Source organism: Amblyomma americanum, chromosome 4, assembly GCF_052857255.1.
Source record: "Amblyomma americanum isolate KBUSLIRL-KWMA chromosome 4, ASM5285725v1, whole genome shotgun sequence".
NCBI classification, from domain to species: domain Eukaryota; kingdom Metazoa; phylum Arthropoda; class Arachnida; order Ixodida; family Ixodidae; genus Amblyomma; species Amblyomma americanum.
Genome location: NC_135500.1, coordinates 64658954 through 64730853, shown reverse-complemented (window position 1 = coordinate 64730853; position 71900 = coordinate 64658954). Strand labels below are relative to the sequence as shown.

The window sequence follows — 71900 nt, the reverse complement described above, 5'->3', positions numbered from 1 at the left end:
TTGAGTACAGCAGTATGTACAGTATGTATTTAACAATTTTTCCGAGTTTCATTGTTGCTGCTTTGTTTTTTATCTTGATGAGTGATGTCCTTTTTTTTTTGCTGTGAGAGGTCGCCATGATCCGAAAAAATGCAATATGCCTCCTCTAGAAAGTAGTTTGGCAACTCTGTTCTAGTGGCAGCTTAAGCCGTTTTGGTTAAACAACTTACTATGTGACTCGCCGTAAGCCAAACTTATATATAGCAGATGTTGTGCAATCTATGCAACTATCCGTCTCGTTCCCTATAACGTCTTCCCTGCTAAGAGGGTAGAAATTTGAAAACAAAAACAAAGCGTTCTTCCTAACCGAAATCGAACGAATGTTGTTGGGAGTTATATAAAATAGCGGCCACTGTCTCTTTCCGTGCTCTTTAATCGTTATTTTCATTGAATAATTAACTTCTTAAATATAGCTTTCAACGCTCAGGTGTGAATAGGAAAGTTTCAAGCGCTACGAAAATGGTCCGGCCCAGGTGCTTTCGACAAGCTAGCCTTAGCGCAGCTCTTTTTTTTCCGCAGAAATGAGGCTGCGAAATCTGAAAATACTACGTGACAGCTCTCATCATCCACGATTTGGTAAAGCGCTGCCAACTTCTCGTCTTGTGCACTGCTCACGACAGAGCTTCGCGATGCTGCTGGTTCGTAGGTTTCGCCAGCAGCTGATAACGCGCGCCTTCAGCAGCGGCAGCTGCTTATTTCGGAATCAGCCCAACGCTATAAGCTCTGTCGTGCACGGGCAATGCAGAAAGGCAGCGTTGGCAGCGCTTTACCAAGTCGCTGATGAGAACGCTGAAATAGCGGTGAATTTCGTGGGCTTTCATTTTGACGAATAGAATGGGCTATACGCTATGGCTACTCCGTCGGGAACACCTGTATCGGACCACTTTCATGGCGCTTAACAACCTCCCAATTCACAGCTCAGCGTTTAAAGCCATAATTATAATGTTAGTCGTTTAATTTCAGTTACCTACTAAAGTAGGAGGAAGGAGGGAAATAGCAGCCGATACTTTACATAACTCCTAAGAAAATTCACTTGATTTCAGAGCAGAAGAACGCGGATTTAACAAAAAATCTTGCCCCGTTTCGGTTGGGACATTCTGTTAATTCAGTGCTTTCACTTTTGGCACATTGGGTTAAGCATGACTTCTGCCCAAGCGAGCAGCCAATAACGAGCACAACAGTTATGAATATCTAGACTTTCTAGAATTTTATGCTCTCATAGGTGAAATGAAGGAACATCTTTTTTTTTTTTCAGGATTCTACGACGACTTTCCTCATGCCTGATCCACCACCCGTACGGGGCGGAATACAGCGGATTTTGGTCCCGCCGAATTTCATTCCTTAGATGCGTATTCCGCATTCTAAATAATATGTTGTGTCAGACGGTAGTAAATTCTCGAGTGAGTTCTGCCACGGTGAAATGATTGATCTCCTGATGACGTGAACCTTTCAGATTAAGACCCATGGAGTGCACATTCCCATGCTAAGTTGAAGCTATTGCAAACCTTTGTTTACCGCCACTTATTTGTAATTTAGCTTGACAGAAAAACCTGCAATATTCTAATCTACGCTTTTACCTTGTATGCTTTTCACTACCTTTTAAGCAACTGTAGCAATAAAGACCCAGTCCAACTTGCGTTTAGCATTTCAGTATATTTGCTGCTTCTGATTTAAAGTTTTTTGGACTGCTTGTATCTTTAGAGCCATGGTTAATCAAGCTGTGTTCTTGACGAACTATGTTTTATTTGTCTGTGTTTTGCTTTGCTTTGCTTTCATTTTTACCCAATAACTGTCCGTCAGTGTATCTCCTTCTTGTTACCTGTGTTGGTATGCTGTGTATTTCGGTTTGCCTACTTTTAGTGTTATGGTATACTGTGTATTTCGGTTTGCCTACTTTTAGTGTTATGGTATACTGTGTATTTCGGTTTGCCTACTTTTAGTGTCATGGTACGAAGTATGACTTTCGTCTCACTTTGTACTAATTTGGGGCATTATTGTAGCTATCTTCGGAGCAGTTGTGTGTTGTGCCCTGAACAAATACAATTGCATAGGTTATAACGACGGTTATTGTGTAGCGATCGATTTACTTCAATTCTGAGTTTGAAGGTTTCTTCCAAAACGCGAAATGTGCTTCAACAATGAGAACTGAGTGCTGGGAACGTATGGGCAGTTCCCTCTTACAACACGGAGTCCCTGAAAACTGTCTTCCGAAAGCGGTTTTTGTGACAGCAGCCTTCAGGCGTATGACGTAATGACCGAAGTATAGGGGACTTCGGAATTCTTCGTTGTCTGTAGTATGTATATTTGATTCCTGCACACTGTCACGATCAACCGAGGTGATGTCCGCCTTTCAGTGCCTCTTCTATTACAGACAAACGGATAGATTTCCGGAAAAACAAAGGTTGATGTAACCGCACACCATGAAGAATAACTTTCCACTAAATACGCGGCTTGATATATTGCGCAGTTACTAGACGTGTGCTCTAGCGCTAGCCTTTTCCTAGTGTTTAAAATCAACGCCAATCTAGATCTGGGCTCTAGATAAATGCTCCCAAACTGAATCTGGGAATCTTCAACAACTGCATTGAAATTATGCCAGAGGAGAAGCTCTGTTAAGTCTCAAAGAAAGAGCCGGTGATTTGTTTAACGTTCCCACTCTTGACTGCAATCGCAGGAGGAGCAGTGTACAATCCTGATGTCAGCTTCATGAGTTCGGCTTCCGGCTCCGAGTTGGACGATGACGAGGCTGGAAGAGGAGCGAGTGCCGTCAGAGAAGTCCTCTGTTCCTCTTCTCAAGACAAACAGGGCGGACGTCAAGAGCAAGGACCGCTCTACAGCTGCCCCTACTGCTCGTACACTTCGAACACGTGCTCTAAAGTTACGAGGCATGTCCGATCTCACACGGGAGAGAGGCCTTTCCCATGCGCCTACTGCCCAGCGGCGTTTAAGACCAAATCTCACCTTATGAGGCATACGCGCTGCCACACCGGAGAGCGACCGTATAAGTGCGACTTGTGCTCTTTTGCGTCATCTCGGCCCGGCCCTCTAAATGAACACAAGTTTAAGCACACCGGCGAGAGACCGTTCAAGTGCGACTTTTGCTTTTATGCTGCTACCAACCGATTTAAAGTACGGCGTCACAGGCAGAGACATATTAGGGAAGGGGGCTATCGTTGTTTTGAGTGTCCATTCGTGGCCTCAAGCTGGGACGACCTCAGAGCGCATATGTCCTTCCACGGGATGTAAAACCGTGACATTTGGAAACGCACGTGTATTGATGCTGACAAATCCCATGTGCATATCTTGCGCGGCAGTACACGCTTATCTATTTTGACTACTGGCTCAAACGTGAGTACTATTATGCTTCCCATCTGGCCGACAGTTACTATTTTCCCGCCCATATCTCAACCAGAGACCAATGGAAGGACGCTGGAGTAGAGTAAGGTCTGTCGCGTACTGTCGCATGCTCCTCTTGAGCCACGCTATTTCAGTATTGCACTCAGAATCGGTACTCCTATTTCTGCCGGAACAGCACGGGGTTGTGTGCTGGAGGACGCCAGTACGAATAAAGTGAAGGCTACGACCACTTATCCTCTATCACCTCAGCCTCCCCCCCCTTTTTTTTTCTTTTCTGCCACAAACAGTATCGCTCCGCTGCAAAAGACTCATCATGACCACAGCCGAGAGTGTTTCTTGGGAGGCCAAGCGCTGGTCACTTTTATTCCCTACTTCTGAAGTGAACGACGGTGAATTCTGTTACCGCTTTTGAGCTCTCGAAAGCAGATTACCGCAGGAATTTAATTAATCCCTGTAATCACGGTAGTTACTGTCCGAATTAAAAACAGATAACGTGTTTGTTGCAACACCTAGTCCTAAGATTAAAGAAGTTACACGTGCGTAACCATAAATTCAGTTTAAGTGCGGAGAAAATTGAATGACCCAGCTCGGCCATCGAAGTAGGGCGGTTTCAAGCTGGCATTTGGCCCGGTGAATGGTTTGTGTAGGTATAGTTCTATGGCGGATATCCTCTGTATGTTCACTAAAAAAAAAAGGGGGGGGGGGGGGTTGGCCTTGTTGAATATATAATGGTGTGTGTAGGCATAGCTAGATCGAGGATATCCCTCTGTGTATTTTCAATGAGGGGGTGGGGGTCAGTATTGTTCTCGTTGTTGAACAGTGGGCAGTGGCATTCTAGGTAGTTCTGATAACGGTCGGCGAAGGAGAAGTAAGTTTGAGCATGTAGGGCACTTTTAAGTACGTCCTGGCCTGAAGGGACAGTGTTTATCGGTTGTGTATGCGCTCTTTGAAGATTGCCTTCGAATGGTCCTGAAGGAGCGTTCGACGTGCTTGAGGTCCATGACCATCGCTTCACAGGAATGTATGTATAGATATGCTTTGGTGTCGCAGGTCAAGCCATGTGCTGTGCATTCCTTACAACCTTGGAGCGTCCCGTTTGTAGCGAGGGATCAGTGTATACTGAAACATGCCGGTAAGAGAAAGGAGGAAAAAGTTAGGGGGCAGCAGAAAAATATAAAACGATGTAAAGAAAAAAATACAACTAATAGACCATGCTGAACCAAAGAAAGCTGCGGTTATGCCAGGAAAGGGCCCTTGCACATGGAGAGAGATTGATGCGTTAACTGCGTCATTAATGGATCATTTCTGCTACCCTGCCCCTAAAGGATTTAGTACGATAGTGCGGGTATCTCAATGTGAATATGACGCCGCGTGTTGACTCAAGCAAGCAACCAGAAACACATCACGCCAGCCGTTACGAGGGAGAGCTGGCTGAGCTGTCTAAGAGCGCGGCTTCAGTGTCATCATCATCAGCACCATCAGGACAAAAGTAATTCGCCCGTATATCTCCAACGGTGTCTGTTTCTTTCTGGTCAGTGTCCTATGGGGTTATAGAAGTGTTCTTGCCCCCCTCCTCAGCCCAAACTACATATCTAAGTTCATAAATGAGGGCATCAGTCCCTTCTGCCGCTATTGTGATCAAAAAGATAACTGCGACCATATGATCTTGGCACGCGAAGTCCATGAGCCTCCTCCATAACTTTTGCCTGATCCCTCTAAAGAAGTTTGGGGTAAGCTAAGGTTCAGCGATGACCCGAACGTTTAGTCGAAGGCCATCGAATGTGCCGCCGTCGCCAAAGGCCTCCATGGCCTGCGGCGCGCTAACTTGCTTCAATTTCCTATCCCTGTGGTCAATAAAGTTTCGTCACCCTCAGCCAACAGTGCCTCCTCCCTCCCTCCAACCAGCCCTGCCCTGTCCAGCTGCGGCTACCTTATATCCCCTCGGTTTCCTAATCTGATTCGCACAGCTGACATCCTGCTGGACCCTGATACCCTCCCTTGGAATCCACTCCATTACCATTACGGAACATCCGAGGTCTGTTCTCCGCACCACCTTTTTTATTCCCTCAACCACTCTGCTCGCTTGTTTCTTAACATAGCTGTCATTTATTTATTTAAGAAATACTACAGGCTTACCATGCCTGCAGATCTTGAACGCATGCATGGAGATCTTTAAACGTGCTCTGACATCGTTCAGCACCCGCGCGTCTTTACGCGATAGCGCAAGGAGCTCGTTGTGCCGAAAAACCCGGCGTCTCCGTCGTCCGGAGTGAGCTGGAAAAAATCATAGAACCCCTGAAATCAGAAAATAGCCAGCATTGGAGTTCGAACCCAGACTCTCTGCATGCCAGGCGGGCAAGCAACGCATAGGCCATGATTGGTCGTTGGTTCTGCCGTGTTAGAAGGGAACCTATAGTGAACGCGCGGTGGTGGGTATGACCTAGTAACGTGTAGTACCTTGTAGTAATTAAAGAAGTTAAACTAAATAAACTATGCTAATTAGGCGCCAGAAGTTGGAAAGGCGGAATGGAAAAACGGTGTTATGGTGCTTCAATGTACCGAAACAAATGCATGGCGTGTTGAGTATGTAGTGGCACAGAGTATATTGTGCAGTCTAACCTAAGTAGTGACTAGTGATTGGTAATCGATAACTGTGGTTAGTAGCTGGTAATGTGGCCGGTAATTGTGGTCGTTATCGATGGCCGTGATCCATAATGTGATTGTAGATTTGTATACGGTGAGAAATGCGAAAGAAAGGCGATGCTTAAGCGTCCTCCTAATTTTTGCGTTCCGCCTTCATCGAAACGCGGCCACCGCGGACGCGTTCGAACCCGGGTATACCGGCTCAGTAGCCAAGCCCCGTAACCACTGAGCTACATTGGCGGGTGAGCGCATCGTAGGTGTTTAAAAGGTGAATATCAACGGTAAAGATTGCTTCTACAGAAGTCCTCTGCCCCTTGGAAAAATGTTGCGACATCCCCATGTGGTATGGTAGGCATTGATGTCTCCACAAATTAGGAGGTTTTTTCCCAATAGTGCTGACCAGTTTGGCTAGAATATCGGGCTGTCAAGAGGCGATGGGCCGAATGTAAATAAAAGACGCACAGGTGTGTACTGCACACATGCGGACTTTCACAACGACGCCCTCGTTGTTTCCGTGGGGAATGTGGTCTGTATCTATGAGGCAGTGCTGTAGGTCTCTTCGTATGAAAAGTGCAGCACGAGAGGGGCCTTGAGGATGAGAGTCGGCGAGACATGCGGCTGAGGAATTCTAGGTGGCTCTGGACGAGGAGCAGTCGATGCGAATGCGCTCTATGCGACTGCTATAAGCAATATAGCCAGACAGAGATGCATCGACGGATTGGATTGTAAAACATTTATTGCGTCGAGAGCAGGTTGCAGGAGACACATACTGGATGGCCGCTAGCCTATGGCTGGCGGTGACCTCATTGGGCAGCTTGATTTCCCCATACTTGAATCTTAAGGTCCGAGCTGACCAGCACGGCCTCCCACCGCTCGGGAGAAGGGAGCTGTATCAACTACGCCGGAGGCGGATCATTTGCGCAGTTCCACAGAGTGTAATCGTATGTGGCCTTTTCACCACATTTACGGCAGTTTGGGTCACATTCAGGGTCACATGGGTCACATCACATGAGGGTAAGCGCTGCCGGATTCAGAAGGGAGCGTGTTTTCAGTCGGCGCCAGGTAACTTCCTGCGCTTTTGTTAACGATTTGTGGGAGGGGGATGTGCGCGCCTCTCCAGCCTAAAGTAATGGGTGATGTCATAAAATGAGATCAACCTGTCCCTCATGAAATTCAGGTCGGAGGGCGCGCTCACTGCCCGGTCGACGAAACCCCGGGCTTGCGCGTGAGCCGACTCGTTCCCTGGAGGAGGGGTGTCTTGAAGGATGCGAAGTGAGGTAGATGTGATACGACCCCTAGCGAAATTGCGAATGGCTGTTTTGGAGTCGCTGAATATAATATCAGCAAGCGTGTTTGCTGTAACTAAGGCTATTGCCGCTTCCTCCGCCGTCCCTATGTAGGTGGTTTCTAACGACGCGGCTGCCAACGGGTCGCCGTTCCCGTTCACCGCGGCCAGTGCAAACGCTTTTCGCGAGGTTTGTCGGTATTCCGCTGCGTCTACGTACGCCACATTGTCGTTTCGGCCGTATTTAGTGTGTAGGGCGCGAGCCCTCGCTGTGCGTCGGCTTGCGTGGTGCGCGGGGTGCATGTTCTTTGGAGGGGGGGGGGGGGGGTAATCAAAAGAGCTTTCCTGATGTGCGTGGGTAACTGCGTTTTAGCGTCCCTCTCTGGGAGCTGTTCGCACATCTTCAGTCTGTATAGGATGGCCCTTCCCGCGCTCGTGCGAGTGAGACGTATGCGCTGGGAAATGGTGTGCGCCTCGCACAGCTCCGAGAGTGTGTTGTGAACCCTAAGGGCCAGCAACATTTCCGTGGACGTACTGTGCTGGAGCCCAAGGGCCGCCTTGTAGGCCTGCCGGATTCTAGCTTCGGCCTTGCTACTTTCAGCGAGCTGCAGTTGCAGGTAATTAGGGAGGGAGTAGACAATCCTGCGCAGCACGAAAGTCTGAACAATTCGACATAGATCTTTCTCTTTCATGCCTCGTCTTTTGCCGAAGATCCGTCTGATTAGCCGCACAGTCTGCTTGACCGTGGCCGTGAGTATGTTGATTGTTTCGGTGTTTTTGCGATTTTTTCGTATGTACATGCCCAGTATGCGTATGGTTTGGACCCCCTTAACCGGAAGTCCTTGCACACATACATTCAGAGGGGTCGGCGGGGTCAAGTATGAATTTCTACCGCGTTGCTTGGCCCTAAGAACCAGGAGTTCCGATTTCCAGTGGAGCATTCAAGGCCCGCTCCGGACGCGAAAGTTGCAATTACGTCAACCGCCTGCAGCAGGGTATCCTCTATTTGGCCGTCATTCCCAGTGGTTACCCACTGGGTGATGTCCGCGTATAAGTTGTGCTGCAGCACCGACAAGGCAGCGAGTTTGGGTTTATACTGTAATGAGTGCAAGGCTAAAGAGGAAAGGCGAGGGCACCGAGCCTTATGGCGTGCCTCGACTTTCGAGAGGAATGGGCCTCCATTTGAGGCCACCTGGTGCCCGCTCTGCGTTCCGCTCGGATAGGAATGATCGGGCGTAATTGAATGTCCGTTCTCCCGCGTCTATTTTAGGGAGGTTCGTGAGGATGACCTCATGCGAGACGTTGTCGAGGGCCTTGTTCAGGTCTAGCCCGAAGCGAGGTAGAATTCTTGGAGGGAGAGAAGCTCCAACAACTGGCAGACCTCCCTGTCTCTCCTCCCATTTTCTCTCTTTATAATCAAATATATTGTAACGGCGGCTTATGTCAGCGCTGAGGCGGCGGCGAAAACACGGCGGCGACAGAGCCTCTGGTCTGTCCAGGTCAGCAGGCTCTTGCACTGAGCAATGGAAGTGCGGCTAGGATAATGCCCCTCTTCTTCATGTGGCTCCCGGGTTGTAGTACGGCTTGAGTCGTTGGACATGACCAGTCTCGCGACTACGTCGGCGGAGATCGGAAGATGGTGTGAGGGGCTCAATAGTGTAGTTCACTGAGGATGTGAGCTCCAGGACACGGTAGGGGCCATATAGTATTTCGAAAGAAGTTTCTTTGAGAGGCCGGGAGCAGAGGAAGGGATCCACAGCCAGACGAGTGAACCGGGTGGGAAATCCGGATCAAGAAGACCATCGCCGCGGCGATGTTTTGGCGCCCCTGGGTGTTCTCCATGAGCGACCGTGCAATCTGGCAGCAGTCTTCTGCATGCTGGGCAGCTTCAGAAACAGTTGTACGCTCAGATGAAGCAGGGCGGCATGGGAGAACTCTGTCGATGGGAGCGGATGGATGCCGGCCGTAGAGGAGGAAAATGGGGAGAAACCGGATGTGGACTGAGCAGCAGAGTTGTAGGCGTACGTAATATAGGGTACAACGAGGTCCCAGTGCATGGGGTCGGCTGCAACGTACAGAGCCAGCATGTCGCCCAGAGTGCGATTAAATAGTTCAGTTAGACGATGTGTTTGCGGGTGGTAGGCTGTACAAGCCCGATAAAATTCTATTGCACTCGGTGAGTAGAGCTTTAACGACGTCAGACGAGACGTCACTATATATATAAAGTACGGCGCGCGGTAGCCCAGATTGCGCGAAGAGGAAAGCGGAGGAGAAGGATACGGTGGCAGCCTTTATGCAAGCCTTCGTTTGTTAGTGGCGAGCGGGTCCTTCGAGATGGCGCCAGAATGTCGCGCGCTGTAGAACTACTACATAAGTACCTAGAGTTGCACATAGGTCTGGCAAGTTACTCTAGAAAGAATCCAAGATATGCGGCAAAGCCGCAGAGCGAGACAAGCTTTCCGAGCCTTGTACTCGGTATAACTATATAAATCAGCAGCGTCCACGGAAAGATTTGGGGAATATTGCCGAAGGTAATCGCTCGATGATTTCCCCGTCCGCGTTGCGCCGTATAGCGTCTCCTGCAGACTCACAGTGTGGCTTTGCCACATAACTTGAATGATTTCAGCGGCAACTTTGCAGATTTACGCGTAACTTTCGCCGTTAGCGGGCCGCCGTCCGGCCACAAATATCTCAACACCTACACTCAAATTTTGCATTATCGAGCGTCGTAATCGTCGGCCAACTTTTTTATATACTCACAGATCTTTCTTTTGGCAGTATGAGCGATACACCGATGTGGTCTGGGTAGGTACGTGTATGTACGACAAAGTGGGAATTATCGCGATGTTAGAAATTAAAGTTCTCAAGGGCGGAAATGCAAAGGGGTATAGGCACCTAATTTTGGAACGCGGAAGAGATTAGGAAGTTTGCAGGTATGCGGTGGTCTCAGCTGCCAAATGACAGGGTTAATCGGAGAGACATGAGGGAGAGCTTTTCCCGGTAGTTGGTGTAGTTAGGCTGATGATGATGGTGATGATGACGAATAAATTTTTAAAAAGCATGGCTTCAGTGCGCAACAGTACATAGCTTCAAAACTTTAATTTGCATCGTGATTTGAAACGTCGAACGTTAAAGAAGTCTGGAAGTCAAACTTTTGGGTGCGTTAGGGCTTTCCAAGGCGCTGGACATGAATTCTTGAAATGCTGTCTGTCACCGGCTTGATTAACATAAGCAAACTGGCGTCACAGATGGGGATGTCGACGGTGTAAATTACGCCGGCCGTGGTGCCGCTGCCTTGGAGGATAGGTGGGCGCACGCTGATATTGTCAAGTTTGGGATGGTGGTCAGACTTCTAGTGCGCTCCGCTTCTAGATATGAATGGCAATCCCTTTTTTATAGGTGTTTAATCTCACGTCTTTAATCCGTCCCGGTACGATGCTTTCCAGATATATAGAGGTGGCTTACGTGTTCTGACGGTTTAAGTTGTCGGATGGTTCTGGTGGCGCAAACAAGACTGTTTGCGCCGGGGCACTTCGATCTCTGATGACTGTTGACGGGCTGGACGAGGATGACTCAGCTTGTCTGCCCAGTCTGCGCTTGGCCTTCTTACTAATGATGGGTACGAACCCGTCGTCCGGCGAGGAGTCATCACTTGGCGCCGAGTACACCACAATATTCTGGCTGCTTGAGTTACTCGGGTGGTAGAGGTTTTCGCTGAGTGGCCGCTGGCGACACGCCGGGTTCTAAAGGGGTCCCAGAGGCCTCCACGTCCATAGCCGCGACAAGAAGGGAGCGGAGGAGGGGGAAGAACTTCGTTACTGCCAAAAAAGAAATAAAAAAATTGAAGGGGACACTTAAGCTCCGCCTTAAGGGTACGAAGCGATAGTTAATAGGTTAATGCCCTTGTATGCTGAATTGGTCATTCTGTACCTAGCATTCATAGATCCCTGGGATCCCTATTACTACTTCCGGGGCAGTGTTGCAGCGGTTAAGCGATGCGCCACTGACCTGCGATGGCAGGTGCTACCACCGGTGAGGCTTGTGAGATGCCGGTTGCTCTTCCAGCAACCTGTCGCGACCAATCATTAGTCTAACTGCGACCTGCTACGATGGGCAGTTTGCTCACAACCCGGTGGGTAGGTTGTAAAGATGCCGGGAGGCCACGTCGCCTTGCTGGCGAACCTGCCTCCTAGGCTGCTTGGGAATTTTCGGGATTTTTCACTCACGGTCAACGACGATGCCGGATTTTCTGCGACGTGAGCACTTCAACGCTGTCGCGTTAAAATGGAACATGAGATCGACGCTGGTCATCAGACGACGTTGCTTCGTGATTACCTCGGTGGCTCACTCGAGGGCCCGGCGTTGGACAACCAGGTCCGAACTGAGCAGCGCGGCCTTCCACTGCTCAAAAGTACTGAGGTGTAGCTCTGGTTTATGGAGATCAGCGGGCAAAGCCCATAGGGTGTGGGCTCTACAGGCGCGTTGACCGCACAAGGCGAAGTCGGTGGCATAGCTATCGGGAAATATGGCGGCATACTTGGCCGGCGTGACAAAAAATGTAGCACTGTCCATCTGCAGCGGCTGCTGCGCAAAGCGCTGCCCGAGGAGAGAGAGAGAGGGTCAGCGGCGGCGGCTGCCCCGCGCGCCGATATCGGCGCACTGGGTACGAGCGCTAGCCGAAAAACGAGCGTTGAGAACTAAAAAAAGAGTGCGCTGTAACTACACAGATATGAAGTGGCTGACATGAAATATGCATACGCGAACAGCTCCCGCTGAATCTAGCTTTACACTGTAGTGACCATTCTGAGTTTTAATGTGAAAGCATTAGAGTTGTGACTTCAAAACTCCGCCGGCATCCGGTGTCACAAAATTCGCTGATAGGTCGAGGTGAAAGACCTTTTCATGTCATTAGAGCCTTCCCTGATGAGTCAGCCTGAATGATTTACAGAGGTCACGTGACCATGTTGTGTCGTCACAGCCTGGCCACCGTGAAAGGTGGCAATTAAGTTATTTATTCGTAGAGACAAGTCACCTGACCTTGTAACGTCAATGCAACCCGCCTATCGAGCTGGCTGTGAGCAACCTAGTTCCTAGCCAGCAACCTAGGTAGAAAATTGAAATGAAAAATCAAGAAAAAGTGCTAGGGTTTTAACGTAGTTAAACCGAGTAGATTGCGAAAGCGTCTATTCAGCCTGATTGGCTCATGGTTTTGCTTTTCTTGGTCGGCGGCACTTCTGGCGACGATACTTGACTCAGGTTAAGCTCTGATCGTCAAAAACTAACGTTGGCTGCTTCCTTGAAGCGGTTGGGCAGCAGGCCACTCTCAGATATCTTATTGCTAGGCAGCCGCAGAGTTGGCAAGCAGCCCAGGCAATGGAGGCGTTTTCACGTTTTTTGAATGACACGGGCCTCGACTCGCGGTTGTGATGCTATCAAATGTGTGGGCACAGACTACCATCTCTCTTCTGACCACATCGTCACTCATCATGACCCTCTTCCTTTTCCTCCACAGTAGCAGGCGAGATATTAATCTTTCTGGCCGACCTCTTTGCCCTAATGGCAGTTGTAAGTTGGTGAAGACGACGACATGCAATCCACAGCACGAGAGTGTGTTGCAGTTTAAAACGAGGCGTGATCAGCTGTGGCGATAGCATAGTGCTATTGCCGCCGCCGCGGGTTCGAATCTCGGTCGCAGCAGCATTTATTATTTATGCTATTCCCTTGGAACAAACCCACAAACATGGCAAGATCTTGCTCGGGATTTACGCATCGAAATATTGCTGTCGGACTAAATTTGTGTCATATACAAATTTCGGCACCGTCAGAACATAGCGAACACTTGCTTTATATTGGCGCTAACAGTACGAATATGGCACTTGGTGGGCCGAAAATTTAAAAAAAAACGGGCGCAAGCACACACCGAACGGAATAAAAGACTAACAGAAGCTGCAAGAAATGTGAAGTTTTATGTTGCCGCATTCCGCTCTTAAGGTGACTTAAGCGTTCCCGTAGTTCTCTCCTCTTGAACATATGCAGTTTGTCAGTGTTCCTTCGGCGTCGGCGGCAAGCTAGAATTGCATACGCTTTCACCCTCTAATTCTTCAGATTGTTTCTGAAATAGAAAAGGCGCTTACTCCCAACAATCACCGACGCGCTCTCTTTCCTTTTCTATTGCTGATTTTTTTCCTTTCCACTCATGCGTAGTTTTTAGGGTCAGACGTTAACTGTAGAGCCCGACGCCGGATGCCGCCGAAACGTCGCCTCGGCGGACGCGGTTTTCTTCGGGCTTTGCCGTTCGGAAGCCCTCGATACTACTGCAATACCCCTGTCCAGCGCGCAAGTGAAGTGCACTTACAGGGAGTGCGCTTCGGAATCCCGAGTGACACTTCAGGCTACGCGGTGGTCAACGAGAAAGCAACATCAATTAAAACGAAAAAAATCACTCTTAAGAATTGATCGTTTGATGTGATAGTGCAAATAAAAGGAGATTAAACAGTCTTTAACAATGGAACAAAAATAGAAATAGAATAGCAGCCAAGACCAGTCAAGACTATCCAGAGTTTTGACAACAAACGAGATGGCGGCGTGCAGCGAAGTTGCATTAGATCGCGTTCCTGCTTCTAGGTCTGTGTTTTCGCTTTTCGCTGTCTTCTCGTGTGTGGCGTGGGTCGGACAGTGCCCTCCGTGAGACCGAATGCTGACGACGCCCCTGCGGAGAAATTCCCGGCACGGCGGGCGCATTCTCAAGTGAGAAAACCCAATCGGAACCCTCAGGGGCAAGCTAGGCTTAGCTCGGCGCTGCCGAGCGAGGCCGTGCTACGCGTCTGCATGGATTCTGCGTTGTCGACGACGGCTACGCGGATGCCCGCTGTGTTGCCACCTGACGCAGCCTCCACGGCCACGCAATCGTCAGCGCCTCTGGGTCTCCAGCCTGCGCCGTCTTCCGATGCTACGACTTTGGCCTGTGACACGGACTGCTCTACCGCCTCCGTGCCCATGGCACTCCCTCAAGAAACTGTGCCCGTCGCGCCAGTTCAGTATTCCCACAAAGGGCCGTCACCAGCGTCTGAGCCTCCTCCACAGATGCCTCCCGTGAGTCAAGGCTCTCTTCCGCCTGCTGCGAACTCGTTCCGCGTTACCATCAAGCCTACATTGCGCTTTGATATGACTGCCATCCCTGCCCGGAATGTTCAAGCCACAATTGACCATGCCCTTGGCTCTTCGAACTACTGCGGGTTTGTCGTTCATCGCCCATCGAACACCATCACGGTAAACTTGTCATCCTTGATGGACGCCCAGAAACTTTGCGCAGTTACGCGGATCTCCCTGGATGACAGCAAGCATGTCCCGGTGCAAATATATTTTGCATCTGGTCCTGACACACTCCCCTGCATGGTTTATCATGTCGACAGCACGAGCCCTCCCGAGGAGGTGCGCGCAAATATTCGCTGCTCAACTGATGTTGTACTGCAAGCACGGCCTATGGGTCGCCGGGGCTCATACCTGCTCATCCTGCAAGGCCCATTGACTCTCCCGAAGTACCTACGGTGCGATCGTCAAACCACAGCCCTTCCGACCTCGTCGTATTTTTTGCTATCACTGCCACAAAGAAGGACATATGCAAAATACCTGCCCTAATCCAGCAGCTGTGGCCGACATGAATGAACCAACAGCTCATTGTGCCCTGTGCAAATCGCCGGACCATGACATTCGCTCCCCCGCTTGTCCAAAGAAGAAGCAAGCGAAGAAGTTTCACAAGTCGCCTGCAAAAATGGATGTTCCTACAAGTAATCGCTTTGCAGCTCTCGCATGTGACGACAACGACTTCCCTGAACTTCCTTTATCTGAGCCTGCTGCTCACCATATGTCTCCTCGCCAGCGTACATATGCACAAGCGGCTCACCTTCCCGGATCAAATGGTACGCCCAAACGTCCAGTGCATCCATCACATGTGGATACTACAGATGAAGACACAGCTTTAGACAATGCAATCGCGGAGGCTCGCCGCCGACTAGACGAACTCACCCAGCGCCGGGAACAGCGTCGTTCTCAATCCTCTCGAAGAATTCTCATAACTCGGGAGCAATCATCAGAGGAATCACCTAGGGTAAGCACTGGCCCACAATCAGGTGCCGACCACCTGTTAGCCGTGACTACCCCGACAGTGGACAAGATATTAGCGCTGATGAAGCAGGTGACATCCCTCATCGTGGAAGCTCTTCGGCCTCGTCATGGAAAGCGCATCATCATCGGTGGTGGTGCAGTGGAACTGTCGAGGTTTCGCTAATAAGGCCTCTGAAGTGAACATCCGCCTTCGCGACGGAAAGCTGAGGGCATGGGCGTTCCTACTGCAAGAGCATAATGCACTCCCACGCCTTTCAGGTTTCTGCGCATACCATTCACCATCTATCCCTGATCGCCGTTGCACCGCCTCCTCCCTCAGCCCAGGTAAATCTGCAATTTATATTCACAGTTCAGTTCCGCACACACCGCTCGACCTTTCACGGTGGTGCAAAACACGTCAAGAGGTTGTCGCCCTTCTCGTAAAACCTGCACGCACACCCCTTATTCTAGTTTCTTTTTATAGTCGTCCTGGCTCCGCATCTCCCAATCTGGGATGGGTTCGTTTTCTACGTTCTACCAACTCGGGTATCCCTATTCTAGTTGGTGGTGACTTCAACGGCGCACACACTGCGTGGGGTTACCCATCGGATTTCTCAAGGGGTTCACACATCCAAGGGAGCTTTTCAGATCATTCCTTTCAACTTTTAAACCACCCGAATACTTCTACCCGCCCACGAGGTGGCCCGTATTCACCTGATTTGACTTGGTGGTTAGGCCCCGGTAACCCTCGTTGGGCTGTTGTTTCTGATACTTGGGGTAGCGATCACAGCCCTATTTTTATCTCCCTCACGCCTACGCGTCTACGGAAAATACGCCGCACTGTACGAATAACATCATGGGATTTTGTACGCGCAGACAATCATTTATCTACATTCAACCCCTTTTCAGCATTGTCTACTCTGTCTGCTGTTCTCGCTACTCACACTATTACCATTACTGTAAATGAAGACGACCCAAACCCGGACATACATCTCTTGAATCTGTGGGCTCTTCGTCGCCAGGCGGATCTTTACGCTACTCGTCACCCCGATGAACCTTCGGCTCTTCCTACTCTTCACCGCGCTACCGCACGGGCGCGGCGCTATGCAAAGCGGCTAGGCAGGCAACACTGGGCTGCATGGTGTGCCCGCCTGTCCTCTACGCAGGGCAATCGACATCTTTGGAGAGTGTTTCACGCCATGGAGCGCCCTTCTCAGGTTGCAGATTACACAGAGAGCATTCGCCTCGCGCTAAATGTGGATGAGGACACATTTGCACAACAAGCGGCCCGTCAATTTTTTCCAAACCATGACTGCACCGCTACGTCTCCACCTGACTTATCGGTAACAGAGCCCCCCGATGGGATTACTTCTGACCTCACCATGGCAGAGCTGCTGGCCTCCATTGACCGTTTAAAAACTACTACTACTCCCGGGCACGACGGCATACCTAAATCCTTATTCCGTAACTTGGAAGGGAGGGCTTTGGAAACCCTACTTGATACTTTTAACGAAGTGTGGCTTTCTGGCGTCATGCCGGGAGACTGGAAGCATTCTATTGTGATTCCAATCCCCAAGTCAGGTCAGCCTCCAGTATCTCTCTCGGCCCTTCGTCCAATTTCCCTTTCCCCTACCATCTGCAAGCTTTATAAAAACATTCTAGCCGCACGCTTATCATGGTGGCTGGAATCCCATGATTGTTACCCAGATTCCCAAATTGGTTTCCGCCCACAAATTGGAACGGAGGACGGCCTTGCTACTTTGGCTGCTGACGTGCTTGACCACTCTCCACAGAGTCACCTTGTACGAACCGTAATCACTACAGACATAACAAAGGCATATGATAACATCCTTCACTCTACCATTCTTGCCTCCCTTCAAACTCTTGGTCTCCCTCACCGGTTCCTCCTCTCCATTCACGCCTTTTTAGCAAATCGAACCTTCAGCGTGCGTGTCCACGGAAAGCCCTTTGGTAATTTCACTTCCAATAGAGGAGTGCCGCAGGGCTCCGTTCTCGCCCCCACGTTATTTAATGTGGCTTTAATTCCTCTTGTTCGAGCCCTAGAGACCATCCCTTCTATCCGCGTGCTTGCATATGCCGATGATATCACCTTGTGGTGCTGTCATCCAGATGCGTCTATTCATCAGTCGGTCCTTCAACACGTGCTGGATGTATTGGCATCTCGCCTCCCACCTTTGGGTCTAACACTCTCTCCTACTAAATCATGTTTCATTCGAATTGGAAATAAAGCCGCCTTACGGAAAGCTCCCCCTTTAAATTTTACGGTACATAATTCTCTGATTCCTCAGGTAGAAACTGTTCGTATTCTTGGTCTTCTCCTCCATACATCTGGGACTGGCACCCCGTGGCTGACAGCCACCCGTAAATCGGCTCACGCTACTCTAGGTCTGATTCGTCGCATAGCTATGCGCTCTGGTGGCGCACGTGCTCAAACGGCCCGCCAGCTTGTGCGCTCTATCCTTCAGCCACGGATAGTATATCAGGCTCAATTTCAACGTCTCACCCGCAGACAGTGGGACTCCCTTGAAGCTATCAATCGTGAGGCTATGTGCGTCATAACATATCTGCCTCGTTTAACACCCATACCTGTGCTACAGGAGTTCGCCCAACTTAATACATTCAGTGAAATCATCGACCAACGGGTGGCAAATAGAGCTCGAAAACAGTCTCTCAAACTTCATCGTTTAAAGACACTTCCACCGTGGTCCTATTGGCAGCTCACTGACAATCGCCCCACTGTTTCCCCGTCGGTATCAGCAGCGTATCTGCCTGAAGGGTGCATATTATACACGGATGCATCTCATTCTGCAGAGAGGGGAGTTACTGCTGTGTATAGTCCATCTCATCCGCATCTCAACTCTCGCGCAACGTATACTGCGGATACGTGCACTCCCCTGGCATTGGAACTTAGAGCCATTTACAATGCCATTGCTTCCCTTCCGCTCGTTCCAACATTCAATACAGTTCACATTTACACCGACTCCCGCGCCGCCCTTAAACAGCTGAAGGCTGTTCGACGAACGTTCCAGATTTCACAATCTATTCATGTGCTCTGCGCAAAGTATCCATGTCCTGTGCGCATACACTGGATTCGCGGCCATGCCCAGGATCCACATAACATTCAAGCGGATGCTATGACTCATCTTCATACATTAGACGATCCGCCACCTTCCCCTCTTCCCCCAGATCCGTTCCTGTCCCACGTTTCCGATTCCGAAGTTCTGCGCCAGCGAACACGCGCTCCAATTCCTCCGGGTTCGCACCCTCTCCCCCGTAGTCTTACTCGGCAGGAGGAGGTATCCGTGCGCCGGATTCGGGCAGGGGCGGCTCTGACACCATCTGTCCGTCATCGGTGGCGTGCCAAAGATCTGCCACTACCTGACAGGTGCCCTCACTGTGGCGCTGCACCGGACATATGTGATGTGCGGCACTTGTTGTGGACGTGCCCAGCGACGGCTGCTATCAGAAAACGGCTCCTCAGGGAGGTGGGCCTGCGGTGGAACCGCGAAAGTGACTTCGTGAAGTGGACAATGGACAACCGTTTCATTAACAACCTCTGCGACTACCTCAGCGCAACGGTTCTTCACTCCTTCTTTTAACTTTCAATCCCGTGCATTCCTTCCCCCCTTTCCTTTTTCAACTTATGCCTCATGGCACACTTCTCGAATAAAAAAAAAAGTTATAGCTATAGCGAAGCAACCTTTCTTTAAAAAAATACAGTTATATGTGAAATAAACTGGTGAGTGCTTTTTTATGCAGTCACCACGTACATATTGCGTCCTCGAAGTCGGTGTTGGCGAGAATAGGCACACGGCCCTGAAAGTGTGTTCTGTGAACGCACTGCGGCGTCTGTGCGCACTTCGGCGAGTACATTTATGTCACGCTGTTTCTCCCTACTGCAGTGCACTTTATTTTGTACGCTTGACAGGGCTATAAAATTATCAACTACCTAGTGCATTGGTGCCGGAGTTGGCCTGCGTTTGTACCCCACACCATTGTCATCATCAGCCTGACTTCGCCCACTGCAGGGCAAAGGCCTCTCCCATGTCCCTCCAATTAACCCTGCCCATTGCCGGCTGCGGCCACCCTATGCCTGCAAACTTCTTAATCTCATCCGCCCACCTAACTTTCTGCCACCCCCTGCTACGCTTCCCTTCCCTTGGAATCCAATCCGTTACCCTTAAGGACAAGCGTTTATCGTGCCTTCTCATTGCATGCCTTGCTCCAGCCCATTTCTGCCTCTTGATTTCGAGTGGAATGTCATTAACCCGCGTCTTTGCCTCACCCACTCAGCCCGCTTCCGGTCTCTTACCGTTACATCTATTACTTTTCTTTCTATAGCTCGCTGCGTTGTCCTTAACTGAACGCTTTTCTTTAGCCTCCACGTTTCTGCCCCATAGGTGAGTACAGGCAGGACACAGCTGTTGAACACTTTTCACTCGAGGGATACTGGTAATTAAACTGTCATTCATGATCTGAGAGCCCCTGCCAAATGCGCTTCACCCCATTCTTATTCTTCTAGTTATTTTCTTCTCATGATTCGAATGAGCTGTAACTACCTGCCCAAAGTAGGCGTATTCCTTTACCACTTCCAGCACCTCGCTGCCAATTGCGAACTGCAGTTCCCTTGCTAGGCTGTTTAACATTACTTTGATTTTCTGAGTGTTACTATTTAGACCCACCGTTGTGCTCTGCTTGCCTAACTCGTTTATCATGGTTTGCACTTCATCTCCTGAGTTACTCAGCAAGGCAGTGTCGTCAGCGAAGCGCGCTTTATTTAGGTATTCTTCATTACCTCCTACCCCCAACTGTTCCCAATTCAGGCTTAGCAACACCTCCTGTAACCAGGCGGTGAATAGCATTGGCGAGATCGTGTCTCCTTGCCTGACGCGCTTCCTTATTGGAATTTTATTTACTTTGAAATTTTAGTTTCAAAGAAAGAATTCGGCAACATAAAAACGACGTCCGCGAATTCGCAAGACACCGCAATCCAGTAGCCGAACATTCCGAGAACTCCGACCATAGAATCAACTTCGAAGAAACCCTCATCCTCGGAACCGAAACAAATTACCCCAAAAGGCTCCTTCTGGAATCCTGGCACATCCAAACCACCCCGAACAACATCAACCGCACAAAAAGAAACCTGCCCTCAGTATATGCCCAGGGACATCGCTCTTCAAATCAATGAAAAAAAGTCGCCATTGACCGCCTCCCGGCAGTGCGACAACGCGACTAACAGCCTTAACCCCCTCCCCCTCCCCCACATCTTTCCCATCACAGCTGTCGTTCCTCTGACCCCCTCCTACCCTCCATACTTAACAGACGCTATCTACTGCCCTCAGTCACCCCTGATGAAGGAACCGAGTCGGCTTCGAAACGTTGGGTTAAAATTAAAATGTTTGGTTGAAGATGTGCAGTTTATTGTCTTCCAACCCAACCAGACAGGCAAATCTGTCAAAATGTTTAGTTTTTAAAATTTATGGACTTTTGACATTTGTCTTTACGTAAAATCCACTACATTGCGAAGTTAATTCGTTGGATACATGCACCGACTTTTATTTCAGATTGAAAATCCTCCTTTCAATTAATTTCATTCATGACATTTACCCGTGACTGTATTGAAGAAGCGTAGCTTGTTGGGCCAGTTGGTGCATGGTATGAGGAAAACCAGCGAAAAGGACGCATTCACAAGGAGGAGAAGTACACAGGACAACGCTGGAAACGCAACTTCTCCTACTTCTCCTTCCTGTACTTCTCCTCCTTGTGAATGCGTCCTTTTCGCTGGTTTTCCTCTTACCCGTGACTTCACGCGTGACGTGGGTTTCTTGACCCAACAATGCCGCCGTGACAACGCCTGGTTTTCCGCCGCACGGAAGTCTTCACGCTGTCGCGTTAATACATCGCATAGCTGATGTCCTGCCCTGAAAAGCAATAACCACCCCATCACGGAACGCCGCTCATATTTGTCCTTGGCCTCTGGCTTCAACAAGATGGGTGCCCTACTCATACCGTTACTGCCCTTCGAACCACCCTCTACATAGCCCGCATGATAAGACAGATTGCAGGTCATCGAAAAGATATGCGCAAAGAGGACACCCTTCGCCTCGACACAACCCTCGCTAAAAGCAGCATCCAATACAGCCTGCCTTACCACCTCCTCACTCATGCAGACCTAAGAAAATGAACGTTCTCTTAAGCACCTTCTTCGAGAATTCCCTGGGCCTGCCTCACTGCACCTTTACAGCACGTCTTCTCACCCTTGGCATACGCCACTCTTTAGAAAAAATTCAGGAGGCTGTCCTCACCTATCAACGTACTCGTCTCCTTACTATAGTCGCAAGCAGCGCCATTTCCTACCATATTGGTTTTTCACAAGCTCCACGCACCCAGGATCACACAAGCATCCTCCCTGTGCATGTATGCTGCCACCTCCACCTTAACCCTCTTCCCACGTCACATGCACATCGAACTTCAGACTATGCGACGTCTTGCCAACGTCCGCTACCTCCGCAGACAATGCTCCAAAAATACGATGGTGGTATATGTGGCGGCGCCTCCTACCCTCTCCTCTCCACATATGTTTTGGCGGCGGTCGCTCTCTCGCTCTCCCCCTACCTTGCTGCATCCTTTCAGGGCCCCGGCGTTGCTGCGGCGGAGGCTGTTACCAGCGCACTCACCGTTGAAGCACAGGACAAACAATAGCGCAGATCCCAGATTATCACCAACTCGCCGACTGCGTGTCGGGCGTTCAAACTTCCCCAAGCATTTTGGTCACCACCCTCCACCAGGATCATGTCATATGCTGGGCCCCCGGTCACGAATACCTAGAAGGCAGAGTCAAGGCTGACGACACCTTACCGAGCGGGGACTCACAGCCCAGACATGCCGTACACTCTTTCGACCGACTAGTCTACGCACCTTAAAACCTTACGACTGAATCAACGCACCTACCCGCCTCCTCACAAACAGCTTTTTTCGCCGGATGCCTACACGCTGCGCCGAGTGCAGACTCACTTTCCCCAACCTTCACCACATATGCCGCCGATACGCAACCCTACATGTAAATGCATGGCCATGGTGCGGCACCACTCCTACCTTTCCCCACATCATATGGGAATGCGCCCACAAACCACACCACTTAAAGCTGCCCAATGCCGCCTTAGAGCAGTGCGGGGCGTGGCTGACCAGCGCCACCCTGGAAGACCTAAAGGCGCTCATCGCCATCTCCGCGATGTTGGCCCCACTGACGAATAAATTCCGCTGAATAAATGTTTATTCCTTCCTTTTTTTTCTAATGTAGTAGCTGCATTTGATGTGACACTGCTTGCCATCGCGTTAGCCGCCGCAGACCAGGAGTCGCGAGTGATCGTCACCGACTCGAGAGGGCCTGCAGAAATATTAAACAGGGGTACATTCCTCTCTTTGCGCATCGCATCCTTCAAAACTGTAACTACCTCGGGGCCCCCGCGTCTCGAACGATTGTGTGGGCTCCAGCTCATATGGGCCTCGAAGGCAATGAAACGGCAGACGCCGCCGCCCGCGCGCTCACTCTCCGGGCAACGCCTTCAGACCCTTTGGATACGGATCCCGAACCCAATCCGGCCCTCACTTTTCGAGAAATTACTGAATTTTTCCAATTCGGCCATGCAATTTATCACAAGCCTTGTAAGGGCCTCACAAAGGTGGAGGAACGCACACTCCTCCGCCTTTACACCAAAACGCTGCTGTGCCCGGCAGTTTTAAAACACTTTGATCCTGCCTGTACAGGAGAATGCCCGCACTGTGCGGAGAAGTCTTCGGACATCTTTCACATGGTGTGGGCATGCCAGTCAACCCCGAACCTCGCCCCCAAACCCAACCCCACCAGGGAGGACTGGGAGGCAGCCCTGCTCGGCTGCTCGGACCTAGCAAGCCAGAAGGCCCTGGTCCACCGAGCCCGAGTCGCGGCGGTCGCCAATGGGCTCCTGTAATGAAGAGCCCACCTAGAGATTGCGAGAGGTTGCTCCGGCTACCTCAAGCTTCCTCCCTGAAATAAAGTTTTTCACTCACTCACTCACTCACACTCTGTGTACGGTACTTCGTGAAAAGTCTTCCAGTTTCTGCTTGGAGAATGATTGTGGAATCCTTCCTGGACAAATGCGCAGACTTCAATTAGCCCACCTGATTATACACCTTGCTGACAATGTGTCCCAACCTGTGGACCATGAGCGCAATACCTGTTATCTGTGCTTTTTCTAAGCGTTCGTGTTCATGCCTGTGTTTCTGCGGCCAGCGGTTGTATCGTATCAGTTGCGCATGCGCTCTTTGCACGGGCCCTCTGCCTCGCATGACCATGTTATCGCTCGGCTGTCGCCTACGCTATACAATCGGCAAGCGATCACAAATAAACGTTCTTCTTCTTGTTGCTTCCACGCTGCATTTTCATTGCTGGACGCCGGAAGATGGTGTGAGAAGCGGTGGCGCCTGTTCGAGATAGTTCACCAAACGGCACAGTCAGTCAGGCAGAAACATGACGTTTATTTTATGCATCTGATATATAGAGAAAACGGTGAGGAAAAAAAAAACAATCGACTGATGCCTGCGCCATTGACAGTATGTCTGTTATAGGTGAGCTAGCAACATCACTAAGGTTCTATGTCATCGATAGAAACGCAAGAGCACTGCTTTGATTTCAGGGTTTCACGAGGACGATGTCGACAAGTGTGAAAAAAGCTATCTACGAAGAGATAGTAAATCTCCCCAGCAGCCGCTTCCGTTCACCTCCTCCGGGGCCGTGGCAGGGGGCGCCCCAGCCGTAGCTCGGCCAGCAGTGCCAGCAGGGGCAGCGTGGAGCCCATGAGCGCCGCGACCACCAGAGTGGCGCGCAAGTCCTTGAGCGACAGCGACTGGAAACCCCGCTGGCGCTGCGCGCAGCGGCCCCAGTCTGGCAGCATGCGCTCCGTCCACAGGTCCATCAGGCCAGACTCCCGCAGCCAGCCCAGCCTGCGGCGTGGTTGAGCGGAATTGAGCGTGACGTTGTCTATGTGTGCATTGAAGGAAAAGGTCGCCATGCCTGGATGACTGACCCAAAGAGTGAGGCGCGTTGTCGGAGAAACGCAAAGGACCGTGGGGAAATTGTCTGCTAGGTACTTCCGGTTGCAAGTTTCTTCTACTGCTTGCCTGTTTCTTAGAAGTTACCGTAAATGCTGGCATCATTTACTGACTTATTTATTTGTGCTCATACACCACTGATAGCGCTGTATTATCGCAAGACCAGCGCGTGCAGCGTATGTGCATGACACGAGAGCAGAAACAGACAATCCCGAAGGTGTGCGTATGCTGTCACGGTTAGTCCGTCTGCCTTGGTTATTATGCGGGCGTTGGCTCGCTGTTGTATGCATGTGGTGCAGCCTGTTTCACTTGTTTCAGGACGAGTTTAACGCATCCGATTTTAAATATTCTTTTTTTTTTGCCGCACCGCGAAGTGGTGAAACCTGTAGGACTGAGTAGAATATAGTTTTATTTTCCTCAAAGCATGTGAAGCCTGTCAGTGGGCTTGCTAACGAGCTGTAAAAGTCGCCACGCGTACCGCGCGCCTAATCACATCGCATGACCTGCTCATAAAAACCTCGCCCTATTATATTTCGGTTGCTCTGCAGGTCGCGTCGCATCGATCTCGCGATGGTACAGTGGAGACAGCGATATTGCAGCATAAATATCTTGGTAAAATAAGCGATATCAACAGATTCATGACAAAAGAAGCGCCCACCCTTGACATCCACAGTTTAATGAATTTATTTAGCCCCTTCACTTAAAAGAAATACCAGAAATACGCTCGTCGATGTACTACCACAGTCGGCGAGAGTCTCAGTCTATGCAGACGATATTTGTATCTTGGCATCAGGAGTTACGCGACCACAAGTTCGATCAGGCTTCAAAAGGCATCAAGCTATCTTGCGGCCTACCTCCGCCTGCAAGGCCTGGAGATTTCTTCTGAAAAATGTTTCGTTGTTGCCTTTCCACGAAAGAGCATGTCCAATTACCCCGTACGCATAAATGGGTGAACAATACCCTACGAAAGAAGCCATCGCTTCCTCGGAGTAATCATCGATCGTAATCTAACATGGAGCTTACATGTCTCGTACATGTTCTCTCGTTCTCTCTTTTCTCGGAGGGAAGTCGTGGGGAGCATCAGTGCAATAGAGGCTCCAGCTGTACAAAGCACTATTCATGGGATTCTTTCGGTACAGTATCCCTGCACTAGGGAACTTGAGGAAAACGAACATGCGGTGCAAGCAAAGTGTTCAGGCTCAAGCTCTGCGGACGTGCCTAGGACTGCCAAAATGCGCGTCTACAGCCGCAACAGTACTCATCGCTCAGGAGAATCCAGTGACTGCCTATGTCACAATCAAAGCACTGAGAGCGCATATTCGTCACCTCTCTCGGATTCCCGCGCACCATCTTGCCTGTCTTCCTGCTAAAAGGCCGAGTACATCCTTTGCGAAAATTATTGATGCCCATCGCGACTTCCTACAAACCCAATTTACACCAGCCAGCCAGTAGACCGTCTTCTCCATTATGGAGTCTGCACCAACTCGTGTCCTTCTTTCCATACCTGGCATCAAAAAGAAGGCTGATTTATCGTTGACAGCACTAAAACAGTCACTCTAGAATATTTGCATGAGAAACACGGACGCCGACTGCACGTATACACGGTCTTGCAGTTCCTCGGGCTCCGTAGTCATCCCCGTAAGGACCATAGTTAAGAAAGTGAAAACATCACACCGGACTTCATCGACAGGTGCAGACTTACAGCTATTCTTGTCGCCATTCAGCATATATGTGAAGAAACACCCCACCAATGGTCTGTTTTCACAGATTCAAAGGCTGCCCTCCAAGCGTTACAATCTGCTCTTCGCCATGACTCCCATGGACAACTTGTCGCCGAAATCCGATAGCGCCACCACACACCCATCAACAAAGCACACGTTATTGTTTACCAATGGCTGCCAGGACACAGCGGCATCGCAGGCAACCACCGCATGGACGAGGCCACGCGAACTGCTCGCCATGAGGGTGATTGTGTGTCAATCCCCATCTCGAAAGCCGACGAAGCGGGTAGGCTTAGATCACTGTCGCGGGACATCACCCTTGCCGCGTGGAATTCAGGCCAATTCTCGCATTCACGTTTAAAAACCTTAGAACCAGATCTAGAGCTTCGGCTTCCATCCGGCCTACCACGACGTGAAGCAACTTTGTTGTGTCGCCTGTGGCTTGGTGTAGCTTTCACCAAGCACTACTGCTTGTTAATAGGTATGACTGACAACACTGCATGAGCCACCTGCGGGTGTGATGAGACGATAGCCCGCATTCCTTGTGAATGCCCTGCCTACAGCGCTGAAAGGCAGTCTCTCTGCCGTGCATTGGAGCATCTCGACCTGCGCCCACTGACGGAAACGAAGACTCTCGGCCACTGGCCGCTGCGGTCGTCCGCAGTGAATGCCTCCAAGGCACTGCTCCGGTTCTTGAAGATTTCTGGCCTGCACGATAGGCCGTCACTTTACTGAACGCTGTGAGTTTACATAGTGACTTTAATTTCCTGCAACTCTCTTTTCTCCTTCATCTCTTTCTCCCCTCACCGCCTTCCTCCCGTGCATGGTAGACAACCGGCTATTCATCGTGTTAACCTCCCTGCCTTTCCACTTCCTCCTCCAGAAAAAAATATTCACAGCATCTACTGGAGCAAAAATTTCACACTGAAACTCTTCTTTCCTCATTTTTCCCGCAAACAGTCACGGAATGGAATATGGTACCCGAGAATGTTGATAAATGTGAATATCTGAGCTTTTCTCGTAATCTCACATAGTTGTTTATTTGGACCACTACACACTGGCATTACATGTTCCATTTGTTAAGAAACCTTATTTTCTATACTCATATTGTATTTTACAATATTACACCATGCGTTTATTCGCAGGTGACTATTGATCTTCCCATGCTAGTATTGCTGTCGCGTTAACTTCCTTTTTGCTGATGTTTTCCTTATTGTCCTTTTGGACGTGTCAAGAAGCATCATACGGTAACTCAATCATGCCATTGCCTCGAAAGAGGCTACCAGTATGTTTGAAATAAATAATAAATAAATAATGAAGGTAGGGAGCAGAGTGGGAAAGTTGCGATTGCCAGGCCATGAAAACTACACAAACGCTTCTATAGTTTGCACGTCTGCTACCATGTGTCGCGAGGCGCTGAATACTCTAAAATAACATTGGGATTATCCAATGTTTGGAATATCCCACTGATTTAGTATGGCCGCCGCAAAATGTCGCTGAGCGCCGGAAGCATTATATAGGCCAGATTTTAAAGCGATGAGGAAGTGTCAAAATTAAAAGTTTAAAATATCCCAAGAGCAGAGGCCGCCCAGCGAGCTGGTGTTACTCTGCTGCGCTGGTCACGCACGAGCGCGTAGAGAACTTAGGCCTGGAAAACACAACCACTCTTTTTCTCAATCATGCAAGTATACCATTTGTTTTTGTGTTTGAACAGTTTACAGCTCGTTGTTTTATACCCTGCGAGAGATACGTCGGTGCGATCTGCACAGGTGGATTCTACACTAAGGCGGACATTACGTACTTGATAGAGCTCAGTGATTAAACACTTAATTAACTATAATTAACTAATAATCTTTTTACTTTTAATGTTAGTGGCCAACATTATGTTAAGAAATTGAAGGCCGTCAACATAAAAGCAGAGTCCAGCATTTAAATGTTCTTTGTCGGCAACACAGTTCAAAATATTTAACGTCAAAAATACGCATTTTTTAGCTCGTACAGTTGGCTTCCAGAAATGCCCGTTTTTAAAATGGCGTCGCTCGCATTTCTAATAGAGCTAATGCGAAAGCCGTTTGTATATTTTACGCTATATAAGCGGTTGACTGGATTTATGCAGCAAAACTACGCCCAGCTACACCATATTAAAAACGTGCATTGTGGGAAGAAAACTTTACGAGCAAAAAATTGTGTATTTTTGACGTTATATATTTCGAACCGCACTGGCGCTAACGAAAATTTAAAAAGTGGAGTCAGCTTCTATGTTGACAGCCTTCATTTTCTTGATACAATGTTCACCCATGAAATCAAAGGCAAAAAAGTTTATTAGTTAATTTTATTAATTATTCATTTAATCACTGCGGTCTGTCATATACGTAATGTACACCTTGCTGTGCAGATAACCTGCAGAGATCACGCCGACGTGTCTCTCGCAGGGTTTACAAAACGATCTGTAAACAGTTAAAAATGCACCGTCCCTCTAGACATCATCCAAGCGAAATGCTGACATCAGGTGGCCGCTATTGCGTTGCTTGTGTTCAGCGCTAGTGTTGTTAAGGATATGAGTAAAAAAATAAAAATAATGTGTCTCTCTCGCTTGTCTAAGTTATTTGTCCTCGATCAGCAACAAAAATATCCCCTTTCAGTTACGCGGTGTTCGCTACTGGCTGCCAACAGATGGTGCTAGCGGCTGATGCCCAGGAAAATCTGGGAATGGGAAGAAGCGGTTGCAGACGATTGCGGACACGCACTTCACCGTTTAGCCCTCAGCGTAGTGGCAGAACTCCTCATCATTTGCACCAGCAAATTGTTGCAGCTCTGGAAGAGCAGAGGTTAAACCAGAGACACGGTGAAAAGTTTGCATTACCAGCCAGGGTTGCGCGGTGAACGTAAAGGGGGCAGACGGTGACCTTGGGCTTCACCCACAGATGTAGCTTTCGTTATGGGCTCATTACAAACACTTTGTTTTCACAGTGGCTTAGTAACAATATGAGGGAGCCAGTACATTGCTTCTAGCTGTACTCAACTTACCCGGAAGTTTATACTGCTGTCCAACACTATCATTAATAAAAAATTAGTACAGGTAACAATGGTACGAATGCTGATTAGGCCAGAACGGGCTTGTGGAGGTATAAATGATACAACGCACAGAAATAAATATGACTTTGGTCCCAATACCATCGAGTCAACATAAAAAAAAACTCCGGTTACTGCTACGGAAACTTATTTCTTGCTGAAGAACCTACAACACAAAGGAACCATTTCCCCTGCAAAGTAAGCACCTTCAAACGCGACACACTCCTCCGATGTTTTGGCGGAGATGCAGACCTCTGGTCCAGGGCTCGGCGGAAGCGGGTATCCAGGCGTGCGTTGACGTACAGGCCGAAGGAGAGCGTGTTGATGGGTTCGCGGGCCACGTAGAACTGGGCGTGAGGGAAGCGCGAGCAACTGCGCCCCACCACGTAGCGGAAGCTGGTGCGGTCCGACAGGATCACCGAGCTGCCGCGGGCCACCTCGGCCAGGTGCGCCGGCCCGTACAGCTCGTCGATGGGCACCTGGCCCGCGTGGCGCTCCACCATGCGCCACACGTGCCGCCACACGGGCCGCTCGGAACCCTGCGCGTGGGGCACCGTCTCTGTCTGCACCGCTGCGTCCAGCATCAAGCGACGACTTCGCCATGTTTGTCTTAGCAATACTTCTACTAGTGGACTGAGATGATGGCCGACAGCCCTCCTTGCGAAAGATGTGGCCGCTAAGAGACAATTGCACATCACCTGCGAGAGTGCCCTGCATTGGCGACTGAAAGACGTTCGCTGCGTTGTTCCTTGAAACGCTTTGATCCTCGCCCTTTAACCGTGGATAAGATCCTGGGATCGTGGCCAGAGCAATCGATTGCCTTCAAGGCCTACAAGGCACAGTTTAGCTTCCTGAGAGCGACTGGCTTGATGGACCAGTTGGGACTGTGCCCTCGCCACTTCTCTCTTTTCTCTTCTCAATCCGCTCATCCCTCCTCCCCAGTGCAGGGTAGCCAACCAGAACACCCTACTGGTTTACACCCCTTCTTCTTTCTTCCTGTTTATCTCTCTCTCTCTCTGTCTGTTATAGGTTTTTCCACTGAATTTAATCCTAGTGCCAGTGAATGTAATCTGAACGCCGAGAGATACAAGCTGCACGCCATGTAATTTGATCTGAGTGCAAGCACTTAACCTAAGCGCCAGCGTATTTAATCCAAACGCCAACTCGAAAAATGCCAGCGCCAACCAATTTAATCCGAGTACCCATGCAATTAATACAAGCGCCAGCGGATTTAATGCGGATGCCAACCAATTTAATCCATATACAGAAAAAGAATGGGGTGGAAGACTCCAAAGCACAGATCAAGAATGCCAGAAACAAAGCTAAGTTTAGATCATTTCTGAGAACATGCGACGCCTAAGAGTCACGTCCTCATGTGCTATTTCGTTTTCTTCGCATATCTTGCAGCATCAAAGAGGCACGAGCAGCTGTAAAACCTCAGTATTGGACACAACTCTTGCGGCTTTCAGCTTATACCCGTGACTAGGAAATAAATGTTACTGTGGTGTTATAATTAGCTGCTTAAGTGCTGCTGATTACGGGCTGCCAGATGCACTGAATCGGCATTCTGATGGCAGTTATTGCCTTCATACTGTTGCCATACTGTCGGCTGTTTTCATGGAATCGCAACCGGTGCAAAATGCTTTCGGGAGGTTCTGATAACGATTCAACACCACTAGCAGAAACAAGAGGGAGTAGTGTAATGCAGAGTTCCAGGCTGGACGAGTCATAGAAAAGAAGTAACGTTTCTTCACTTACCGCTTTTCCAGTTTTACAAGAGAAATTGAGGAAGCTACACCGGACCTTACAGCCTAGGTCAGGAATAGCTACAGGCGGATATCTTGCAGCGGTGTAGGTTACTAACAATCTATACTTATACAAAAACAGAAGAGTCCGTCTTTGAAATGTAATTTTATTTCCTGGAGGACATAAGGTGGCAAAAGTGTGACCTCACACATTTTACATGTCTTAACGCAAAGGTGCTGGTATACAAGTTATGGGGGTCGAAAGCAGCGCAATCTACCCGCTGTATTTGCTGCATAGACTGTCGAGCAGAGTCGAGCAACCAACTGCGCCGATACAGCCTTTTAGTAATTCCGGGCGGAGTGTTCAGCACCACGTCTCTCCGCTCGCTGAGGAAAGCTTTGACTTCCGACTTGAACTTCGAGAACACTTCCTCCGCAGGGTTAAAAAATGGGCTCTAAGAAGGCAGCCGCTTGATCGAGTGCATCTAACTGTCCAGGATCGCATGTTCCTCATGGCTGTGAGCGGGAGCATTGTCAAAATAAAAACCGCTTCTGAGCAAGGTTCTTTACTGTCGACACGGGCTGATATGTCGCTCAAGAATTCACTGAACACGACCCAGTGAACCTTGTTGACAGCCGTCCAATGTATGACACCATTTTCTGACATGCAGGTGATAATGTTAAGGTTTGCTCCTTTGGCGCACTCGTCGTTTGCATCGCAGGCAGTCCTTTAACCGCACGGCCGAACCTCCTCGAACACCAGATGTTATAGCTAGTCCCATGTACGTAAAACCTGCACAAGCGGGGCGTTTCCCGCTGCAGCCATTGCGCGTATCCTTTGCGACTGCGTTTTACGCCATCAGTCACAAACTTCATTGAGTAGCTGTGCGCATCCAATAGGCGATCAATGCTACTTGTGCTGGTGACAATTCCTGGCAATCCTTCTTCCACCGCCTGCTTTATTTACTTTAGCGCCAAAGGAGGGTTGTTGTCCACCATATTTTTTTAGAGCCGCTACAACCTCATTTCCGAATTTCTTCCAAGTTCCGCCTTTCTTCAACGCCTGTCCATCGGTCGCTTGAATGGATCTTGCTGTCCTTAAGTTGATTCCCAGCATGTCTGAAATTTTTTTTCACATCTCCTCCACGCCTCGACACATCGAGAGCTCTGGCCGTGTCATGTTTGGTGACTTTGCTGTTCTTTCTTCTGAGTGCATCTGGAGGCTTGAACGGCGGCCCTCGTTTTCAGTGTCTGATTAGGACGTAAGAGCACGGCTCATCGGTTTCCATGGAAGAAAATACAGGGCGTCAATTTCCATGCGGGGCGAACGAAAATGCGTACACTACCACCTGCTTAAGTTATACGAGTAGGCAGCACCACCGTCCGTCTCTGCTCCACTGTGCCGACAATGCGGCACACTCAACGGAGGCGCAAAACTTGCAGTCTCCTATGGAACTCTCTTGTCTTCTGTGTTTTAGCAATGTTTTTTACATACCAGACAAAACAATTCTACTCCTTGCAAAAGGAAGTTCACTGATTTCTAATAATGAGTGCACATTCATTCCTCCGTTGTCCAAGCATATTGTACAAAAGGAGAAAACAATCGCCAGCAAGGAAACGGGGCCCAAAACTTGCCGTCTGCTTTGGAACATTCCATCATTGGCTGTTTGGCTTTTGTTTTGAGGAAACTACGTAGGACTAAACTAAGGTACGGTTTATTAAAAAAAGTCACTGTCTGGTAAAATAATTGTATCATTTATCGAAAACAATTTACTTAAACCTTCTGTAACAAACAGTGCGCGTGATTGTGCCCTCCTCTGTCCTCTTGACATATTAAAGGTCCAGTAGGTCATAGGACTGTGACCCTGTGCAGTTTTTTAATGCTTAGATTGTACGCGTTGAACGGCATTTAAAACATTTGCATCAAGTTAGTGTTGGTTATAATACTGAAGAAAACTATGCAATATGTTTACGCTTCGCTTAGGCGTTGTATGGTCTGAAAAAATGTCTCAACTTCGCTTTATTCCTGCCATTCATGTGTGGGTTTCTGAGTCCTTTGCCGCATTCGTTTTTCATACATAGATAAATTGGTTGGCATCCGCATTAAATCCGCTGACGCTTGAATTGTGTTGACACTCAGATTAAATTGGTTGGCGATGGCATTGTTCTAGTTTGCGCTTGTATTAAATACTCTTGGGCTAGGATTAAAAGTTTTGCACTCGGATAAAATCGCATGGCAAGCAGATTATATCAGTCAGCGCTTTGGTTGTTTCCGCTGGCACTAGGAATAAATTCGGTCGGAAAGCCTGTAGTTCTTTTTTACCTTGACGTAGGCGATCCCACCTGCTCGGACGTGCTAGCCGAGATTTCCAAAAAAAGGATATCTCGCCAAAAATGACATCCAACCAGAACTGTGTGGATAGGTGCATAGAATAAATTAGAGGAACTCGTGCGCTTCACGCGGAAAAGGAATGACATTTACTGCCTAATGGCTCTCGATTTTTTTTTTTTGCCACACGTGTAAAACATTGACCGTAAGTTCAAAACTTCCCACATGCACAAGAATCATGCGTAGGACGTGCATGCCTAAAGTGAGTTTCGGTTCACTGAAACATAGAAGAGCACTTGAGAAGAACGTTATGACTATTTCCGCAAATTCAGAGACAAGAAAGCTTTTTATGGCGTATGAGCTATCCTTGCCTAGACATTTCCAATAGGAAGACGAAGGATTTCGCACGCCTGTGTAACAGAATGCTGCCGTCAAAGAGCGTCACAGGGCGCCTGAGCAAGAGCCCCGCGATGAAACCTTTGTCCTGGCAGAAAACCTCAATGCGGAGAAAGTGAGGAATATGGACGGGAGTGAGGCCAGGCATGTCTCCTGAATGCTTGATGGTCTCCAGCCTTAGCTGCTGCGCCAAATCCAGCGGCTAAGCACTGCATGACGACGCCATGCCCAAGGCCAGCGGTAAAGTTCATCAGGCACCATCTTTCTCTTAGAGCAGCCATGGGGATAACGCCTGGGTGGATATGTGCACTAAATTTATTGCAAACGAATTCAGCATAAGATGACAAACAATTTCAATATCGCCGAACTGAATTGTTCAGAAAATTTGTTAACGTTAATAATACTACAGACAGACAGTGCGAGGTAAAGTATTTGCATACCTTACCTAAGGGTTTTCAAAAAAGAAGAACAAAAAAGAACGAACATGTGAAAACTTCCACCAGATGCGCAGTATTTAGAAATAGTTTACCATATATGTTCAATTATTATTAGACATTCAGCTCAACCCCAAATTAGGTTAAAACTACTCATACGTTTTATTCACTTTTAATTCAGCAATTTATTTTATCTGCACAGATATATAAAATAAAAGAGAAGCGTTGAGGAGAGGATATGAGTCACAGATTGCATGGATGGGGGCCGGTCGACTCTGTTGGTCTCTGTTTACGATCCCTATATTCCTGGCAAAGAAATGCAACTACCATAATAGTGTGACCAAGAATACTTCCGATGGCATAGTTTTGTTTAGTTACACTTGTTTTCAGTGTTTCTCACGTCGTACTTTCGTTTCTCTGCGGGTAATGCACTTTTACTGAGCAACACTACGTGTCTAGGAAGCAAAAAGCTGCATGCTTGTAAAAACAAAAATAGCTTTCTCCTCGGGTGCTTTTCCGCGGCCGTTGTTGAATTCTTCGCGCTGCAAAGATTAGTGCTGTGTTTGCGTCCTGATTCACAATCAGCTGAGGGGAGGAACAGCGGCCTCACGCTGAGCATGGCGACCAGGATGCTGTTGGCGAATAACAGCGGCCGCACGTCGGGCTTGAGCGCCAGGTCCTCGAGGCTGTCGATGCGCGTGCCCTCTGAGCGCACCGAGAGGCAGGCCTTCATCTGGCCTGCCATCGCGTACGCCAGCACCAGCGCCGACAGCCACCACACCACGCGCAGCGCGCGCGCCGCCAGGTAGCGCTGGCCGCGCACGTCCTCTCCCGCCGAGCCACCTGCGAGGCCCGAATTGCAAACGAGAGTCTGTGCGCTCAGGATGATCTAAATATAGCTTAAAAATTTACGTGTCATTTGCTTCCCTATCTAACAAGTTCCGGTTTCAGATAATTTCACCAAGCAAGGCTACTTCTACCGAAGTCGATTCAACAGCTGTCCAGGTCGGATTCTACACGAGCGAACACAACAGTACATCAAGAAAAACTGTTAGGCCAATAGTAAGCGCACAAACGCACAATCAGACTCGCCAGTCAGTTCGTACAACGCTAAAGACCCTATGTCAAAATGCGTGGCTGAGTCTCGGCAAGTCAGCGGCCGAAGTTTAAACGTTCTCCTGCCCTCTGCGCTGCTTTCACAAGCAAAGACACGAAAAAACGACAGAGCTACGAAGGGCCAAGGGAGCCAACTAACCCAGTTTGTCGCACTGTTAGGTTTAAACGTGACTAACGATAACGGCATGCGAGATCTGCTATTGTTCGCAACAACACTGATTCGCATGTCCTTTCCTTATTATGACCTAAAACACGTGAAAAGAGCGCACATATGGCATCAGCAGCCCTTATGCTTAGCTTCTGTTGCAGCGGATGCGATAACCGTCGGAACTCACGCTCTTTGCTGGGCAGGTATTGAGAGTGATATCGTAAAGCATCAAAGCATCAGCTCGGCTACATTTTATGACACGCCTGAACTTACTTGAAAGCCACCACAGCGCCCAACGATTTGAATCGCAAACGCCCTTTTAAAATGGCGTATAGACTTTCTATAGACTACGCATAGACTCCATTGCCTTCCTGTAGATGTTTCCTTTTGTCAATTCAGTCTATTCACTGTCTATAGTGAAAAGTCCACTTAAAGTGTACGGCCACAAATCTATAGATCCTCGAGTGACTGTCTTCATAACCTGTATTGTCTATAGACAAGCCTATAGGATTTGTCCATATAAAGTCGTATTGATAAAATCAATGGACATCTATAAGACTTTGTAAAGAAAATTTTGTAAGAGCTTGGAGCTATAAAGGCGCATAGTGCTCCACACGTGCCCTGCAAGACCTCTGGTAATGTCATCGGACTAAGAGCTATGAAACTAGTCTCAGGACTCTGTAGGGCTTTTCTAAATGGCGCCCAAATGCAGCACGCGCATCTGGGTTGCCGCTACGCAGCTAATATGTCGAGGCTCAAATTCGACGCAAGCAGTGGTACTTGAGATCGACAGCATTGCCTTAGTTATTAGGTTTCGGGGGACTAATCGGTTGGGAGTGTGAGTCTTGAGGAGCACGCGAACTGAGACCTTGTGGGATGCGCACCTTGCTGCAGGAGGTTCCCCAAGAGGCCGAAGAAGTGGTGCACTCCTCGCCGCAGGAACCCACCTGCTCCTGGCCTGCTGTCGGCTGAGGCGGAGAACACGCAGCACACGAGCAGCGATGCGAGCAGGCACAGCCACACCTGCGGACGTTGAAGAACAACCCGGCGGTCGAGACGAAACCTTTTAATGCGCTATCACAACAGGCCGCGGTGAGCGAGTTCAGTGATGTGCGTGTGTGGTCTCTCTGCGCCACACAACAGAAAAAAAATCCCATAAATAAAGTCTCAGACGGGTTTGATTGAAACCCAGTAATTTCTCGTGGGAAGCGAGTACGGAACGTCATAGCCTCGACCAGTTCCGTGTTACTTGATGGATACAAGTCAACATAGTTTGTGCGGCAAGACAGCAGCGGTGGCGACTGAACTTTACATGACGTCATCCTAGGTGGCGTGAGCAAACAGAAGGTGGATGATGTATACAAACTCCGTCTCCGCCGACATCATGGAAAGCTACCGGTCGCTCGCCTATAAACCTCCGGGCGTCGCTCAGTCGCATTGGCCTCGCGCCAGACGTAGACCACGCAAAATGGGCAATGCCTTTGCGTGCCTTAAACAGTGCCTTAAGCATACCACTGTTGCAAATAAAATCAACCAAAGAAGAAGAATGATGTGTGAACAAGACGGCGGTGGGAGTGGTTCAGCAGAAGTTAAGAGTAGATAAAAGAAGTCGTCTGCAGTGGGCAACAATGGGAGTTTGCAGTGTCCCATAAAATAGTCAAGCAGTCGTTGGTGCGGTCAGCAGTTTGCTAGCGCATTCAAACCTTGCTATTGCAGGGCATCACCTGTCATTTTTTATTCGTGGTTTATCTAGGTGGTCGACTTGTTTAAGGTCCAGTACTGTACGGTTATGGCTGACTTATGGTATTATGATAAAAGGAGAAAGGAAATATCCTTGCATCTCGAAGAAACCAATAAAATAAAATGTGCTATGCGCAGGGTTGGCTTTTAGAACAATAGAATTTCCACATTTACCACGCTTTAAAAAAGTCTACCTCGTCGAGTGTCTTCAGTGAGAGTAACTAGAACACTTACGACGTGTTGATTTACACTCTGATTTCACCCGCGTACAACAGGAAAGAGGCTGGATTAGTGGCGCTGCGGTCTGTCCTCTTTGCACAGAAGCTCAGTGTTTTGTGACGTCAGGCTCACAGCAAACGAAAACACAATATGGCGGCACACGTTAAAGTTGGTGAGCATGCAAGATGCGGGTCACGTAGGAACCCGCAGAAACGAAAGAGCAAGAGTATTTCTGGACCTATGTCTTAAATGTTGCTTGTAGGATGCAGTAGAATTGGCGTCGAAGTGCTCGCACAGGATCAGAGCAACTGTTGAATTTCTAACGGTGCGTCACCCTACAGAGATACGTGGTGTCAGGTGCCGTAACGATGAACACCTAACCCTTTTAACTGCCGACGTCGTTCATCACATTCCTTAAAGACACACTGAAGGGAAATATTAAACTCAACAAGAAGAGTAGATTTATTTCTCGAGAACACTACCGATGTTTTTAAGTAAGGTGGCTCCTTTGCTGAGAAAACCTTAATTGAAGGTCACGAAATCCTTCTACATTCAAAGCGCCTGTGAAATTGAGTAGCTACGACTTCCTTCGACGAGCGGTACACAACTTGGACCAAGAAACGTTGGTAAAATCCGCCATGTTCCTCTCTAGTAAAGCCATGAGCAACTTCTAGAATTTCTTAGGGACGCCGGAGTGACCTCGGCACGCCGACAGACCATGTACCGGCGTCAAGAGTACGGAGCGGTGGAATCCCGTCCCCTATACTGAGTGATTCTCACATTGAGGGAAGACCACCCAATGCCAGAGAGGGTGTTCTTGGGCTTCACTAGCCATCCTGTGCAAGAGCACCTTAGACCAGCACTCCGTTGCTTCAACTGTCATCGATTCGGCCACATGGCAAAGAACTGCCGCGCTTCGGGCCGATGCAAGATTTGTTCGGAGCCGTGAGCACACCCAGTGCAAATAGCTTCTGCAGCCTAAGTGCGCGAACTGTGGTGGTAATCATGCCACTTCTTTCTCGGGTTATCCCTAAAATATAGCTCGCAAAAACGCACCTCCTCCAAATCTGGAAGCAGTAAATCCAGTGCGCCAGAATCTAGTGTAGAATGAAAAACACTAAGCTTCGAAATCTGCATCGTATGCGTCCGCGCTGAAGAAGTCTGCTCGACAAAATTCAAGCAGTCAAGTGCAGCATTCCACTTCCAGTTCTACAGTTGTGCCGCCCACTTCCGCATTCAGGAGGCCTACTCGGCAACGTTCTGACAACCAAGTGCAAGGTCCTATTTCGGGTTCCTAAACTGCCTCATTTCAGCGTTCTTTTGCTCGGCCAGCAAGTGGTACCTGGACCAGCCTCAGTTGCTGGAGTCAAATCTTCAGTCTCAGTGGTGCAGTGCATTCTACCTATGCTGTTTACTGTAGTTTGAGCTATTCGGACAGCCTTTCCCCAAGCAAACCTCCTCCCGGAGGTGGAGCCTCTACTGGCTAAGCTTCCTAGTTCCTACATTGGGCAAGCTTTTCATGACAAACCTCTATCAAAATGGCGCCATTTTTCAATGCAATGCACACAGCTTAAGAGAAAAAAGTGTGCAGACTTTCGCAGACTTCTGGAGCAAAACAATTTTCCTGTGTTGTGCAACTAGGAATTCGGTGTGGGTGACTATTTCCGTCTCTCGAACTATGTGTCAGGTAAATTCTCGCGTTCATCTGATTTGAGTACGGCGATGTTGTGTCTGAGGAAGCACCTGCCCTCCTATCTGATCCAGTCCAGTGATTCTGACGTTCCGGAATTCGTGGCCTCCAAAGTGTCATTTGGTAATGTCTGCGATACTGTTATTAGTATTTACTTGCAAACATCTTGTCGTGTCTCGAATGATGTTCTATTGAATATCTTTAAAATAGCGGGCTCTCGTTTACTGATTTGCGGTGATTTTAACGCTCTCAAAACTGCTTGGGGTGGTTACCACTGTGACGCCAGTGGAAGGGTGGTTGAGTGCACCGCAGAGAAATGTAACATGTGTTCTGAACGACGGTTCTCAAGCTAATTTACGGTGATTTTAACGCTCTTAAATCTCCTTGGGGTGGTTACCACCGAGACGCCCGTGGAAGGTTCGTTGAGTGCGCCGCCGAGAAATGTAACATGTGTTCTGAACGACAGTTCTCCGGCCTTTCTACGTGGTTTTCGCTATTCGAGCTGTTTAAATCTGACTCTGTACTCTCAAGACCAGGTATCTGACGTGGGTGGGCCACAGACGTTGAGACACGCGGAAGTGATCCCTCTTCAATACTGATAAATGATCCTAGCTAGCGATGTCAGGGGGCCTGACGTAAATCCAAACTTACAAAGCTTTTCGTTACTACTTAGCTCAAAAAGTTTTCATGGCATTAGTATTGACGAATTCAGTTCGCTGGTGCAACATAGCCTGAGTCGTTGTGCCAAGGAAGTCCCCATACCTGATGAGTTCACAAGTATTGATGGAGAGTATGAGGGACTGAGGGTGCTACAAAGAAAAGCTGAAAGGGTCCGGGTGTTTAGAATTCTTACGTGAGGCTCTAAAGATTCATTCGTCAATGCGTAAACGTCTGTAGCAATTTGACAGAAAAAAATGGCGTGACTTCTGCAGTACATTGACCCCTCACACTCCAGTACCTAAGCTATGGGTGATGGTCCGCTTCTTAAGCAGCCCCGATCCTCAGAGTAACCCTTTCGGAGCTCTTGCAATGGCACGAGAAATTGCAGAAACAGACCTGACTGATGAGTTTTATCAGCTTATTTCTCGCCCTTGCGTTTCATTAGACTGCGAGGAATTTAAAATCTCAGCCACATATGCGAAGCAAGAAGTTAGTGCTTGCTTCAATGCGCAACATGCCTATTTGGATTAGGTATTCACAATCGGTGAACTTAAAAGTACTCTTCTGTTGTGCCACTCAAAAACTGCTGCTGTGCCTCATGCCATTTCTTATGGAATGCTTCAAAATCTTGGGCCCAAAGGCACCGCAGTACTTTTGCGGATATTTAACAAAGTGTATATTTAACAATGTGTGGGTCAGCAAATTTGTTGCCCAGTCATGGAAGATTGCGCGTTTCATTCTTGTTTTAAAGCCCTATAAATCCAATTTGCTTCTCGACCACTTTCGCACAATGAGCCTGAGGAGCTGCTTAGGCAAGGTGATGGAGAAGCTGATAGACGCCAGGATTCAATGGTTGTGTGGTGAAACCGGAGTGTTTTCTGAGTTCATGACTGGGTTTCATAGACGTAGATGCAGTATGGATGCAATTATAGACCTAGTAACATGTGCTGAGCATGAATGTAGCAAAGTTAATATCATGACGGCAGTATTTTTCGATATCAAGCTTGCATTCGATACTGTAAGACATATTCATGTCCTCTCAAGTTTGCTTTTTTAGATGGCAGGAAACTACTCACGCAGACAAGTGAAAGGAAAAGTGCGGAACATAGCGTAATGCAAGGAGTGCCGCCGGGCAGTGTGCTAAGCCCTTTTCTTTTTAACTACGTGATGGCGGATTTGTCGCGAAAGCTCCCTTCTGGCTTACACTGTTCGTTATACGCCATTGATGTCTGCACTTAGGTTTATGGCAAAACTGCTGGCCTCACCCCGTCTACCTTGCAAGAAGGCCTAGGTACCATTGTCTGCTTTTTAAAAGAGAGATGGGTGATGCTCTCTCATGCAAAAACAGACGTTCTGCCTTTTACCTGTAAGAATCTGAAGGATTTACGACTATGTATCAGTGGTCAACCTTTAGCGTCTGTTAAGCTGCACCGTTTTCTGGGTGTAGTTCTGGACTGACAACACTCTTGGGCTGCTCACATAAACTCTATCGAAAATCAGATGAACACTATTGTGAACGTGCTTCGCAGGCTTCCCGGTACGTCTTGGGGCTGTTCTTCGTTATCTCTGCTCACCGTTCGCAATGCACTCATTTATAAAAAAAAATTGCGTACTCCTCGCCGATTCTTCTCGGTCTGCCGGGAACCTCGGAGCAACGCCTGCAAAGGCTGTTAGCTACTGGTATTCGTGTGCGTTTGGGAGTTCCTCAAGCGACTTCCAGTGCTATGGTACTTGCTGAGGCATGGCAGCCTCCGTTTGATGTCTTACGAACAACAGAGACCTGCAGGCGCATTTTCAGCCTGATAACCCAGCATGAAAGGCAACCATTAGCTTCCGCGCTTCATGAACGGGATGGAAGTCATATACATCAAGTGTTTCAACACCATCACCAGCTTCTTCCAAGTTATGAATTCTGAAAAGGAGACACAGAAAATCCCCCATGGCTCTTAGCTACCCCTACAATACAGTTGTCTGTTGAAGGGATAATTAGGAAGCGTGACGTGATGATATTCGCTGCTCAGCAGTTAGAAATTTGCCAGATACACATGCGATATCCCAGTTATGTGTATACTGACGGCTCCAATCTTAAAAATTCATCAGCGTCCACACTTGTGATTCCGCACCTGAATGAGCCACGGACAAGTAAACTTGCTCACACGACAGAATCAACGACTGCTGTGACTGCTGAGTTATCTCCTCGGTGCGAGACCCGCTTATGTGGGTACTTTTTAGCGCCTGCTAATCCGCACTGAAATCTCTTGACAGCTCTAGTTCCATACAATGGAAGGCTAGACTGGTATACGAAGTTCTTATAGAATTTTCCAAGGCTACCAAAAAGCAACGTATTATAGTTTTCCAATAGATACCCGGACATTGCTTTATTCCTGGAAACACCGTGACGGAAGCAGCGGCTAGGCAAGCAAACTCCAATGCCCTCACTTCTGGCCTTCCGTTATCGAGAGGCACATAGCGCCGCTTCTTGAAGACCATGCATAATGAAATGAAGGAAAAGACGTGATTTGAGTCAAATCATACAGGTTCTCATCTGCATTTCATCGATCCGTTGCTGCGGTTTAATACTCCATAATCAGCAGAAGTTTAGAAACGCTCCTTCATCGCTTGCGCTTAGGAACGGCTTACGCGAAACATTTTCTTCATGGAATTGGTCGCGCCAACAGCCCACGGATTGCCGAGCACACGAAAATCTCAGGTCGCGATTGAAGAGAGACTTGAGCGCTCTTCATAAAAGACCCTTAAGTCAACAAAAGCTCTTAGTCCCGTGACCAGCATGTGACCTGCAAAAGCGAGCACTTGTGGCAATGATAGCATTCTTTGAGGACAGCGGCATCCTTGGGAAATACTTGTTTAGTAGAATCGGAGTCCGTGCTAAAGCTACTATCTTTCTGTGCGTGAGTGCTTAAATATCTTTGTTATTTGCTTTTGCTGTGTTTGCTGCAAACAAACTTATTTTTGTTTTTCTCTTTTTTGTGAGTGAGATCTTCAATAGCGTTGTTGTTTACTTGTGCTCTGTGTACCGCTAATCAGCTTGTTTTTTTGTTCTTCTGTCGTTGCTTATACATATCTCATATGTATATTGTATTGCGTACTGTTCTCTTAACATTCACAGCGTTTTTGTTGGCTCCTTAATGTTAATTCTCCTGACGCTTGTACTTTGTTTTATATTTTGTGTACTGTTTGTGTTATGTCATGTTGCACTGTATATCGTCGTCGGACCAAGTGGTTGCTATGAATTGGTAGAAAAGAGTAGCCGGAGCCGCTATGCAGCACCAACCTCTCATTTATTGCTCACGTAATTAAAAAATATTTAGCCTACGTTGGTTTCGATCAACCTGCCTGCTCCATTGTCTACGATATTGTACTTGTACTCAAAGCAATCATTTGTCATGTCGGCACAGTAGTATCTGGCAGTTCAACAGCAGTGAGGATGATAGAACAGAGCTTCGAGAAAGCCGACGACCCCCGGTTCCTTGATTGTTTGCAGCGAACAATGCGAGTGAGCCTGCACGTTTACTGGAATTCGACTGTGGTGTCTTCACTATTCTCAATATTAACGCTACTTTCTAGACTACCGAGCCGAAAAATAAAGCCTTACAGCGTAATATATCAATATGACTCTGTCCAGTGCTTCCCTTCAGTGCCCCTTAACTCCTTCGGGAGAACCACTTACACTCATGTCGAATGCCCGGAGAAATCCGAAGGACGAGTCCCCGCCGCTGTCCACCGCCGGCACGGCCGCCAAGATGGTGATCTCGTCCGAGTAAACGGGGGCCGTGTGCCGCGCGGCGCGGTTGCGCTCGTTCGACGGGACCATCATGGCCATCGCCAAGTCCGCCTCCTGCGTATGTAACTCCGTCTATATGAGAACGCAGCTTCGACGACAACTGGGCTGCCTATTTGTGCCTATTTGTGAATGTACCTTATTCCTTCGCGACTGCACAGATGTTAAGGCGGTCTGGGATTCTTGTTTGTTGTTCCTATTCTGGACTTGTGCAGAGAAGTGGCTGCATCTCTGCTTGTTCACGACCTATCATCTTCAATGCACTAGCAGGCCCTTGAAAGCGAAAACTCTCCGGCGTCTGCGTGAAGCCTCCACCTGCCAAGGTGGTGTTTAGGAGGAGTGTCCTCTCTCCACCCTGCACCCTCCGCCACCCCCTCTCCTCTCCTCTTACCACCGATCGACTTGTAGGGGAGAGGAGGGAGACGTCGGTTGAAAGTAACCCAGCAAAAATGAAAATTACTCGACCAACAACAGGCCAACGCACAAAATAGACACCCTCCCTGAAAACTGTTTTACTGCCTTCCGCAGAAGAGGAGGCTTTAGAATGCTATTCCTTCTTTGCATTGCTCGGGAAGAGCAACCTGGATCCCATGAACCCCACCCGTGGCTGTGTTTAAAACAGCCACCTCCCGGGAGTGTGGCGCATCACTGAACCGTCACACTACTGCGCCAAAAGTTGTGTGAGGACTGGTTAGCGGGAGCAGCGCGAAAAGACGAAGACGAACACAGAAGCTAAATGCTAACCTTACATTTCGTGTTTTACGCTGTTGTGGCTGCGCTTTTAATTTTACCCGTTTGCGCTGTTTCCTAGTTATCTAGCAGTCTAGGTTCTGGCTAACCGGGTCTGCTGCCTGCTGAATTCTTGCTGTGAACATGCCAAACTTTCGATAAGCCTATTGATGGATGGTGTTTCTACATGAAGACTTCTTTGCTGTGTGTCCTATTACCAGGTTTTCTGGTGCCACGTGGGTCCTGGATTGCTCCTAAAAAGATGCTTGTGGCTCTCAATAAAGTGTTGGGAGTGCAGAACCTGTCTTGTTAGCATCTCTGTTCGTCCTAGTCTTTTCGAGCTGCTTCCGATAGCCATGCAACAACGTGAACAAGCTCAAACCAGAGCTCGTGTTCGTATGAGGACTCCCCGCAATCTATAAATGGAATATATAGAATATAAATGTCGCATATATGGGCATTAGATATGAAAGGAAACTCTTGGACGATGCTCGGTGGATTGTTTGAATGCGTTAACATTTTATTTTGCTGCTGATCCTGTTCAATTTGCCCATATATGCGGAATTTCCTTTAATATCCTTGGACGCGTGCAAAGCGACCAAATTAGCAACTGGTATGTGCTAACTGCTGGCACCGGATGCGCGCACTGTAGGATGCCGGATCGTATGCGCGTAGAGGTGAGAGGATGAAAGAAATCGAGCTGGTCTCACGTCTCGCTGAAGGCGCCCAACGAGACCCGTGGCTGTGCCGTTGGGGAGCACGTTTCCCAGAGACCGGTCGGCGGCCAGCTGCAGGCTGTAGCTGTAACACAGAGGACGAACAGCCGTCCACAGTCAGGAAACAATCCGAAACCATGATGTTTTGGGCGCGAAACCCGCTGCTGACCGTTGACGACCGACCAGAGTTCGTTTGCAGTACTGACCGAGTGGTGCACGAAAACACGCGCTGGTTCTCCTTCCTTCCGACAACGGGTCAAAACGGGCCGCGGGTTCAGCCTTACAGCGACAGGGTTCTCTTTACCCGTCTCGAGCAGCGACAGACGACCCGTTCTCCTCTGACGACGCGAAACGCACCAGAGTTAGCATTCGACCCTCCCCGATTTCTTTCAGAATATTTGTGGCTTTCTATATTGCTGTAAAAAGTATTTTGCCAGAATATATTTGGACAACACGTTTTTTGAGTCATGTGACAGCCCTTTGAATTTTCCATTTGAGACCACAAAATAGCTCTCATTAGAGGAACCACGAATAAATTCCTTTCTTTTTTCTTTCCGCTTCCCGTTGTTTCTGGGCAATGAATTGTTGCGCATTCGTATTGAATAGAAAAAAGCAGCAGTACGGAACCTTTAGGTCTTTTAGTTAACAATATATCAGCGTCAATTGTAGAATTTTACGATTTTCTTTAAGTACGGTACTTTTTTAATCACTACAAAACCTTTGCATGAGAAACGCGTGCAGCATTTTAAAAATATCTGAACTTGAACGTAATGAAGTGCATACAAAAAACTGTTGCAAAAAGCGCATTTCGTCTCGAATTCGCAGTAAATTTCCCCCTGAGATGGTCTAAATAACAGTATAGGAAACAGCTCGTTTTATATTTAGAATAATTGGCATTTGTGCCAACTGCCAAGTCTTGATCGGACCAATCTGCTTCAGGCAAGACTGTCACGGATCTCTCCGTATAACACTCGGACCGAAAGAATGGACTAGACGACGGGTGTACCCACACAAACTCACATTTAATACACCCTACGTGGCACACACACTAGAACACAAAACTAACAAAACTAACACAAAGCACAAACACTATGAATGCACACTACTACCAGCGTCTACTACTAGCGTTATACTATTCGTGGTCGGCGTTCATGCTCACGGTTGGTTCGGTGCGGCTGCGGCGTTGTATGGATTTCGTAGGCGGCGTCGAGGCGGCGTTCGACGTGCTCGGGCTGGCGTCGCTGGCTGCGTCGTACAAGCTCCAGATCCAAGCGCCCGTGGAGATGATGCCGGTGTTGTGATCGGAGGCCTCGACAGCGGGAACAGACGAGCCCGGCAGGCGCCATCGAACTATGTTTGACTAAAGGTGCTGTCGTCCTGAGAAGAGGATTAGAAACGGCTCCTGGCGACGGTGAGCTGTGACGACAGGCCTCTCATCCCTTCGTCCGGAGTATGGAATGCGGTATTTCTCCCGAACTGCGCCCTCATGTGGACCGGCAGAAAGACGCGAACAAAGGCGCTGGTCCCGCCTCGCTCGCTTGCACTTGTGCGGCCAGACAAAGCGGGGGCGGACACGGCTGATTCATCTTACCCTCTGGAATGCCCGGGGCCGTCAGGACGCATCTTTCCACGGAGGGAATCACCGCCTACAAAGCCAACGACCTTATGCACATGATCAACCCGTCGGAAACCACATTCCAGGACGCCTCTTTCCCACGGAGGGGGTCACCGCCTGCTAAGCCAACGACCTTATGCACCTGCTCAACCGTTCGGAAACAGCATTCCAGGACCTCAAGGCGCCAGGATTCCTTATCGCCTGTGCACGTGTTTGTGGGGGCAGAGCGGTCACGGGGTTAGGCAAGAGACTATGAAGAGTGTGTCTGCCCATTGGACGCTTGATCAGCCACCTCTTTCCCTAGCTAGGTGCCTAGGGAATATCCACTGTATTTAAGCCGCGATTTGGCTGGTTTCACGGCACTTCGTCTCTGACTTTTGGTCTCCCTGCTTCTCTTGTAAATATGTAAATAAACCTTCAAGTTTTCCAACCCTCCTGAAGGCTTCCCTCCGTCGTCTGCAGAGTTCATCGTCATGCGGTGAAGACCTCGGTCCCGATACCCAAGCATATCAACTGGTGGCAGCGGTGGGATGGTCTGCGCCTGGTCCTGACTCTGGTATGGTAAGTGTGCGGTCTTTCTCTTGGAGCATTGCCAGGTTTTACAACTTTGGAAGATTTTTAGCCTAGGTAATCGTAGGTTGGTATAAGAGGCAGCCGGGGCTCCTCTGACCACGTGAGTAGAGACTTGCAGTTGCTTAAATAGTCATGGACTGGAAGAAGCTGCGCAAACCAGACCTAGTTCTCGTATGCGGTGAATTGGGCATTGATTGTGGGTCGATCCGTAGAAAACCTGAATTGATCAGGGCAATTGAGGATTTCGGTGCGGACGAGGAGGAGATAGTAGAATGTTGGGAGCTAATTAAGGAGGAGTTGGAGAAGGAAAGGGAACAAAAGAAGCGAGAGTATGAAGAAAAAGGAAGCGCGAAGAGCACGAAAGAAAGCGCGAAGAGCAGGAAAGGGAGCACGAAAGGAAGCGCGAAGAGCAGGAAAGGGAGCACGAAAGGAAGCGCGAAGAGCAGGAAAGAGAGCTTGAAAGAGAGATCGAGAAAAAACGGCTCGATCTACAGATAGCTCAGGCTGCACAGGCAGAACGCACTAGGCTACAGGTGCCGAACACAGTGGCAAGCCAGGCAGCATCAAAAATAAAAATAAAGGACCTCTTACAACCGTACAAATTTGGAGAGGACATAGGGCTCTTTCTCGTGAACTTTGAGCGGGCATGTAAAAGTTGCGAGTTCCCGACCGAGTCTTGGCCGCAGAAACTTCCGACCATTATTTCATGTGAGGCGGCCCAAGTACTCGCGCGTCTGGCAAAAGAAGAGGCGGCAGACTATACTAATGTAAAGGCAGCACTCCTAAAAAAGTATCCCCTGTCCGCAGAGGCCTTTCGGCGCCGCTTCAGGGAAGCCAGAAAAAGCCTAACCAGTCATTCCCGGATTTTGCGTATAACCTTAAGGCAGACCTGAAGGAATGGCTAAAGGGAGAACAGGCTTACGGAACTCACGATAAAGTAATAGAGGTGATCTGCCTGGAGCAGTTTTTTGGCTCTTTGAGAGAAGAAATGCGCGTGTGGGTGCAGGACAGGCCGGGAAATAAAACCCTAAAAAGTGCAGCAGAGCTGGCCGAAGAGTTCTATGCCAAGCGCGTAGCAGAGGGTGCGCGTGCCCACGTAAGCTCCAAAGTAGAAAAAAAATTTCCACGGATCCAGACAGGAGGGGCAGCAAGCCGCAACTGGCAGCGGTACGAGGGCCACAAAGCAGAATCAAGCAACCCCACAAAGGGGGCGACCGAAAAAGAGAGGGATAAGGCTTTTGAAGCCAGAAAGAAACCAGTGTGTTTCCGTTGTCACGAGCCCGGTCACTTCGCCCACGCTTGCAGGAAGCAGGAAATCGTTCTCTCCTTGGTGGAGGCGGGCGATGAGAACATGTGCCTGCTAGAGCCTTACCTGAAAGATATGCAGGTTAATGGAAAACCGTGCCGGGTTCTGAGGGACTCCGCGGCCACCATGGACGTAATCCACCCCACGTACGTGAACGCAGCTGATTTTACTGGGGAATGTCCAGGGATTAGGCAGGTGGCCGAAGAGAATAGCGCGTGCTTGCCGATCGCACGAGTTAGAATAGAGGGCCCGTTTGGCGTTCTGGAAACGGAGGCAGCGGTATCACCGAATCTGCCGGAAAAATTTCCGTACCTCTTTTCAAATCGGTTGGAGCAGATGCTCCAAGAAGAGGGTCGTAGTTTCGGCGATCGAACCATCCAGGCGCTCACTCGTGCGAAGGCTCGCGAGATTGCAGCTGGAGTAAATCGTAGGAAGAACGAAGGCTCTCCCACGACGGGTCAGGCAGGGGCAAACCCAGGAGGCGATGCTTCTGAGACGAGCGGAGAGACTCGCGGCAGGAACAGATGCGACGCCGAGTACAAGGACTCAAAGGGGGTCCAGTTGGATCGGCTCGTGGTGCCGCAGAAATACCGCGCAGGCATCCTTAAATTGTGCCATGGTGGGAGTTGGTCTTGTCACCTTGGAGTGTAGAAAACTAAAGCTAGGCTTCTACAGGACTTTTATTGGCCTGGCTGCGTCAGGGATGTCAAGCAGTTTGTAAAGTCCTGCGACACCTGTCAGCGTGTCGGAAAGCCAGGGGATTTAAGGAAGGCTCCGATGAAGCTAGTGCCCGTGATTAGCGAACCCTTCCGTCGTTTGGTGGGGGACGTAGTCGGTCCTCTACCAGTGACTCAGTCGGGCTACCGCTACCGAAAAGGGCGGGAAAACGGGAATGCCGACGGTCTCAGTCGTAGCTTTCCTGCATAATCTGGCGTAAAATGCCCTAATGCTCGAGAAAGGCTACCGTCTATCATTTTTGGTTTTTGTTTTTTTTTCTTGCTTCTCTGTACCTACCTCATTGTCGAAAAAAAAGGGTTTCTTACCAAATTTCAGATGCATGTCTTTTGCGAAAAAAGGAAAAACAAAGAGGAACTAGTTTTGGTTCAGCAGACTTCCGGACGTGAGCTGTTGGCGAGGGTCAAGTCATCCAAAATTTGCAGCCATATTGCTCTGTATTAAAGACCTGGCAATGTTCTGAGGCTGGCCGCGTGCTGCCTAGCCGGAGGTAGGGGCTGAGCTCAGATCTGATCGCTAATGCTCCGTTGAGGACCCTTGCCAGCTGTGAAGGTCAAGTGGACGGACTACTACGGGGCCGACAGGGACTCTGACACCCATTCGTGGTGCACCGACCAGCTGCAACCACTTCGTGGCGTCTTCTTGGCGGAGGACGGATTGTTGTGATCGGAGGCCCCGACAGCGGGAACAGACGAGCCCGGCAGGCGCCATCGAACTATGTTTGACTAAAGGTGCTGTCGTCCTGAGAAGAGGATTAGGAACGGCTCCTGGCGACGGTGAGCTGTGACGACAGGCCTCTCATCCCTTCGTCCGGAGTATGGAATGCGGTATTTCTCCCGAACTGCGCCGTCACGTGGGCCTGCAGAAAGACCCGAACAAAGGCGCCGGACCCGCCTCGCTCGCTTGCACTTGCGCGGCCAGACAAAGCGGGGCCGGACACGGCTGATTCATCTTACCCTCTGGAATGCCCGGGGCCGTCAGGACGCATCTTTTCACGGAGGGAATCACCGCCTACAAAGCCAACGACCTTATGCACCTGCTCAACCGGTCGGAAGCAGCTTTCCAGGACCTCAAGGCGCCAGGATTCCTTATCGCCTGTGCACGTGTTTGTGGGGGCGGAGCGGTCACGGGGTTAGGGAAGAGACTATGAGGAGTGTGTCTGCCCATTGGACGCTTGATCAGCCATCGGTTTCCCTAGCTAGGTGCCTAGGGAATATCCACTGTATTTAAGCCGCGATTTGGCTGGTTTCACGGCACTTCGTCTCTGACTTTTGGTCTCCCTGCTTCTCTTGTAAATATGTAAATAAACCTTCAAGTTTTCCAACCCTCCTGAAGGCTTCCCTCCGTCGTCTGCAGAGTTCATCGTCATGCGGTGAAGACCTCGGTCCCGATACCCAAGCATATCACCGGTGTTGTTGGCGTTGGGGGCACCACCCGGATGGGTTGCAATAGCGCTGGAGACACCCCTGGCCGTAGCAGGTGGTATCGTCCTCCGTTTACTCCCCGGAACGGGCTCAGGCACGGCAGGATGTCCACGATGCGATGTCGTAGAACGCGAGCTCACCGGAGCAGTAGCCGGCGTCGCTCTCTTCCAGCCGATGTGTCCCTGACCTGCCGGAGCCTCCGCTTCTCTGCTGTTCCCCCCGGGCCTCGCTCTCACTCGCCCTTTTATAGCCTCGGTGTTAGTCCATGTATGTCTTGTCGTCGTCTTCTTCTCTTCTCCACGTCATCTCTCTCCACGTCACCGAATGCTTCTCCACCAATCATCTCTCTCCACCTCAACGAATGCTTCTTCCTCTTCTTTATTCTTCGTTTAATTCGCGTCGTCGTCTTCACACCTTTTTCCTTTAAAGTTTAATTTAGGCTCCTTAATATATGTGATAAAGACAACAATTTTTGAAATTGAGCGTCTGGCTGCGTGGCCAGTACTCAGCATTACCCCGTATTGCCACTTCTCTGCACTATGCGAGGACACCGCTCCTCAAAATCCTCCGCCGCGTAGTTGTATGTTCAGGCGTTCACGCTTCCCCACCCATTAGTGTAGTCTGCTCCAGTGTTGCTTACGCGTTGTGTTTCCAAGGAACAGTGGTAACAAGAAGTTACTGCCAGAAGAGCAAGTCTCTAGATGACAGCGTTTCAACACTGCTGCGCTCTCCTTTCTCTTGTTCTCTCTTTCCCAGAGCCCTTATGTTTCACCGGGTTCCCAGATGCTGTAAGGGCAGTTGTTCGCCTAATGAATAGGAAGCAACAAATTGCTTATGCCACTGTAGCATAACAATGGCGTGCTCGCAGTAACGCCAGACCACGGTAGCCGCAGCGTAGTCAGTAGAACCAAAAATGAACCTTTTTTTTATCATAGGTGTAGGGCGTATTTATGAGTAGCCTAGTGGCCGGAAGATAGGAAGGAGCACGTGTTAGTGGTGATAGTCCGAAGGTCTGAATAATAATAATTGGTTTTTTTGGGGAAAGGAAATGGCGCAGTATCTGTCTCATATATCGTTGGACACCTGAACCGCGCCGTAAGGGGAGGGATAAGAGAGGGAGTGAAAGAAGAAAGGAAGAATTAGGTGCCGTAGTGGAGGGCTCCGGAATAATTTCGACCACCTGGGGATCTTTAACGTGCACTGACATCGCACAGCACACGGGCGCCTTAGCGTTTTTCCTCCATAAAAACGCAGCAGGTCTGAAGGATCGCCAGATAAGGCGATAAAAGGTGCGCGAACGCGCACTTCGAAAACACATGAAGTTGCAACAGCCAAAAAAAATAAAGAAATCTTTGCCCCTCCTAATCATACATCTAGTACAGTCAGATGCCTTATCTCTTTAGTTTAACGCTGCAGCGTGCTTACCGTAACAAGCGGCGCTTCCTAGGGTAAATGACAGTGTGAGTTATGTACGTTGAAAACACGCGCAAGTTTGCTGTGTGGCGACGCGAAGAACGCGGCACCTGTATTTGATGAAGTTACCCAACACTGCACAACGAGACCGAGAACGCGTGCACTGGCCGTGAACTCGCATGTTCAGTTACTTGGGAAGGAAATAACTTGAGTTTTCAAAGCTCTCGCCGTCCTTGTGAAATGTAGAGCATAAAAAATTTGATGGGGCACTTAAGCTTAAATGTACGCCCATTAATAGGGTTAATGGGTCCCTTCAAGCGGCATAGCGTCCTCTTTGAGTCTCACTTCGCAGACACGGTCATCCTCCGCCATTATCATGCCACTACTGGTGTAATGCTGCAGCGGTTAAGCTACGCTCCACTTCTCCAGCAGGTGGCTAATTCAAAGCCACCGGTGGGGCTTTTGAGACCCAGGTTACTCTTCCTGAGCAGCCTCGCCAGTCATTCATTTAACTGACACCTGCTACAGTGGACAATGTGCTCACGCTCCAGAGGGCAGGTTTCCACCTGCCATAGTGGGCAGGTTGTGAAGACGTCCCAAGATCACGTGACCTTGGTTGCAGGTGAGCTACCTGTTTTTCGCTCACAGCGCCGACAGCAGCGACGTCGAGTTTTCTGCACAACGGGAGCCTTAACGTTATCGCGCTAGCGGGAGAGAAGACCCTTTATTATGACGTTATACTCCCTTTCCACAGACCTGTCTAGAGCGTTCGAACTCCGCGCCGTCGGCGCTCCGCAGCGCGCAGAGCGACGTCCAGCGGCAGCGCCTGGTTCGAGGTAGCTTTGAATATCGCCTTAGCGTCAGACATGTGTACGGTGAACTTGAAGACCAGTATTCTAGCTCGCTGTAGACCTGCGCTATCTCGAACCAGGCGCTGCAGCTAGACGTCGCTATGCGAGCTGCGGAATGCAGACGGCACAGAGTTCAAGCGCTCTAGACTAGTCTGTGGACAACTGTACTAGTGCTTCTCTACAGCTTGGTGGGTGCTTCCTTCTTTCCAGGATTTGACTGGCGTTGGTCCTCCCGCGAACCTACTGGTTTAGGTCCTATTGGGCATTCAGGGCATCGCTGGTCACATGTGCATTCCACTGTGTGTGGCGCCTTAAGGTTTTCGGGGTTTGCTCCCGCACACCCGCGAAATGTGGAAGGGAGTCGGGGCGTTGTGTTGCATACATTCTGCTGTAGTTATAGAGGTTTTGGAATGAATGTATTCGGATTTGTCTCCATGCTGCTTCTTCTAGCTCAGCTCAGATTGCTGTATGGTAGGAGTAGACTCTGCGTTATGGCGCTGGGTCCCGAGGTGTTCTTTTCACTAGGAGAGGAGTGATGTGGGAGAGGGCGGGGTGGGATATTCCGCTCTGTTAATTAGCGCCCGAGCTAGAGCAATGTCCTTCTCATTCCCTTCCAGTCTCTCATCGTCTGGGATCCATGTCATTTGATGTTGTTGTGTAAAGGTAGGACCTATTATATGGTAGCCCCTTTATGTGGGAGTCTGCCTGCTGTGAAGCTGCGACAAGCCCGTTGCAAGTCCGTAATGACGTGCGCTGTCTTTGCCGAGTTCGTCTTGGTGTTTCATGACCAGAACTGCGGCTATGGTCTTCGCTGCACCGGGCTCTCTGCCTTCACCGAAGGTGCGAAGGTGAAAGAAAGTTGATGGTCGGCGGATGCCATGGAGTATGCGCCCCTATCCGGGTACTCCGTGGCGCTCACATATATGGCATGTGGATCCTTTTATAGTTTGGTCCTCAGCCGCGAGACTCGGGTGCGCCGTCTTCCCGCGTGCAGCTCAGGGTGCATGTGTTTTGATATCGGGTTCATTTTGATATGACTTCTGGACTGTTGGAGGAAAGATTTCTGTGATTTAAGGGCGTGTAGATCCTCTGCGCTAACTTTCCTGTGGAGGATGCCCTTGCCTGCTGTGTAGTTTGCAGGCAGAAGTCAAGACTGCTTGCGACGGCACTCTGCAGCTGTTGCGAAGCTCTGGAGCCGCTAAACGCTCGTTGAAGGTGTTGAGGGGAAGGCCCAGGGCCTTCTTGTGCGCAATTTTGATGATGACTTACACTTCGGATTCCTCTCTCCTGTTTAGAGTGTTATAGCGGAGACTGTAGGTCACTCTCCTGATCACTACAGCTTGGACCAGCCAGAGGGTATCATCCTGTCATGCCTTGGCGATGTCTCGTGATGCACTTGATCACCCTGGCTATCTGACTATGTTGTCTTCGGAGTTTGAATCGCGTTAAAGAAACTGCGGTTTATGCCTTCTTGCAACCGATGAAAGCGTACCATGCAGTGGAGTGGCAGTACGGGAAATGTGACCGGTGGCGAGGGCGCTCACTTTAAATAACAAAAATTGGTCTGATCAGAATCTTTGAGCCGAACCTTAGTAATGTTGGCTACCAAATGTGCGCTTTTCTGTAGTTCTACTCAGGCTACCTCAGATTGAAGTCTCCAGCCAAAATCGCGGAAAAATGTACCTTTTCGCAATTTTGTATTTTCTTATGAAACTGTGTATATTATATTGTCCATTCGGCGCGTCGAACAACGTCTTTCTGGTCAGCATATTTTGCGCACTTTTCACTATGTCGACGATTACCTTGTTATACTTAACCTGTCCACAGATTGTAAGCTTGACGACGTCGTCAGTAGCATTGTTGAAATGTTCGCATCTTTTCCCTCAGGCCTTACCCACGTGTTGCCGAGAAATGACTGCTTGCAGTTCTTGGACTTAAAGCTCCAATTTTCGGACAAGAATATTTGCTGGGCGCACAACTCGAGGACTAAGAGGACCCCACTGCCATTTGAAAGAGCGCATTCCAAGCTTGTGAAGCGTCTGCCCAGTCTGCCTTGACAGTCTGCCCTGGGAAAATCCTGTGTACATGCAATGGAAAGAAGCTTCACTCAGCAAGCGCTGCGCTTTCGCTCTGTGGGATACCCTAGACACCTAATCACTAGCACGTGCGAACGTTTACTGCAAAAAATAAAAGCGGGAAAGAGCAAAAAGACACTTTCAAGAAAAATCGATTGCAGCTTATCCCCTACATTCATCGCGTATCGCATAACGTAAAAAGTGACCAGCCGTTACGGGGTAAATATCGTTTTCTCGGCGACATGCAAACTCAGCAATGTGTGCCCTTTGGTGACAAAAGAAAAGAATATAAGGCAGCAGTGTACCAAGAACCACAGAAAAAAGTTCACTTAGTGAACGTCGGGGGTCGTATACGATTTCCCTCTCATCTGCGGCCAGTTCTACCGTGGGCAAACCGGTGTTTCAATGAACGGGCACGCGAGCACAACTTGGCAGTGAAGGAAAACTCAGGAGGCCACGTGGCCAAACATTGCAATTGATGCAAAGGCAAGGATGAGGGCAGGAAAAAGATTCTTTGCAGACCTATCCTGGAAGAAATTTCCTTTTTGTTCAGATGAAGTGACACGACTGAAAGGGAGATCGTGCAAGCTTTTTGCATCCGTAACTCTAACGGCAGCTGTGTCAGCACGTCTATTACACTTTTACTAAACGAAACCGCTTTTCTGGAAGGCCATGTTTAAAGTTTTTGGCAACTTTTCCACGTGCTGTTTTTATGACCGTTGCTTTCGGTTTTGTCAGGACGCGGTTTCAATAATTTCTTGGTTTTTAATTTATTTCAATACGCAACCATTATTTCCCCAACCATTGTTGTTATCCATTGTCATGACCTTTTATTTCACAGCCCTCACATTCACCTCTACTCCGGATGATTGTTGGTCCCCATTCCATCATCTTCGCCTTTACTTTTGTAGACTGTTGTTTTGTATTCTGACTGTCTAGTTTCCATGTCGGTTTCTGCCTTCACCCTTCGCTTTTACTCCTGTTTTTTTTTAGCACGAGACGTCTTGCAATCTTTACATTCTTGATTTGTTTCCGTTGATGATTTTTCACATGTAGCGCATTGTGGCGCGTTATCAGTTTACCTTGTCTCACCTGGCCTTCAGTAAAGATACGTGATTTTGATGTGATTTTGTTGTTTTTCCAACCTTTTCTTATCTGCATCTGAGCCAGTGACAAAGGTGGTCGCGTGCCTGGGTTCCGACCTTTGTGTCTTATGTTTGCGCTTCCAAAAAAAAAAACAATCGGCAGTCTTTGCCCATGGTGTGGTGTTCGTTCCTTTGCCTTTTGTCCTCGTCCCTTTTTTTTCTTTCTTTCTTTCAAAGCCGTCAACAAAGACTGTAAACGCTGGATTGTGGCAAACATTTCTGCCGTCTTTTTTTCAGTGATGCACAACTTTTGAATTCCGAATTTCTTCTCGAAGCCAAAATTTAAACGTCAGGAAGTTAATCCTGGCGAACAACTAACTTTTATATACGAAAAATATTACAGGCTAAGGCGCACGACTACCAAAATTCTTCAGTTGTCCTCACTAGCCTAGTTACATTTGGCTGGGACACCTGGTATATGTGCGATCGGTTGTGAAACGAGGCTTACGGTATTGAGTAGGGTGTAACCGTGCTCCTCAACCAATCATTCCATTACAAAGAACGAAATTTGCAGAATAGAGAACTCGCCCTTGCGGCACTTAAATGCGTACATGTTGGTCTTGGGGTGATGGGTCAAGCACACATGGCTCTGGGAGGGCCGGTGTACTCACTTGAAGCTTAGCGACAGCGACAGCGCCTCGAGCACATCACCCAGCAGTCCGACAAGACGGTCGCCGGTCTCGCCCTTCAGGACCTCCAAGTGCGGCTTGTACTGAGGGAGGAAACGGCGCGGGAAAGCTCTCTTCAGGACACGCTGCTGCGTCACGTTCCGCAGCACTAGTACGGAGACGCTCCTAAAATTAGGAATGCGCAACGTTATACAAGAACTTACACAGGCACATCGGCACACAGAGTACCTTCGTCTGGCTGGCACGAAAACAGGGCGGCATATATTGGACTCTTCGGGATTCGCAAACCCGCACACGCTACAGACTTAATCTCTCTCCCTCGCGCAATGCACGCCACCATTATCAAACCCGTTGCTTACCTTCCATAACCTCTGGCCCCTTGCCACCCCATACCGACGCCGATACCCGCACCTATATCCCGTGAACACATGGGTACATTCTCGATCATGACCACGCCCCTGCGCATCTGACAAACGCAGTGCAGTTCTGGAGGTAAACGCGGGAGGTGCCGGTTGGGCAGTGCTGCCCCAAGTGACATGACCGTCCCAGGTTTATATTTTTTTCAGGTTTTCTGGTAAAGACAGACTTCTTTACCAGTGTACACGCGAACTTTTAACATGCATATTTTTTCTCAATTTAATCATCGGGGAATTATGCCTAAGAAGGATTTTAAATTATTGCATATATGTCAAAGACCCCGCCATGTTGATGGTCATTGATGAATCGAGGGCGGCTTGAACAATGAGCCTCATGACACAATGTCCTTTGCGGGGTCAAACACACTTTTTTGCAAGCATTTGGCCCAAGAGAAAGAACAGCACCAGGACAGCAGATAACCGATGGGTACCAAGATCGAATCCCGTACCTCCCGTATACGAGGCTTATGCGCTAACCACTTGATCAGCACTGCGATATAACACAGAATTACTATGTATTCCTCCGATACAGATTCTCTTATTCGCGTAGGTATGTTTCTTTCCTGCGCTGTTGTGTGCTTCCTTCGATGCACTTGTACAAACTTGCCGAGCACCGCAGCAAACTCGCAACGGAGTGGGTCCCGGGTTAACCTCCTCCGAACCCTTGCGTTCGTCGTCCCTCCCTTCGAGGAAATAAATATGAATTGAAAGATGTCCTACATTTCGTTAAACTAAGAAATCGACTGCATTGGAAATGCGCAGCGAAGAACAGCGAGTAAGCATGTAAGGGCGTAATGCTTCCACTACAGTATTCTTGATTGCTAAAAGCGCAGTTGAATGACCGCAATAAATCGAATTTTTACAATCAGCGTCGAAGAGATTGCTGCAATTTTTTTTGCTAAGCAACCAAAGAAAATATGGCAGTTTGAACGTAAGTGTTTTCATTCCTGCTCGAGCAAACCTCAACCCTGTGTACTGCTCAGTAAAGCATGAAAACCCTTTGGCGGGCTGGCGAAAGCATTCTTGGCTCACCAGATAGTTACCGGTGGCTGCGAGTCCAGTGTCTACCATATTCAGCTGCGTCCGGCGTGCCATTCCGCATTCGTGCTATTGTCAGTTCTTTCGAAATAAAAATCATGCCGAATTAACTTCAGTTGATTCTGGCCTCAAAGAACATAAACAGCCGGGGATATGAGGCCCCACAAACAAATGACAGCTGCATGTGCCTTTTCTATGAATGCAAAGATCTCGTCTTATCACGTAATGTGTTACATAGGTTAGCTGCAGGTTAGCTCTTTCGTTTCTGAGGATGAACTAACTTAGCTCGCTGCAAACGCTGTGTCCAGTAGATACGAAAGAGTCCCGTCAAGATACTACTCGCGACACCTGTCTATGGAACAAAAGCTTTGAGCTACAAACGTCTCGAATTCCTGTACTGTGCTTGCAAGTATTTTGATAGTACCAATAATTATGAAATCCCTGCATAAGTTCGTCACGTACTGAGCGGTGCGCATAAGTACGGAAGGCACGTGCGCCATGGCAGTGGTGTATTGCGCGAGCTGACGAGCCGCATTGCGAGAACAAACTCACTGGCAGGGCCTGCCACAAAAGGGACTAATCCAAGAACTTGCTCAAAGGTCGGCACATCGTAATCACGCTACAAAACAGCTTCTTCCAGTATGAATTAACAAAGTCTCAGATTCGATGAAAGGGCATTCCTCATTGAAAACATTTATACAGTTCAAAGTACTAGCATTGAGACCTCACTTTCTAACTGTTTGCACTTAATGTGGCGCCATTTTTGCTGAGAAGAATGCGCCGGCTACTGTGTTCCGAGAAACATGCATCACAGCAAATTTATGCGATGTATTGTGCAATGTTTCACGCCTTGAAGCACGAAAGTACAACGTCATGTCTTGAGTTGACGAAAATTCAATGTAAAGGGGCGATTAACAATAATGGCATTGGTTTCTGCACTCTGCTGTAAGAAAGATTATCCTGTGACCTGTGAATGACCGTCGCAGATAAGAGCGAGGGCAAGTGTTTCTGCCTTCAGCCGAATGAAAGCATCCAGGTATCTCATAATTCTTTTTTCGTTCTTTCATGAAAGAAACAAACGGCTTCAAGTCACAGACAGCTATAGGCGCTGCATTGAAACGAAGTGGTGATGGCAGTGATGGGTTTTTGATGGCGCAAGGGCAGCTTAGGCCAGAAAGCGCTAACGCACAAGGCTTCTCTAATTACACAAGGTGAGTTCAAAGACCTATTTCCCAAACATTTAACCCCTAAGGAGTCGAGCACCGGAACACAGGAAAGCTTGTGCCCATTGTATCACCGGTGGGCCCGTACCCGGCGGCACTGTGGATCGAACCCAGCGCATCATGCTTGAGAGGCGGATGCTCAACCACTAGACCACCGCTGCTGTAGATTCAAACGATGTTTCCGATCAGGTGAGTCTCAGAAGCGACAGCAATGGGAGCAAAGATTTAAACTCACCGGAAAAGTTGCGACTCGAAGCATAGAACCACCCGCCATTTCGAAATAGGAGGAGTCGAAAGTGCACGATGCTTCCCTGATGACTGCGGTGGCACCTCCTTCGTCTGGCTTTTTAACACGCCAAAAATTTTATTCCGTGTTTTTCGTGCCACCTTTGGCTCGACCTTCACCATATAAAACGGTGCGAGTAGCGAGTATGACCTCAAAGACAGAAAGGTCCAACGAAAACTCTGCAAATTTTCATTTTCCCTGAATATTATACTGCACACATTCAACAAACGGACCACAAAAAACACAATGGGCACAAGGAAAGATGATTGCAGACTGTTTACATTGGAACCTTGGTCGCATTTCCAAACGTTTGCTCAACGTTTGACGATTCAACGATTGTTAATATATACGCTGGGCTGCATCATCATTCATAGCCGAGTGGCGTCCGCGCCGACACGGGGCGCATTCATGCATAACTAAAGGAGATATCTGGGCTGATGGGTGCTTTTAAAAACAGCAGCTCACACGCGACAACTGCCACTGAAGACAAAAGGCGCCAGATAGCTCGGATCTGATCGCAAAAACATGTTCTTTGTCTGCTTAGGTTTTTCGATGAGGCCTCGATGTCTTGCGCACCACAGACGAAGAGAACTTAGACGGTTAATGCCTTCGGCTCTGAGAATTCGATAAATGAAAACATAGCAAAATATCAGGGTGTTAAGCATTTATTCAATCAAGCATTTTTTTATTTGTTTGCCTTCCCACTTCAACTGAAGCTATTGGAGTCGAGGGATGGCGTAGGTAATAATAGCGAAATGAGGTCAGATTGTTAGGCTTGTAGCACATCAGGAAATGCGGTCAGAATCATAACTGCGGCGGTTCCTACTGCACAGGAACGCCGAACGCTGCGTCATCCAGTCATGGCAGGTTATCTTGTGAGGCGTTTGGCGTTGTTTTTAGCGCCGTCTGTGGCGCCGTCTTGTTTGGACCGCACGCCCCAAGTGATTACGACGAAGCTAGCGCTAGGCGTCGGCTATGCGCAAGGAGTGGTCGCGTAATTGGGGGTGAAGTCCATTACCCTTCGCTTTAAAAGCTAGAGCTTTAAAACGTTTTGAGCGCATCGTGGCCTCCGTAATGTTTACCCTGCGGCGTGCTCCAGCAACGTGCTCCCGAACGAGCTGTCCACGAAATTTTCTTCAATGCCTGCTGCCTGTACTTTGATGCAGGTGTCACTGCGCAAGTGATATCAAAGCCGACCTGCTGCTGTGGCTTATCGATTATGAGGCAGAAGCAAACTATTAAACCTTACGCCCCTAATCCGAGGCAGGGATAGTGCACTGACATAGGAGAGCACACGGGCGCCTTAGCGTTTCACCTCCATCGAAACGCGGCCGGCGAACCCGACCGCGGCAGGCGCGTTTCGATGGAGGCGAAACGCTAAGGTGCCCGCGTGCTCTGCTATGTAATTGCACGTGAAAGGTCCCCAGGTGATCGAAATTATAACGAAGCCCTCCATTATAGCACCTCTTTCTTCCTTTCTTCTTTCACTCTCTCCTTTATACATTCCCTCACAGCGCAGTTCAGGTGTCCGCCGATATGTGAGACATACTGCGCGATTGCCTTTCCCCCAAAACGAATTTTCATTTACATAGTAGTTGCGGTGCTCCGCCGCTGAGCTCTAGGGCGCGGGATGAAAAGAAAGAGATATTGTTTTTCTTTAAAGGAAAGGGTACGTTAAATCTTTGACATTTTCCTGAACACCTAAACGCTGCCGTGGGGAAAGCGAGAAAGTAGACAGTGATAGAAGGGAGAGAGAGGTGCCGTAGCAGAGGGCTCCTGATAATTCAGACTTCTCGGGGTACTTTAATCTGCACTACAAATTGTCACTTGTAATACCGGCATTGGCAAAACGCATATATGGAAAACAACTTTTGCTTGCAGTGCAAAGAACATGTCAGTCAGCAATCGATAACGGAGTGAGTGAAGCAAGGAGCGGAGAAAGAGGTGGCGTAGTGGAGAGCTCCGCCAACACCCTCGGCAAGCCGTGGCATGTATTTTTATCTTTCTTCATTCACTTTCGCCTTTCTGCCTGCGCACACCCCTGCGGCTCCAATCTGCGTCTTTCCTTTCCTCCTTGTCCTCCTCGTAATGCCATCTAGGGCTGCTGCTAAGTCGTCCAAGAAGATACGAGGAAGTTACTGCTCGCTTTCCTTTCCTCAAAAGACGCAGCCGCGCGCACATGCGCGCGTTTGAACGCCGCGTTAACGAGGTGCGCGGTATTCCACGACTGATGTTGAGAAAGGTATGTGCCGTAGGATGCTCGTGGATTCGCCATGCTGGCAGAAGACAATATTCCCCATTCCGGCGGGAAAGTCGAAAGCGTCGTTATATCCGAGCTGAACAAGGACACACCGTTCACGGTGGGGTTGACGGTGGCTGTGCAGCGATGGCGCCGAGTCAAGTGACGAAGGCGGAAATACTTCGACCGAGACGCCGGCGCCGTTGGTCGACTGCGCGGCCATATCTATCGGAAGAAAGAGAATGTCGAAAGAATTCGTTTGCCAATCGGCTTTCGCTGAAGTCGGTAAGCTTAGGTCTACAAACTGTTTTATTGACATGTACATTAAAGAAGAAGATGGTGCGCCTGTCGACGGCGTCGGCTGCTTGTTTTCACCACAGGTAAAAAACACACTGAACTGTCGACAAGCTGGGGCTCGGCTGGCGATGACAATAGTGGCGATACATTCATGAACGCACTACCATGCTACACTTTCAACGTCGGCAGTTCCACTCATGCGACGCTGCTGCTAGAAATCGTATTTTTACCTGAAATGCGAGGGCATGCAGAACGTTTCCTTAAAGATCAGAACCATCAATGAGAACTTTCCTCTAGCACCGACTTAGAAGACGACGACGAAGCTAGAGTATAGCACGAGGTTCGTGTCCGCGTGTCTCATGGCGAAGGACCACGGCATATAACATCGTAGAACGGCGAACGGCTGCTTCCAAGAAGAACATTCGCACGGTGTGTCACGGCAGCTCTCTGATTCTGGCAGCTAGGACTATCGCTTGTTGTTCTCTGGATGGTCCTGTGCTCAAGCCTTCCTGGCTGTGCTAACGCCCTATCAAGACCGGCTCCCGACCAGCCCCGCCCGGGTAGCCAGCCTTGCGTTATTTCGCTCCTAGAGAAGCTTGAATTCAACGAGGGATCTTTGTTTTGCCTAAGGTGAGTAATTTTTTCTCTTTGAGTGCGGCGCGCTTCATCGCAAATGCCTACTTAGTCTTGCGTAGAAGGCTGCTGGCGCCAGCTACAATTGCCGCACGGATATCTTTACAATCTGTCACCAGAGCACGTGAAGCCAGTAGGACTTCGAGATGCATTAACCGGAATTATGTAGCCATCTGGGAGTTCGGAAGTTGTCGAGGCTTGGCGCTAGCGTTGTTAGTCGCTTAGAGTCACTGGAGCGACTCTATTGCCGCTGCTAACCATACGCCACCTACAGCTTCACCTGTCATACCGCATCCTATTTAAAGAGAAAGCTTTAGTGGCCTAGCTGGAGCATGCAGACTGGGCTCCGAGAAACGTGACGTCACAACCACGGGACGGCACGAAACCTGGCGCTGCTGCCATAGCAACCCATCACGTGGCATCGCAGCGCCGCCCAGCCGTCTTCGCCGTCGCTGCGGCGGAGCTCCACAGCCGCGGAGCGGCTACGGCCTTACGATGTGATCTAGCCGAGCCTCAGCTCGATAAAAAGAAAATTAGGTGCGGCTTACTTCTGCTGAACCTGGTTAGAGAGCGAAAGCTGTGGTGTATCGGGCAATTGTAGACGCGGCTTGGCGTCTGTAACGTTGAGTGCATTCCGCACACTGGGTAGTCAGCGCGTCCACCATGCCACCCTGGCAGGTGGCAGTTAATGGTTGATCGCGAGAGGTTGGTCACCCAATGAACGAAGCGGCCTATTGCTGCAGTTCCGCGTGTCTGCCGCAACGTTGTCATCGCTAATACATGCAGTTCACATTTCTCTCACCAACGCCACGTACCTCAAAGTGCGATTGAGGCGTCCACTGACCCAGGGAGCCAGCTATGCACCTTTGATTTCCTCAAAATCGCCGTAGACTCCGATGTCAATGCCAACACTAATTACCACAAAAATCGCCGACAGATTTGTATATCCTGGATTAGCTGAGCAAATCCTCAGCCAAATATTTTGTGCCGCAAACGGTGGGAACAAATGCTATTCTGAGCCTTCATGAATCTTTGCTCTTTCGAAACTGTAGCAATGGAAGCAGCGCCACTCAGGAAAGGTAGTCGAACCGCAAGCCTTGTTAGAATTTAGCGACGCCTGCTCAAAGACAAGGTCTCCAGTTCGTTGCTCGGCCTCGTGCCAATGCAGACAAATGTGGGAAAATGCTCTCGGGCTATGATTTCGGCGCTCACTGACTACGCGCAACGTAGCTGCTGTTCTGAAGCACTCCATTGCGGTGAAGAGACGTAATCGACTAAGGCCTTGCGATTGCCAACATGCTCGTCCTTCATCGGAAGGACGGTGCTGGCCCATAATCGCCCAAGGACCCTTGAGACGTAGTTTTGGCCTGCGAGGTTGTCATTCATCCGAAGCTCTCCGCTGTGGTGTAGGGCCGTTATCGACCCTTGGCATCCATTGGCGAGTGCGGCTACACGTGTTTTTGATTCATACGAAGCATCCCGATGCGATGCCGGGCGGTAATTAGGAGGACTGGTGCCCCATGTGTTCGTTATTCACCTGAAGCACTCCGCTGCGGTGCAGGCCCGTAATCGACTTAGGCCTAATGGTGCGCTATACGGACATCTTTCATCCAAAGCACTCCGCTAAGGTACCGGCTTGTGATCGACAAAGACCACCTAAGTATGCGGCCCTGCGTGTTCGTCATCCATACGAAGCATTCCGCTACGATGCCTTGCTTAGGCCACCTAGGCGTTGCAATGCCCCACGTGGCAGTCGTCCATCCTAAGCACTACGCTTCGATTCCGTTTCGTACTCTACGTAGGCCTTGTACCTTGGTAGGTCACCTCCTTGATCGATGGAGACTACTTGACTTGGAGGAAAAAAAGCGCGTCTTTCGACGCGCCGATTGCCCAACTTTCTGGTGCAAGAATCCCGATACCCGCTGGTTTTTGCAGCAGATGTATAAGGACGTTTTGCAAGATGTTCGTTGTTCGTCAATTGCCCAGCCCCCTCTGCGATTCCGAGCAAGACTAGAAGGATGCGGTGCTTAATGTTTCAGTATGTAGTAGCGCCGTGTTAACTGAAATCACGGCTTTCATATGGCAGAATGAAGTCGTGGTGCCCAACATCAGGAATGCTGTCACTCAGGATGCCGCAGCTGAATGCAGCCCTAAGTACTTCTGCAAAGCCTTTTCACAGCTCGCATCAAAGGCCAAGACAGCGAGCAGCTACGAGTCCACACTTTGGTCTTCTAGTGTGACTTCCGCTCAAGCAGAAGACATTGCCGAAATCAACTCAGAAGCCAGTTGACGGGTGTGAAAAGGCAGGATAGTCACCTGCCACTATGGTGCCTCCTGCAAAGCCGTTGCTTCCGGGGTCGACGCCACCGATGTCCAGGTTTTGCGCTCGCGAGCGGCAGGACAAATGCCGGGATATGGCGCTGCGCGTCCTTTGTCTGGACTCCGACTGGGGCGCTCCGACAGCATCTCAGCTTCGGCGGCTGCTGGGCTTGAAGTGCGCCGTGGGCCAAGCGGTGGGCGGAGACCACTGCGAGGTGGCAGTCTACGAGAGCCCCAACTCGACGGCAAACGTGACGCTGCAACTCGAACGGTCACCCAAGGAATCGTTCATGCATATCGTACTTAAGTGGTGAGTGCGCGACAAGTCATTCTGGCTTTCCCGTTAGCGAGTCTTCGGTCGGCCTCAACAATCATTTTGTCAAACCTCTACTGTCGCGTAAGTTCAGAAACTCCTCATATGTGCTGATGTGGGTCCTAAAGTCGGAGGTAAGCAGATTTGTGCGCACTGGAAGTAAGGTGACTGTAGTGCCATTTGAGTAAACCATATGAATTGTGAAACACTGTTCAAACTATGGTGAACGAGGGGAAGAGGTTGTAGACGTTCATAAACAACTTACTGCGCAAATTAATATTGGCACCTCCGTCCGTACTGCTTCCAAACTAAGGGTTACGCCGATGGGTCGTATCTACGCTTTTGACGAATAAAGACGATCTTCGTTCGGGGATTTGCCGCCTTTGCTGTTCTGGCATATAGCGCTGTGCCATAACGTGGCGTAAGTATAAAACTGCGTCATCATTCTGTGCGCGCATTTTTGCGAACCTACGGGGTCATTTTGGTTTTCAATGAGGCAGCTTCCCGAACCGAAGAAGAATTAAGCGGGCGGACGACTCGAACGGCGCTTGAAAACTGCACTCCCGGACGTGGGAGAGCAACACGTGGATTACCGACTTTGCAGGTCAACGATCAGCTCGCGATGGACGCTCAGAGCTGCCGGAAAACGTTCCTCGAGTTTGCTGCGCGCACCGAGTATTGTCTCTGTGCCCTGGAAGAAGCCCTCTTCGAGATCTATTTCTCGTTTAGCCAGGGAAAGGTGACAGCCCTGCTGACAGGCCGGCTGTAACAACAAAAGCTTAAGGGCCCTCTTAATGTCTGTGGACCGCTCGCCTCGCACCTGGCCAATACTGCGCCACCTATACAGGGATAGAAGCAAAAACACGATTGCCAGTGGCGTTAGTAGAGGGCGCCGTTGTAGTACGCTCAGTATTTAGTTTTCCACACGACAGGCACCACCGAAAGTCCATTAACGGCCATTCAGTAAGATTTGGCTTCTGAACTATGTCAAGCAAGCTTGTCGGACACCACCGAGCACCCATTAGTGGCCGTTAAGTAAGAATTGCTTTCTGAACTATTGGTTTGGTTTGGTTTATGGGGTTTAACGTCCCAAAGCGACTCGGGCTTTGAGAGACGCCGTAGTGAAAGGCTCCGGAAATTTCAACCACCTAAGGTTCTTTAACGTGCACTGACATCGCACTGCACACGGGCTTCTAGAATTTCGCCTCCATCGAAATTCGACCGCCGCGGCCTGGATCGAACCCGCGTCTTTCGGGCCAGCAGCAGAGCGCTATAACCACTCAGCCACCGCGGCGGCGCTTTCTGAACTATGTTAAGTAAGCTTGTCAGGCACCACCGAGCGTCCATTAACGGCCGTTCAGCAAAATTTGTTTTCTGAACTATGTTAAGTAAGCTTTTCATGCTGAATTCTGTACCAAAGGCCGCAGCAGAACAGCAGTTTTTTTTAGAGCGAGAGCTCTGCTCTTCGCACTACAAATCCCAAGGTCAAGTTTGGTGCGCGTTTCACCTTGAGCCGGCGGAACCAAGGCGTGGCAGGGAACGTACGTCATATTACGTCACTCGCTGTGGAGAGGCGTTGCAGCTGCGCTCGGTCTGAGCCTCGTCGCTGCTCTGCCACGTGTCTAGCAAAACATTTGCTTCGGTGGCTCTTGGCTTCTGTCTCGCCATGAATAAGACGCGCACCAGACCGACTCCGGCGCCAAACTATGTAACCTTGCTTAACAGAGCTTTCACTTGTATCACTAAGTTCAACAAGAGCTAAACCTCTGCTAGTCTTTTTTTATTTAAGTGTAACTACAGATTATGTGTTTTATGTAGCAGAGCATGTTCAGTTTGTGCTCTTGGCAACACTACGCGCACGTGTGCAGTAATTGAACCTCGTCTTTTTTTCTTAGATTGTGACGGAAAATTAGGCCAGTGGCAACGTGGGGAAGCCAGTGCGAAACCAATTATGAAAAGAAAGTGAAAGAAGATACATTCAAGTGAAATTTTGCAATGTTCTCTTTCTTGGGAACGCGCGACCGACCATAACCGATGGACCTCCTCCACCAGTTTCCCCAAGATGAACACCTGAGGGGCACCCGCTTCTTTCCCGGCGAAGTTGTTACAAGTGTAGTGCGCTGTTGGCGTCAAGATACCGCCTCATTCTGTTACGACTGTATGCAGACTATATAGCAATGGTAGTGGAAGTGGGGACTGGTAGAGACTACATCGAAAACTTACATGCTGCTTTCTTAGCAAAGTTTAACTTTAATCTTCCAAAGGCGTTGTATCTGCATTATTGTCAGCGCATTGCTTGCCAAGACCAAGCTTGCTCACGAGATTTTCCTTTAGAAAATCCAAAGTCCGGTTTTCTGTGTCTTCCCAGCATTTCGTAAAAACTGTGGATAGCGCTTGCTTTCATGCATGCGAGCCACCAATGTCGCAAATTTTTAATGTGTGCCTGATCGTCGGATTAATAGCTTAGCATTGGGTGCACGCAGATGTTAAAATAGCTGCTCTTTAAACAGTTGCGAGCAAATGCGGATAGGTCGTGCTGTCTCTTTCACCGTGCTTTCAGCGTATACGGTGCACACCGACGTCCAGGGAGCGCTTGTTCGAGAAGTCTAAGTGTAACACCGCGCAGGCGCCTGCGAGACCTCTGATGTTGGTGCACAGCAGCATGACATGGTGTAGACTGCGCTGCTGTAAGGTAGATGACAAGCGCGCGATATTACAGAAGTGAACGAGCAGCTCAGTTTGATACACAAGAAACTCTGTATGAATACAAACACGTGCGATCGGTTGAAGACTCCATGCAGAAATGTAGTATGCTAATGTGCGATAATATGGGCACACGGATAAGTGAACGGTGTGTAGCTTAGCGGTTTTCAGGAGCTAGATCTTAGATTGTCATTTTAAGCTGAAAATGAGGGGAAAAAATCACTTTACACGTAAAAAGTGCCGGTGAGCCCTGAACATAATCGTAATTTTTTTATTTATTCCCAGACTACAGTCCCTTTCAATGCTTTCTGTACGTCAACGCTATTGCCTCTTTTTCGTACCGATCACTCTGCAACGCTTCTTAATCCAGCATATCAAGAACGGTGTCCTTGTGGCGCGCAGGTGTTCTGGCTCTGCACCGCCCTGAAGCGCCTGTACTTCCGGTATCGGGCGCAGCGGCCGCGAACCGACGTTTTCACGAGCTCGGTGATCGCCCACGAGCTGCCGTCCGACAAGGTCAAGGTGCGCAAAGCGATCCTGACGCCCACTCGGCGCGTCTACCTGCCCCCTCAACTTGTGTGCAAGAGCCGCCTGCTTCAGCACTTCAACCCAGATTACGCCCTGCGCATCGTAGTGCGGGACGACAATTGCAATGATAAATCAACATTTATTGAGCCCGCAATAAATCGGTGGTGCGTGCAGTCAGTCACCAGACGGTGTGGTTGGCTAGTTACGGGACCCATATGTTCCCAGCAGCTCCTGGCTCCTGTCCGTCAGTGCGACCTGAATCGGTAGGGCGAGGCCGGATAACAAGGTCTCCCATCTCTCAAGGGGTTGAGGATTGGGGGTGTTGGCGGGAAAGGGAAGAGGGGGGTCTAGAGGTTTGTGCACTCTGCCAAGACATGCGGCAGTGTGCCCTTTTCTCTTTTGCAAAAAGGACAGAGCATATAGTACGTGTTCCGCAGGGTACATGTGGTTCACCAGTACGGGATGAGCAAGCGATCCCGCCTGCGCTCGACGCAGGATCCTCTGTTGTTGCCTGGTGAGTTCGGGGTGCGGTTCTGGCAGTGTGCACCTTTTCTCTCGGTACATCTGGGCTCATCTTATCGCTGGGTGCCTGCAAGGACGACTTTCTCAGCGCGGTACGCTGTTTGCAGGTTCATGATCGCCCAGTGAATCCGTAGCCGTAAGGTGCGTATATGTTTGGAAAAATACAGTGGCTTAAGTCTCAAGGGAAAAAAAGGCGCGGTTTAACATTGCTAAACACGAATAATTGTGCGAAAGCACGGTTTTTTGCAGATAGACACCACCGCCACGAACATCACAGCGCTGTTGAGGTGTCCTCTTACCCTCGGATCCAGTTGTTTCTCCGTTTGTTCAAAACAATCTAAACATTCCACTGGTCTTGAGAAAAAGAAAGGCGCGTAACTGCCTCAAATTGTAGGTGGACGCCACCGCCTATTCACAGTGCGATTGACGTGTCTACTCACCTAGTGAGCCAGTAATACACTTGCTACTCAGAGGCTTCGCGCGCAGAGACACCGCTGAGTCCCGGGAAGTGTGGCTAGAAGTGATTTTGCACTGAAAGGCGCAAGGCATCAACAATTTCATGCGACAAATCTACGTTAGCAGTAGTGCTACATTTCAGTCTCACATTGATGAGCTTCTATTTGCTCATTTTACTTTGATTTCACCGTCGCTTTTTCGTTCCACTGCTGTATAAATCCATGCGGGTGAATTGCCGAGGAGGGCACAAAACTCCATGAACATATTGGATAGGAACACTGAGGAAACTTATGCATGGGATGTGCTCCTTGCAGTGACAATGTACAGCGTCCATTTAGGTCCTCACTTCACCCTTGGGCTCATTTTGTGTAAGTGCTCAAGCCTCCGCTGTCGTCCGGCCTGACGATTGGCGGCCACCGGTTCATGTTCCTGAGTTGCTCGACGAGCTAGTTAAGCAACCACGGCAACAGGTTTTACGCGCACGACAATCAGGACCGCACCGCCGAGCAGATACGCGCTAGAATCGGCGACCACTCTACCATCCTCAGCGCGCCCAAGTTGATGGCACTGCTCGGACTGGTCAGACGCCAATCACGTTCTTGTTGAGAGAGGTGACGGGACAAGCTACTAAGTCACATGAAAGTGTGTGAGGGAATCTCTTCCTCTCCGCAGGGGGGCGCCTGCAGCTTGCAGGCGTCGCGACGGTGAGTGGCGACACCACGGGTTCCCGAACATCCGCAGGGACATACCCGCAAGGGGATGATGGTGAACTTTGCATCACCACGGACCCGAGCACCCGCGCCTCGCCGTGCGGGGCATCGCCGTGTCCGGTGAAAAGGGGATCCTGGTGGTTGAACCGATGCCGAGCGTTTGGACCCTTAAGGCCCCTTGGCGGAGGCAACACACCACTTTGGCCCCAGCTTCCTGCAGACGGCACCTCCGGCCTCACCCGACCGGGGGGAATCGGCATTCGCCTTTTCCTATCCTCCTCTCCATCATTCACTTTCCTATCTCTGTCTCACAACTCTCCTATATCCTACTGACTTCTTGGTTTTTCCTGTTTTCCTGGCGCCGAGGGTTAACCTTGTGTGACCAACTACCCTGAGTTGAGTCATATTTGGTTATAGTTAAGGTGTACAGCTGGCGTGGGCAGTACTTGCTTTCAAGTTCCTGTCCCGTCCCCTTGTTGGACTCCGTGGTGGGTGGCTGGCACCTTGACCGAAAAACTAAATTTTTTCATGGCTCCACCCTTATCCAAACCTGATCGCTCTCTAAAAAGAGGGCGGAACGAAGCAGCTGATTTTTTCTCAAAAAAGAGACAAACATTTTCAAAGTTCCACGTAATCCACAGTGAAAGTGACGGAATACAGGCAAGAATAATATCCCCATTCCTTCTGTCAAAATGCTTAACCGATACCTTGGGCCCTGGCTACAAGGTCTCAAAAATGTCCACCGGCGACTTACTTCTTGAGCTGCGCGACAGCATCCAGTGTTCAAAACTCTCCAACATTGCGTCTATAGGGGACATATCTGTCTCTGTAACCCCCCACCGATCTCTAAACACAGTCCGAGGTGTAATCTCGGAATCAGACTTTATCCATATCACAGAAGCTGAAATGCTTGAAGGGCTTACCGACCAGAATGTAATCGACGTTCACCGAATCAAGATCCGCAGGGATAACAAAGAAATAGATACCAAACACATGGTCCTCACATTTAATACCAGTACCTTGCCCGAAGCGATCGAAGTTGGATACTTGAAAGTCAACGTCAGACATTATATACCCAATCCCCGCCGATGTTTCAACTGTCAAAAGTTTGGCCACGGTTCACAAAGTTGCCGCGGCCGCAAAACCTGCGCGAAATGCGCTTGGAAAGACCAGCATTCTGAGGAATGTGACGCAGCACGGCGCTGCGCAAACTGCGAAGGAGACCATGCAGCGTACTCCAGGGCATGTCCGTCCTGGAAAAATGAAAAGGAAATATTTACCATAAAGACAAAAGAAAACATTTCATTCAAAGAAGCAAGGAGGCGTTTTGCGCTTACGAACACATTCTCTTTCACAGCAAAACCCAACTTCGCTGATGTGGTGCGCGGGGGCGTAGCAC

The 71900-nt window shown here is 49.3% G+C and overlaps 1 protein-coding gene across 1 annotated transcript; it reads right to left on the bottom strand.

Annotated features, from left to right (window-relative positions):
- Window positions 1–24204: 24204 nt before the first annotated feature.
- On the bottom strand, window positions 24205–57209 carry LOC144129537 (glutamate receptor ionotropic, delta-2-like). The gene is made up of 8 exons (XM_077663687.1): window positions 57178–57209; window positions 56801–56983; window positions 45047–45137; window positions 43497–43664; window positions 36384–36522; window positions 34846–35078; window positions 29584–29870; window positions 24205–24430 (listed from the first exon to the last, which is right to left on the bottom strand). The coding sequence occupies exons 1-8, from the start codon at window positions 57207–57209 to the stop codon at window positions 24205–24207; spliced, it is 1359 nt and encodes a 452-aa protein (XP_077519813.1).
- Between the last annotated feature and the right edge of the window lie 14691 nt (window positions 57210–71900).

What these genes read in the sequence shown, in the direction of transcription:
- LOC144129537 (XM_077663687.1), bottom strand. Translation starts at nt 57,209, where the DNA reads ATGGGGTGGCAAGGGGCCAGAGGTTATGGAAG. An exon ending in TCGCTGTCGCTAAGCTTCAA is followed by an intron (nt 45,138 to 56,800) that starts GTGAGTACACCG and finishes TCTGTGTTACAG; the next exon opens with CTACAGCCTGCAGCTGGCCG. An exon ending in TTGGGCGCCTTCAGCGAGAC is followed by an intron (nt 43,665 to 45,046) that starts GTGAGACCAGCT and finishes TTACATACGCAG; the next exon opens with GAGGCGGACTTGGCGATGGC.